The sequence below is a fragment of the Cynocephalus volans genome, unplaced genomic scaffold (genome assembly GCF_027409185.1).
Source record: "Cynocephalus volans isolate mCynVol1 unplaced genomic scaffold, mCynVol1.pri scaffold_35, whole genome shotgun sequence".
Taxonomy (NCBI): Eukaryota; Metazoa; Chordata; class Mammalia; order Dermoptera; family Cynocephalidae; genus Cynocephalus; species Cynocephalus volans.
Genome location: NW_026902463.1, coordinates 6,125,976 through 6,198,064, shown reverse-complemented (window position 1 = coordinate 6,198,064; position 72,089 = coordinate 6,125,976). Strand labels below are relative to the sequence as shown.

The 72,089-nt window shown below is 45.5% G+C and overlaps 1 protein-coding gene and 1 pseudogene across 1 annotated transcript; both read right to left on the bottom strand.

The window, feature by feature from the left end:
• Positions 1-26,157: 26,157 nt before the first annotated feature.
• LOC134369050 (histone-lysine N-methyltransferase PRDM9-like) lies at positions 26,158-51,111 on the bottom strand (annotated as a pseudogene).
• Positions 51,112-55,222: 4,111 nt separating this feature from the next.
• On the bottom strand, positions 55,223-57,880 carry LOC134369049 (testis-specific Y-encoded protein 3-like). Its single transcript, XM_063085250.1, has 6 exons — positions 57,857-57,880; positions 56,732-56,887; positions 55,910-55,987; positions 55,669-55,780; positions 55,429-55,574; positions 55,223-55,324 (listed from the first exon to the last, which is right to left on the bottom strand). Exons 1-6 carry the CDS (start codon positions 57,878-57,880, stop codon positions 55,223-55,225), a joined length of 618 nt encoding a protein of 205 aa, XP_062941320.1.
• Between the last annotated feature and the right edge of the window lie 14,209 nt (positions 57,881-72,089).

Sequence of the window (72,089 nt, the reverse complement as noted above, 5' to 3'; positions counted from 1 at the left end):
TGTGCCCATCATTCTAGACCAGGTTGTAATTTGAAGCTATTTAAACTGTGCCTTCATAGGGGCAACAGATTCTGATACCAAATTTTTTGGTTTTGAATTTTGACTCTATTGCTGACTACCTGTGTAACTTTGTGAACAGTATTTAATAATATCTGTGCCTATGTTTTCTCGTTTATTAAATAAGGATAATAATTTACCCTAGTATTATTTTTTTAACTATAAGTACATTACTTAAAAGAGAGCTGTGTATAAGTAAACGTGATATAAATGTTCTCTTATTGTTAGCAATCTTTAATTTTTATTCTTCTCCAGATTCTTTCCATTCAAATTTAAACATGCATGTGTTTTTCACATCTTAAGAATATTTATTTGTCCCACATCTGCCCCCAGGGAACATTCAGTTTCTTATGTCCAATTTATAGCCCAACGCCTCATTTCTGCACTTGAAATCTTTACATTCTTGTCTTCTTCCATTAATATCACTCATGCAAGCATCTTTTGCACTCTGACTTTGGAGTCCCCAACTATTAAAAAATCTTCAGCTAAGATCATCTTTTGTTTACTAAAATTTTGGTTACTAAAATTCTTGCTTCTCTGACTTCTCTGCATCATTTTACATGGTTGAGATATTTTTTATGGTGTTCCATGCTAGTTTTCTTTTCTTTCTAAAAAAAAATTCTTTATAATTGGCACATAATAACAACATGTTTATGGAGATACAGCATAATATTTAAATGCATGTGTACATTTTTCTAATGATCAAATGAGAATAGTTAGCATATTTATCACTTAAACAATTTATTTCTGGCGATAACATTCAAGATTCTGTTTTCTAGGTAGTGTAAAATGAACAATGCAGTATATTTATCTGAAGTCACCCTACCATGTAATAGAAAACCAGAACTTACCTTTTCTATCTTTTACTTTGTATCAGTTGACTAACCCATATGCAATTGGTTATTGCTATTTGCATTTACCCTACAATGAAAGAAAATACTGCAACTTATGTCTTCTATCTAATTGTAATTTTGTACCCATTGACCACTTTCTCTTTATTTTCCCTCACCCTGCTCTTCCCAGCCTCTCATAACCACTATTTTACTTTCTACTTATATAGAAATAATGTGCTAAAATTCCAATATGAGTGAGATTACGCATCATTTGTTTTAATGTACTTGGTTTATCTCACTTAACATATTATTCTCCAGATTTATTTATGTTGTCACAACTGAGAGAATATACTATATGTAAATTTATTTATGTTCTCTCTATTCTCTTTCATTGTTCTCTGTACGTTTTTATGCCAGTATTATGCTACTTTGGTTACTATATTTTTGTAGAAATTTTGATGTCAGGTACTGCGATGCCTACAGATTTATACTTTTTGCTCAGGATTGCTTTGGATATTTGGAGTCTTTCATGGTTTTCCACAAATTATTTATTTTTTTCTATTTGTGTAAGATTATCATTGGTATTTTTGTAGGGAGTGTGCTAGATATATAGAGTACTTTGGGTAGTGTAAATATTTTAATGTAAATAATTTTTTAGTTTATGAACACAAGTTATCATTCTAATTAATTGCCTATTTCAATTTCTTTTGTAAATGTTTTATAGTTTCTATCACAGAGACTTTTAACGTCGTTAAATTTATCACTAGTTATTTATTTTATTGTAGTTGTTGTAAATGCAATTACTTTCTCAGTATTTTTAGATAGTTTGCTGTTGGTGTTTAGAAACATTAAAATTTGTGTGTGTGTGTGTTTTTTTAATCCTGAAAGTATACTACATTCATTAGTTATAACAGTTTTTGTAAAGTCTTTAAAGTTTATATATGTAATAAAGTTTATGTATGTAGTCACATTGCTTGCAAACAGATATCTGACTTCCTACTTTACAAATTGTATGTCTTTATTCTGTTGTCTGATATTTTTGGATAGTACGTTCAGGACTTTGTTTAAAAAAAGCAGCATAAGTTGGCAACTTTTCCTTCTTCAAGTTCTTAGAGAAAAAAATATTTTAACTTCCCTCTTTCAGTATGATGTGGTTTTGTCATATATCACTCTTATTGTGTTTGACAATGTTTTTCTCTGCTTCCTTTTACAAAAAAATTTTATTATAAAACGATGTAGAATCTTGTAAAATGCTTTTGTACATATTTCTTGGTTCTGTTATTATGATTTATCACTTTTATTAATTTGCATATGTTGAATCATCCTTATATTACTGGAACAAATCTTACTTGATCATGGTGAATAATCTTTTAAATGTGATATTGGATTTTGTTTGCTAGTATTTGCTGAGAATTTTTGCATTTAGGTTTATCAGCAATTGGTCTTTATATTTATTTATTTATTTTTATGTCTTTGCTTTTTGATACCAGTATAATGCTAGACTCATAATAAGTTTAGAAGTGTTCTCTTCCTTTCAATTTTTTTGATGGCATTAAAGAAAAAAAAATTTGTTTGTTGCTTTTGTTTTGTTTTTAGTGTTTGGTAGAATTTAACAGTGAAGTCACCAGGCCCTGAACTTCCATTTGACAGATGGCCTTATTACTGATTCAACCTTATTGCTCATTATTGGTCTCCTCGTGTTTTCCATTTCCTCATGACTTGGTCTTCATACATTGTAATTGTACAGAAATTTAGGTATTTTTTCTAGTTTTTCCTGTTTGTTGAAATGTAGTTGTACAAAATGCTATTTTATTATCCTTTTTATTTCTGTGATTTCAATTGCCATGTCTTCTTTTTATTCATGTGAGTTTTCTCTTTATTTTTAAAGGTAGTCTAAAGTTTTGTCAACTTTGTTTATCTTTTCAAAAAACACTGCTTGTTTTATCGACTTTTTAAATTTTTAAATCTATATCTTTTCTAATCTTTGTTGCTTTTTCTTCTACTAATTCTGGGTTTATCAATTTTTTTTTAATTTCTTAAATTGTAAAATTAGGTTGTTAATTTTACACCTTTCTTCTTACTGTAGACACTCTTTGCTATAAATTCTCTTCTTGAACTGTGAATGTTGTATTGTATAGACATGTTGTGTTGAGTTTTCATTTTAATTTGTCTCAGAAATTTTTCAGTTTTCTAATTTTGTTAAAATCCCATTGATTCAGAAGCAAATGTTTAATTTCTATGTATGTGAAGAGTTTTTAATGTTCCTTTTACTACTGATTTCTAGTTTAATTTCATTGTGGTAAGCAAAGATACGTTCTATGATTTCAATATTTTTCTTAAATTTTAAGGCTTATTTTGTCACCCTACATAGGGCCTACTTTAGAGAATGTTTTGTGTGCTGTTTATAAGAATGTGTATTGTTTAGATGTTAGATAAAAAGTTTTCTACATGTTTTGTGTATTTGGCCGTTTTAATCTAGAACTTTGATATTTCTTTGCTGATCATTTGTGCATATAATCTCTTTATTGCTAAAAGTGGGGTGTTTAACTCTCCTTTATTGTATTGAGCCAATATCATTCTTTAGGTTTATAAATATTTGCCTTTTATGCTTGCATGCTCTGGTGTTTGGTGCATTTATATTTAAAATTATTATATGCTTCTGGTGTTTTGGCTTCTTTATCACTATGTAATGCCATTATTTCTGTTTTTTCTTTTGACACATTATTAGTGAATTGTATTTATCTGATATAAATATAGCTACTTTTATTGGTCTTTATTTCTATTCATAGTGACTCCATTTTGTTCAACTTCTAAATTAAAAGGTATTTTTCTTACTCTTGCAACCTGAACGGCATAGCTTGCAGCTCGACATTAGAATACAATGATTTTGGTTCACATGATTCTCTTAATTATTGTCTGTGGAGTAGTGAGCAAACAGACATTTGGGGTTTTGGTAACAAATGGATTATTTTTTCCCCATTTCTTCACTTTCAGCCTGTGTGTGTCTTTTTAGATGAAGTTTGTTTTGCGGAGGCAGCATGTGGTTAGGTTTATTTGTTAAAATGTATTAACCTACTCTAATCCTTTAATTAAAAACTGTACTGTATTTACATTTAGAATTATTGTTACATTAGTAGTCACTACAGCTATTTCATCACTTGTTTTTTTGTTCATATTTTTTGCTTTTGTAGTCTCTTTTAACTTTTTTTTTCTTCTCTTACTGTCCTTCTTGGTATTTAAGTGATTATCTCTGGTGGCATATTTTAATTCTATGCTATTTATTTTCAGTATATATATTATAAGGTTATTTTATGTTTACCATGTGTTGGGAAAATAGAATAGTTTGGTCAGGGCCCTCACCTCAGGCCCAGTTGGGTGTGGTTTTAGCACATCTTTGTAAGCAAATTGTGCGTGTGTGTGTGTGTGTGTGTGTGTGTGTGTGTGTGTGTGTGTGTGTAGTTAGTACAAATGCACAAGGATGTATCTTTTAATGTTGTTGCTATTCTTGTGTTCTTCAGACAGAGAGAGAGAGAGAGAGAGAGAGAGAGAGAGCAGTTTTAGTGAATGAGACAGGTGGACATCTGCCTCAGGCATCTGCCCTGTGCAGCCATGTTTTCCCACCTTTTGCTCCATGACCTTTTGGCTGGTTACCCAGCTTATAGACTTATGTGAAGGAGTCTGGTGACCCAGCCTGGCGTGTGTGGGGTCTCGTGACCCAGACTGGCATCTGAAGAGTTTGTGAGCCAGTCTGTGAATGGGCTTGAGGGGCCTGGGAGCTTCAGACCCAGCCCTAGTGCAACAGTTGGCCCAGTCAGCAGGATTACCGGCAGGTAAAAGAGCCCGACAACTGGTATGGTTGCCTACCTTTACAATTGGTGATGTTGATAGGATTCCAGACCTTAGCTGTGGTTCCACAATTGGTGTAGTTGGCAGGATTAAGAGTGCCACACCATAATACTAACGATAAACGTCTTACAGATATAATAGGTTATTTAAAACTGATAACAACATAACTTTTATTAGAAACAAAAGGATGAAGCAAAAGCATACTCTAAACTTTAACTTTATTACTTTTTACCTTCTGAATTTTTAATGTCTCTGTTTACATATTTCATTCTGTCTCTTAACCAGTCCTCATAGTTATTACTTTCAACATTTTCTTTTTAGTCTCTATTAAAGATATGTTATTTACTCTCCACATTTACAATATTAGAATATTTTAAACTTGTCTGTATATTTATATTACCAAACAGTTGTATACTGTCTATATTTTGTTGTTACAAATTAATATCTTCTTTTTTCAGACTGAAGAATTTTCTGTAGCATTTCTTTTAGGATGGGTCTGGTGTTGATAAATTTCTTCAGGTTTTTCTTGTCAAAACTCTCTTCTTGCTAAAATGATAGCTTTGCTGAACAATAGTTTTGATTGGCTGTGTCTTTCTTTCCTTTCATTTATCAGCACTCTAAACATATTATCTCAATCTCTCCTAGCTTGTGAGATTTCTTCTGATAAATCCACTGAAAATTGTATTGAGGGTCCTTGAAATGTGACGTATTTCTTTTTGCTGCTTTTAGCATGCTTCTTTATCACTGATTTTGATAATTTGATTATTTTGTGCCTAAGAAATATGGTAATCCTATTTGGGTTGAATATGACTAGTAAATTCTGAGATCCATGTACCTGAGTGCTGTTGTCTTTCTTCAAGTGTAGAGAACTTTCAGCCATTATTCTAAAATATGTTTCTAGGCCATATTTGGTTTGTTTCCTTTGTAATTTATTTGCTTGGTTATAGTTTTCCATAATGTTTACAGGCCTTTCTCATTCTTTGTCTGTCTATCTGTTATCCATCCTCTACATAATCTATTTATTTTTGTTTCTCAGATTCGGTGGCTCCAGGCATCCCTGGGCTTGTGGCCACATCACTCCAGTCTCTGCCTCTGTCTTTGCATGGCTTCTTCTCTGTGTCTGTGTCTCTTCTGCCCCTTATAAGGACAGCTGTCATTGGATTTAGGACCACCCTGATCCAGAATGACCTCATCTCAAGGTCCCTAACTAATCACATCTGCAAAGACCCTGTGTCCACATAAAATCCTCTTCAAGGTTCTGGGTGGACTTTAATTTGGGGGTGTCCCGCTCCCCCCACTGCAGGTTTTATTATGAGGTCCATCTCTGGTCTCCACATTTTTTCTTCAACAAATAAGACTAGCCGAGACCCAGGAAGACTAATAAATCCAGTTTTATAAAGCATCTTTCACACGACCAGATGTTTAGCTCTGTTTGTGGCAACATAAGAAGAGAGCCACAGAAGCAGTAAAGTCACAGGTGTGAAACTGCCAACAGCAGCAGGGCAGATCAGCAGACACTGGTCTCGGACGCTGAGAAGATACTGTGCCAAGTGCATGGCAGCCCCAGCACTGTCCTCTGAGAACACTCAACACCCAGGATGGAGCAGGCTCTGGATGGGCAGGCAGCTGACCTCATGGTGTCTGCGTATGACCGGCAGGCCACGGACCCAGCCCCTGAGCGGAAGCCCGGTCTCCCCCCACATCGAGTCTTCCCCATGGAGATAGCAAACTCCAAAAAGGTGGACAGAGATCATCATCGGTGACAGCAATAACCACCTGCACAGAGACAGAGCCAACGGGTCCCAGGGCTGGGAGAGGAGGGCATCCCTGCGACCTAATTCTAACCCTCCCCACCAGGAGAAGAGCCAGGACTGGAGAAAACACAAACTGATGTTCTCAACCTGTAGAGGGTCCAGCGAAGCCAGCAGATGCACATGTTCTGTCTCCTAAATGCTCTGTCCTCTGGACACTCTGTCCTCGATGGTCTATCCCCTGGATGCTCTGTTCCCTGGAAGCTCTGTCCACTGAACACTTGGTTCCCTGGACACTTTGTCCCCTATTTGCACGGCCTCTGTGTACATTGTTCTCTGGACACGCTGTCCTAAATGCTCTCTCCTCTGTGTACTTGGTCTTCTGTCTCATCTCCTGATTATTCCGTCCACTGCCTGCTTGACCCCAGGTCCCCATCCCCCAGGAGGAACCCCTCTTTTGGCTCTGCCTGAAACCCTGCTCTGCTCTGTCACCCAGGGATGTGGGGAGCACAGAGGTCTGTCCTGGATGTGGACACTGCTGTCCTCTGAAGGGCAGAGATGGCCGTGTGGTCATCGTGGGCTTTGCAGCCAGCAAAGGACCAGGACCTGGTCAGCTGAAGGAAAGAGGAAGATCTCTACTAACTCAGGCAGCGACCTCACTGAGTGACTGCCCCATGGGCAGGCAAGAGGCCCCCTTGTGGGGAGGCTGGTGGGAGGGGATGCTGATATCCATGCAACTACCTCCGGATCCAAGGTGCAAGATGTATCAGAGCCCCAGGAGCAGCAGTCCTGACACAGTAGGTGATAGGAGACACCCCTGGGGGAGATGGTGAAAAGGTGGAACCCCAACATGGCCCCAAACCCTGAGCCTCTGCAGTGGGGAAAACCCTCCCATTCCTCCAACAGGGACCAAACTCAAAGGGAAAATCCAGGAGAGTGGCTTGGACCCATCCAAGCAGTTGGCTGCGTGGACACTTCTGCAGTAGGAGAGGAAGGCCATCCAGTGGGGATGGAGGGAGTGGCTCTGCAAGCAGCCATGGCTGGGAGACCTGGGACAATTTCTCAGTGCTGGCAGGACATGTGCTGAGGCAGAGAGCTTGGCTGAGTGATCCTGACGGAGTGTCGAAAAGGCTGGTCCAGGAGGTGGCAAATGCCATCCAACCCAGGCAGCATGATGGGCATGGCCTGTGAAGACCTCAGTGCGGAAAGCTTTGGGCCACCTGGCAGAGAAGTCCAAGCACAGGACCGTGACTACTCAGAGAGGACCTGGAAGGCGCAAGTGTGTGTCCTCTCAGAATAAAGATTCAAGTCTGTGATTCCTAGGAAACCCTCATGGGAGCCAACACCACCTGCTTTTCAGAGGATTAGGACAAAACCTCTCATTCAGGTTAGGATTGTGGTACCAAGTCTCAGGACAATGACGACTCAGCACCCATTGAGACAGTGTGATGGCCTCTAGGGCCACTGGCCTGTAGGATTACTGACCTCTGGTGTTGCTGACCTCTGACCAGCTGGCCAGCCTGCCCCTAGGGCATTAACAAGCAAAAAGAAGCCCAGAGCCTTTAAGAACCAGCCTGACATCAGCCCCTAACATCAGCCTTGAAGTGTGCTTTGTTACAGTCCGTGAATCAGTATTGACACATTATTGTTAACTAACACACACTGGGGGCTTACTCTCAGTGTTGTGCATTTTGTGGGGTTGGGCAAATGTGTAGAGAGCACTAACATTTATGGAGCAAATGTATTTCACAGGGCCTGTTTTCCAGGGCCGTGTGGCTTCAGGTTTAGCCTAACCTTTTAAAATTACATATAGAAATGTTAACCTTGCAAAAGACAGAAAACTTTCTTCAGGCTAGGGTCTCTGATGTGGATGGAGAGTTGTGGCAAAGCAAGGTTGCTGGCTCAAGGACAGACAAGTTACTGATTGATGCGTAAAGATACTGGGAAATCGCTGCAGGGAAAAACAGTGTTTTCTAAGATCAAGCTTTTGTTGGTGGACCGACTTAACCTTTTGCACATTGCATTATGGAATGTCACGTTGCTGTTTCACATTGCTGAATTTTACCAGCCTCTACTGTTAAACTACAATTGATCATAAGTACACCTATGTTCCCTTCCTGTAACTTCCTGGACTGGAGAATAAATGTGGGCAGAGAACCCCAGTGTGTAGTTAATTTCCCATAGGAAGGAATGCTTCTGTCTTGAGGGTTCCAGGAAATTAACCCCTTCGGGTCTCTCACTGCTCAGGAGAAATGGGCTTTAAGTAATCCTTTTTGTGGCTCCATCAACCAGGGGAAGAACGGTGACAAATCCATGTGAGGGAAAGCAACAAAATGCATAAGGTCATGTATCCCCATTAAAGTTGTAGTTTCACTGCCCTGAACATCCTCTGTGCTCCACTGGTCCATCCCTCCCTCCCCTGACCCCTGCCAACCAGATCTATTTACTGTCTCCATGGTTTTTTGCATTTTACAGGTGTCATGTGGATGGAATCATACAGGATGCACCTTTTTAGATGGCTCCTCTCACTCAGCAACATGATTTTCATGTTCATCTGTGTCTTTACATAACTCAATAGCTTATTTGTTTTTTATTGCTGAGTAGTGCTCAATGGTGTAGTTGTAGCAGAGTTTGTTTTCTGCTCACCTACTGGAGGATTTCCTGCTTGCTTCCAAGCTTTGGCAATTATGAACAAAGCTCCTATAAACACGTGTGGGCACATTTTTGTGTGGACATAGCTTTTCTGCTCGGTTGCTAAATGTCAGGAAGCATGATTGCTGCGTCGCAACAGAGTGTTTAGTGCTGTTAAGAAACTGCCAGTCATCTTCCAAAACCACCACACCATTACACATTCCAGTCTTTCTTTTCTTTCTTTCTTTCTTTCTTTTTTTTTTTTTTTTTGAAAAATTTCTGTAACCTACTACTGTCTGCCTAAACTAACAATCGTACCTTGTTTCCTGCCGATTCCTTAAAGAGCCATGGGGAGTTTAGTCTCCCCAGAAGGTCTGTCCACCCCTGAGGGCTGTACCAGCTTCCATCCAACAGACCAAGCTCTGAAAATGATGCCGTCTGGTATCAAAGACATCCCCCATTAGTCCTCACAGTCAGCTCAGCATAAGCACAGACACGGTCACCCTCCCTCACCCTGTCCCCTATCCCCTCTAATTCCTTCAAGGCCGGTGCATTCTGAAAACCTCTGGCACAAAACGGGATCTTAGGGGAAACAACGAAGCCGTTAGTGTCAGGATAGCTGCCCATCCGCTTCTCAGAACTTAGGCTCTTCCCCCAACACCCTCCTTCCTAAGTTCAAACCCTATGAAGCTTCACTAGACTGTACGGAGGCAGACATTGACCTTTCAGTCTCCCCTCGAGGTTCACTGGAGATAAACTGTCTTATTTGATAACATTTGGCTTGGAGTCCTTAAGTCTCTTGGTCTCGCTGACCTAACACACCCATCCCTGGTCACAGGGCTGCAACCTTTCAAAAGTTCAGCAGAAATACAGCAGGTGCAGAGATACACCACGCACACATGGCAAAACCTCAGCAAGTCGTGAGTCACTAGCAAGCATCTCTAAGTGTTCATTTTGCTCTTCTTTCCATTTTTCCGTGTATTAGAAGAATTTCAAAATGCAAGTATTGGGTCAAACAACCTAGTCGAAGGGGAAAAGTCTTCCCAGTATATGTGGCTGAGGAGACTCCCCTTTGAGAATCTGCCCCAGGGAGGAACCAAAAGGTCCTGAAGAAATGTGAGAATGGAGGTGCTCATCCCAGTGTTATTTACTGTAGAAAAACATGAAATAAATGAAACACCTGCCAGTTCGATTGTACATTCAGGTGGTGAAATACTGTGCAGCCCAGAAAGCCATGTTTTTGGAGCATGTTTGAAATGTTTCCACAACGCGTGCACACGAGGAGGCTGCAGGAAGTCGGAGCTGGCTCTCAGAGGCTGGTGAGGAGGTTTTTGTTTCTTCACTGTACTGGACACCTGGGGCTGCTGGGCTGGGCAGGCATTGTGCAGGAATCAGACACAAGCCCACCCCTGCGACCCTTGCTGAGGTGTCAGCGGTGGGAACTAGAGGGCATTTTGTGGTGAAGTCGTGGTGGGCTCCAGGCACCTGCAGACCCACCTGTGGCTCTGCCCCAGCAGGTCAGGTGGGTGACTTGTGGCTCTCTGGCCATGAGGCAGGTGGTGAATCTGAGGTTCTCATAACAGTGGGTGTTTGTTGCCCCATATGGAATGCTCTCCTGGTTTACTGTCTGCCCCAGCAGGAATGGCAGGGATGGAAGACTGCTGTGGTCATGGCAGGAGGAGGATGCAAAACCCCCTCAGGACCTTTGAATTCCACCCCCAGTGTCAGGGGCATTTCTAATACCACCATGTACATTTCAGCCCTCTCCAAGGGATCTTCCATGCACATGCTGGACACACCATCAGCAAAAGCAAGTGATTAACGGCAGGAGAAAAGAGTGCACTTGTACCTCCCTTCCCAGTGTTCCCAGTGTTCCCGGTATCCCCAGTATTCCCAATGTTCCAAGTGTTCCCAGATTTCCTGGTGTTCCTAGTATTCCCAGTGTTCCCCGTGTTCCCAGTATACTGGGTGTTCTCGTGTTCCATGTGTTCCCGGTGTTCCCCGTGTTCCCAGTGTTCCTGGTGTTCCCCGTGTTCCAAACATTCCCAGATTTGCTGGTGTTCCTAGTATTTCCAGCGTTCCCCATGTTCCTGGTGTTCCCAGTGTTCCCCATATCCTCAGTATTCCCAATGTTCCCAGTGTTCCTAGATTTCCCAGTGTCCTAGTGTTCCCTGCGTTCCCAGTGTTCCCAGTATTCCCAGTATTCCCATTGTTCCTGGTATTGCAAGTGTTCACCATCCTCACCAGTCGTGCTCAGCCGGGTCCACTCCCAGATGACTAGGTTCACATTGGCCTTGCCCAGCTCCCGGATCCCTGATGTGAGAGTCTGTACCTGGGCTGAGGTCCCCTCCCCTGTCCCCTGGGACCCGCTGCCCATCCCCCAGGTTGACCCCTCAGTCAGGAGCACCTTCCAGTGGGCCTCATGTCCTCCCACGTTAATGAAGGTGGCCTAGTCCCTGTGGACTGTCTTCCTCGCTCCAGACCAGGACTTGGAGACCAGTTCCAGCACCCTGTTCCTTCACAGGAGGACAAGTATGCACTTTGAAAACACGAGCCACGGGCCTCCACATCTGAGACACTGGATGGTGCAGCAGGCAGAACCAACTGCACACCCTCGTTTGCCCACACGCATGGCGAGACCCTTGTGGCCACATCACTCCAGTCTCTCCCTCCATCTTCATGTGGCTTCTCCTCTGTGTCTGTGTCTTATCTCCTTCTGCCTCTTTTAAGTATTGTGTCTCGGGGCTGGCTTAGCTCAGCACAGCTATGTTAAGTGGCTTTTCCACTGTTCCCCTCCTGGCAAGGGGTAAACATTACGTTCATCATCAAGGGAAAGTCTTGTGCATTGTGTCCGCAGGCTTCAGGCTGGATTGCTTTGAACCAAGACAGTGGCTCATTGGGAGCCTGTGCCTTAACCAACCAGATGTTATCAGACCACAAGGGTGGTTTCACTTGCATACCACTGATTTCAAAACTGCCCCTTACTCTGCCAGAACCCGCAAAGCCTTATAATCCTCCTGCTTTCCTTTGTTGGTGGAAACTAACCTGGCTCAGTCTCCCTTCCATGTTACTGGAATAAAGGTTTTTGGCTGAAATAGTGCCTGGCTCGGTCTCTCTCTCTTTCCCTATTCTGTGTCTCACTGTATCTAATAATAAGGGCCTTGTGATGACACTGAACCCACTCACACAATCTCGAGCAATCTCTGCATCTCAGGATCCTTAACCAAATCACATCTGCCAGGTCACTTTGCCATGTTAGGGGCCGACTCACAGGTTCTGGGATGGGGACGTGGGCATCTTTGGGGACAGCATTCAGCTGACCACAAAGTCTCACATACAAGAGGTGGAATTCTAGCACAAGAGCCCCAGCTGCAGGCACATCTCCAGGTGACCCTTGCTAAGAGGGAATGCCACGAGTACCCTGACTGGTTCCAGGAGAGCTTTGGGGCATAAGGAGCAGCTGCCTTGTGGTGGGAACTGCTCAGACCCCTGTGTCCTGGAGACCTGGCAGGGCTGGCAGGAAGTCAGGGGCAGGGTCACACAGAAGGAACAGTGCCATGCGGGGATGCGGCTGCCCCTCCCCTCCCCATCTCTGCTCACAGCACCTGCCTCAGAGCTGAGCTCTGACCTGCCAGGGAGCCAACCCAGCTGAGGGGCCTGGGAAGAAGCAGCCCCCCCCCAAATGAGCCCAAACGAGAGGGGAGTATTCAGTGGTGGCCCTGCACTGCACATCCCAGGCCCTCAGAGACACTCTGTGGTGACAGTGGGTGGCCGTCCTCCCCAACTTTGCGTTGAAACAGAGCAAGGACAGCCCAGGCATCCCTTGTGCATGGATAGGTGGATACACATGGTCTGTCCACACCATGGAGATGGTTCACCCGAGGCCTGAAGCTGTGACATGCTGATGCGGGTGAGCCTCACACAAGGAGCGGAGGGGAGGACGCCAGACACACACGGCACAGAGCATGTGAGGTTTTTCACACGTGTGTACAGAACAGGCGAGTCCACAGGGACAGAAAGCAGATCAATGCTAGCCGGGGCGGGGACTGGAGTGACTGCTGATGGGGACGGGGTCTCCTTTTGGGGTGATGAGAATATCCCGGGTTAACAGCACCGTGATGTATTAAAAACCAGTGAGTCGTTCACGTTTGAATGGTGAAAATGATTTTAAAAAGCCAAACCATCTCAGAGAAAAACGTCATTGGAATTTTGGGGGGCGTTCCATTGAATTTGTAGATCACTTTGGGTAATATGGACATTTTCACAATGTTCATTCTTCCAATCCAAGAGCATGGGATACTGTTCCATCTTCTCGTGTCCTCTTTATTTGCTCTCAACAGTGGCTTGTATTTCTCTTTGCAGAGAATTTTCACATCCTTGGTCAGCTTTATTCCTAAATTTTTTAATTTTATTTATTTTTTTTCTTTTTTTGTGGCTCTTGTACATGGGTTAGCTTTCTTGATTTCTTTTTCTGCATGTTCACGGGGGAAGTATAAAAATGGTACTGATTTTTGTGTGTTCATTTTGTATCCTGCAAATTTGCTGATATCATTTATCAACTCCAAGAGTTTTTCTGTAGAGTCTTTACTGTGTTTGATATGTAGGATCATGTCATCTGCACACAGGGACAGTTTGACTTCATCCTTTCCAGTCTGGGTGCCCTTTATTTCCTTCTCTTCTCTGATTGCTCTGGCCAGTACTTCCGACACTATGTTGAATACCAGTGGTGAGAGTGGGCATCCTTGTCAAGTTCCTGTTCTTAAAGGAAAAGCTTTCAGCTTTTCCCCATTCAGGATGATGTTGGCAGTGGGTTTATCATATATGGCTTTAATTATGTTGAGATACTTTCCATCTATGCCTAACTTGTAGAGAGTCTTTATCATGAAAGGATGTTGAATTTTGTCAAATGCTTTTTCAGCATCAATAGAGATGATCATATGGTTTTTGTCTTTGCTTTTATTAATGTGGTGTATCACATTTATTGATTTGCATATGTTGAACCAACCTTGCATCCCTGGGATGAATCCCACTTGATCATGGTGTATAATTTTCTGTATGTGTTGCTGTATTCTGTTAGCTGGTATTTGATTGAGGATTCTTACATCTCTATTCATCAAGGATGTTGGCCTATAATTTTCTGTTTTTGATTCATATTTGGTTTTGGAATTGGTGATAGTTGCCTCACAGAATGAGTTTGGAAAAAATGGCCTCTGTTTCAATCTTTCGGAACAGTTTGTAGAGAATTGGTATCAGTTCCTCTCTGAAGATTTGGTAGAACTTGCAGCGAACCCATCCAGTTCTGGGCTTTTCTTTGTTGGGAGCCTTCTGATAACAGCTTCAATCTCTTTTATTGTTATTGGTCTGTTCAGATTTTGTATATCTTCTTTCTTCAGTTTTGGTAACTTGTATGCATCCAGAGATTTATCCATTTCCTCCAGATTTTCAAATCCAGACATTTATATGGAACAACAAAAGACCATGCATAGCCAAAGCAATCCTGAACAAAGAAAAATAAAGCTGGAGGCATAACACTCCCTGACTTTAAATTATATTACAAAGCTATAATAACCAAAACAGTATGGTACTGGTGTAAAAAGAGAAACATGGACCAATGGAACAGAATAGAGAACCCAGAAATTAAGCCATATGACTTCAACATCTGATCTTTGACAAAGGCAGCAAGTCTACATACTTGGGAAGAGACTGCCTTTTCAACAAATGTGCTGGGAAAACTGGATAATCATATGTAGGAGAATGAAACTAGACCCATATCTGTCACTATATACCAGAAACAACTCAAAATGGATTAAAGAATTAAATATACATCCTGGAAAATAAAACTCCTTAAAGAAAACATAGGGGAGGGCTGACCGCATGGCGCACTTGGGAGAGAGCAGCGCTCCCGCTGTGCAGGTTCGGATCCTACATAGGGATGGCCGGTGTGCTCACTGGCTGAGCGCAGTGCAGGCGACAGCAAGTCAAGCATTGCGATCCCCTTACCGGTCACGAAAAGGACAAAAAAAAAAAAGAAAAAAAAAGAAAAAGAAAACATAGGGGAAACGCTCCAGGAAATAGGAGTGGGTACAGAATTCATGAATAGGACCCCCAAAGCACAGGCAACTAAAGGTAAAATAAACAAATGGGATTATATCAAACTAAAAAGCTTCTGCACAGCCAAAGAAACAATCAACAGAGTAAAAAAACAACCAACAGAGTAGGAGAAAATATTTGCAACATATACATCTGACAAAGGTTTACTATCCATAATATACAAGGAACCCAAACAAATTTACAAGAAAATAACAAATAAACCTATTAAAAAATGGGCAAAGCAGCTGAACAGACATTTCTCAAAGGAAGATATACGAATGGCCAACAGACATGTGAAAAAGTGTCCAATATCACTCCTACATCTGGGAAATGCAAATCAAAACCACACTGAGATACTATCTCACCCCAGTTAGGATGGTTAACATCCGAAACACTGACAATGATAAGTGCTGGAGAGGTAGTGGAGAAAAAGGAACTCTCATCCACTGTTTGTGGGGCTGCAAAATGGTACGGCCTTTATGGAAAACGATATGGAGCTTCCTGAAAGAATTACAGAGTGATCTACCATAAGACCCAGAGATCCCACTGCTGGGAATAGACCCAGATTAATGGAAATCATCATGCCAAAGGGATACATGCACTCCAATGTTTATTGCAGCTCTGTATACAATAGCCAAGAGCTGGAACCAGCTGAAATGTTCATCATCTGATGAGTGGATAAGGAAACTGTGGTACATCTACACAATGGAATTCTACTCTGCGATAAAAAAGAAAGATATACTACCATTCACAACAACATGGATGGACTTAGAGAAAATTATATTAAGTGAAACAAGTCAGGGACAGAGAGAAATACCACATGTTCTCACTTATTTGTGGGAGCTAAATATGAACAAATGAATAAATACACAAACAAATAACGGTTGGGGGGAAGAAGACAGAATAAGCACAAAAATTCCTTGAAGTATTTAGGCCAACTGCACAGATATGATGTGGGGGTGGGGGAGGAGAAAGGGTAAAGAGGAACAGATAAAGGGGCATGAAAATCAAGTACAACGTATTTTGAGAAGTAAAATTAAATTCAATTAAATTCAAAACAAACAAACAAACAAATAATAATAATAAAAAGCCAAACCAGAGCAGCAGCCCCAGGCCCATACTGACACCTGCTGACCCAGGACCTGTTCCTGGGAATGGGCTGGGATACAGCAAGGTTGTTTTCTTCAACTACAGTTCCCAGTGCTGCTCTGATGGGCCACCATCAGCCCATCTGGGCAGCCAGCCCCACCCTGCCAAGGCCAACCCAAGGCAGGCAGACCCAGGAGGGCCAGACCCCACAGACCCAGAGGTCTTAATAAATCGCCTTCCCTGCAGCCACAGTGCACCTGAGGCTGCACTTCCTGCCTCCCATCAGTGCTGCAGGGCTGCAGGCCAGGAGGGGTGTGAGGACTCCGGGGCCATGCAGCATCCAGCTCAAGTGGCCTGCTGGGCCCACCGCAGGCAGAGCTGGACAGCGAGCTGCTGCTAAGGTTGGTGCGGCTCCCACAATTGCCATCTGAAGTTCTCCTACAGCAGGCAGACATCGGAAGCAAGAAAAAAGCCCTAAGGAGGCATAGCCTAGGTTAATCCACCCAGATAAAAAGAGCACCTGGGGCCAGAAACCAGGAGGCGTGACTCAACTCCAGCACTGTGTGCCTCTCACCTGGCTCCCATCCAGTGTCTGCTCCTTGGTGTCTAAAATCTTTGCACACATCTGGCCTGGTGTTCCCTGTGAGGGATGGGTGAGCCACCACAGGAGCAGCCAGCACAGGGACAGCTCACATTCATAAGAGGCTGGCTCTGGGGGCCTGCAAGCTTTTTCATGAGGACTGACCACTGGTGACTGTGAGAAAGTCCCCGTCTCCCTGGGGACTTGGTCTCAACTTCAGAATCCTGTTCATTTGCAATGCAAATGTCAGGAGTGGGTTTTCACAGATGTGGCTGGTGGCTTCCTAATCACCAGTGTGAATGGTGATGCTGGAGTCTCCACAATCAGAGGTTGACTGAGATGCGCCTGCCCCTCCTACTGTGGCTTGAGTATAGTGGGGGATCTGGTCATGGGCTGCAGCCTCTGGGATGGGTCCAAGGCGTGCACTCCAGCAGCCTGTGACCAGACACTGTGCTATGACTCCCGGTGACCCCGAGGATGACTCTAAGGGGTGTGTGATCCAGCCTCTACAACCCTTTAAGGAGACCCACACTCCCAGGAGCCTACACAATGGGGACTGCAGGAGTGTCCTGGGGCAGCCATAGCAAAGGACCACAAACTGGGGACTTAACACAACAGGAATTGATTCTCCCCCAGCTATGGAGGCAGAAGTCTGAGATCCACAGAAGGCAGGGCCACGCTCCCTCTGGAGGCTCCAGGGGAGGATCCTTCCCACCTCTTCCAGCTCCTGGTGGCTCGAGGAGTCCCTGGGCTCGTGGGCACATCATTCTGGTCTCTGCTTCCATCTTCACATGGCTTCTCCTCTGTGTCTGTTTCCTCTTCCATGTCTTATGAGGACACCTGTCATTGGATTTAGGGCCCACTCTAATCCTAGATCATGTCATCTCAAAATTATTAATTACATCTGCAAGCACTCTTTTTCCAAATAAAGTCCCCTGAACGGGTACTGGGGATAAATCTATTGGGGGCACTATCCAACCCACTACAGTGTGTAATAAAATAACCTTTTGTGTGGGAGGTGACCGAGGTCTGGAGCAGACTGTTACAAATAGCACTGGGCAGGGTCTGGGCTGAACAACGGTGCCGAAGGCCCTTCTGGTGGAAGGTCCATGGCCCGGCCTGTCAGAGTATGAGCCTGTCTGCAGCGAGGTTGTGCCAGTACCAGACCCAGAATGAGTTACCTTGGAAAGCTGGTTCTTCTGGAATTCATCATTAAGACCATCTTGTAACCAATAATTACAGGGTTAGAAGAAATCGATCACAAGACACATGATGGCACTGCTGTCTTAGGCTCAACAGGAATGAAATGGATGTTTAAAACAAGGAAAGCTCGGGCAGTTGCAAAGTGTGGCTGTCGAGGAAACTAAGCAGGCTTCACGATTTCAGGGAAGCCTCTCCTGAATGCAGACAGCAGAGTTGGGGGAGGCTGGACCCCAGGGTTCTTCCCGAGGGCATACATTTAAGCACCGTCGCGTGAGTAATGGTCTTGAGACACATCTCTGCAGCGTGGGCTGTGGTTGAGGAAGTGTGAGCTACATTAAGTCTCATTTTCTGTCACAGCTGGGGAGGGGTTTGCAAAGCACTTTTGTGTTTAGGAAAAAGTTGAGGTTATGAAGAGTCCCGACACACCAAGGGCTGGAAGGAGGAGGCATCCGTTTCCTCAAGTCAGCATTTAGGGATGCAGGTGGACAGCTCTGCTGCTGTGGTGACTCAAGCCCAGCCTGTGTCCTCCTGGCTTGTCACCTTCCTCCTGGGTGGAGGATCAGCAGCAGGACAGGTGGGTGGTTGTGCGGGGTGACCACGGGGCACAGCGTCCTTCCTTCCTCCTCACATCAGGCCAGCTGGGGTACACCTCACCTCCACCCACTTCCCACTGGAAACTTAGGGTCATTGCGCCTGAGCTGCAGGGTGGGGCAGGTGGGAGATGTTGTCTGGACACAATCTCAGGACAAAGGAAAGCAGACTGTGGTGGGTGCTGGGTAGCTCCAACACTGTGGGGTGAGCTGGACTCTGGGCACAGTGATGCCTGAGGTGCAGGTCAGTGCAGACCAGACCCCCGATGCAGTGTGGCTGTGGGAATCCTGTAAGAGGGGCGTGTGGTAGCTGCCAGCCTGACGCTAACAGTGGCGGTGATCATGCCAAACAACTGCAGTTCTGCATCAGGCATGGGAGTGGAGTTCCTGGAGAAAATCGCAGGAATAAACTCGCCTTCTGAGAGTGTGTGTAGCTGTGTTCAACACGGATGCAGTCATGTTATGCACAAAATTTCTCCTATTGCTTCCTCTATTTGTCTGCACATTATACACCCTTGTCTATCCTGTTGAATAATCCAGCTAAGTCCATGCAGATGGCTGTGGGCCACCGTGCTGCAGCAACTGGCTGGTCAGCACGCAGTCAGGGGCCAGGCCCACAGGGATGTTGCCATTCTCTTTCTTGGTGTGTTGGGGCATTCGTGGTATGTCGCTGCTTTGTAGTGAGCACTCGGGTGAACATGCTTGTAATGGAAACATTTTCAGGGTTTATGAGGGAAAGTGGCAATTAACCTGTCACTCAGCTGATTCCAGCCCAGCCTCCCAGAGAGCCTGCAAGTGGGACAGCCGTACTTACAGGAAGCCCGCTTTGTTTAACAACACAAACTAGCAAATTCGCTGTAATTGCAGACACTTGGTAGAGAATGGCCAATAGCTTGTCTGACATCAACCTGCATAGTTAAAATTCCCAGGTGCCATAAGTCTCTGTTGCCGAGAAAATATCCAGCACTCTCAATTGAGAGGCATTAAGTGCTCTCAGCACCCCACATAGCATTAGGGTCTCACCTTGTGTTCACGGGGCAGCTTAGGACTGGGGCCACACGTGTGACACACCCTTTCACAAAAGGATACCATGTGTGTGCAGAAGGCCAACTAGAGGTGCCTGGTAGCTCTGATGAGATCTGCAGAACTGCTTCTGTTTCCACTGCCCAGGGAGGTCACTGAGGCCCAAAGATGCCAGCAGACCCCAGGCACCACTTCATCGCATGACAGGTAAACTCCTGGTCAGGGCCCGACACAGAACACCCATCTTAGCAGACAGTGGCCTCCTTGGCCACAGAACACACTAATCTTTGGAACCCAAGGGACACACCTAGAGGTCCCAAGTGGGGACCACTCCTGGATTCAGGAGGCCACAAATGAGTTTGGAATGATGGTCAAAATTAGTAGAACAGATGCAACTGTCCAGAAGAGCCTGGTGTGGCCTGAGCACACTCAGGTGAGGACACCTGGAGTCCCATGTTTGTGTGGTGAGTTGGGCGAGAGACCAGGTCAAGGCTGAGGCATGGGCACAATGGTTTCTACCCTGGTTCTCCTCACATCAGACACTCTGTGAGCCCAGCATCCCTCCCCAGTGAACCATCTGCCCCTGCAGAACAGCAGCGTCCCTGCTCCAAGGCTGAAATCCCTTCGTCACGTGGGAGATGTTGCTGGGAGGTGCAGGGAGCATGGAGCTGGAGGCAGAGTTGCATGGAGTTTCAACATTGACAGCGTGCACCCTGGGACAGCAGACTCTGCTATCCATGCGCCCAGGGCAGCCCCTAACTGCTCAGCATCGCAGCCTCGAGGCTGCCAGTTAGGGTTAGAAGAGTCCCAGTCTAAGCATGGCTGTGATGCTCAGCATAGTCAATTATGCACAGTTTCGAATACTCGAAAGCACTCACGCATCAAGCACACGTCGCAGCCAGACCAGCCAGACTGACAGAGGGAGCAAGAGGCTGCTTCCTGAAGGTTATGTACACCAAGGCACAGCCCTCTCCTCAGGACACCCCCAGGTCCCTGGGGACCCTGTAAAGTTACAGCGAACATACAAGGGGGGTGCGTGGGCTCCTTGAGTCTGGGATCTGATTTTACTCTGTGTGAGCCTGCCAGGGCCACCATAACAAAGTCCTACAGCCTGGGCGGCTTAAACAACAGACATTTATTTCTCCCAGTCCTGGAGGCTGGAAGTCTGAGATCAGGACGTGGCAGGGCTGGTTTTTCCTGAGGCCTCTCTCCTTGTAGACACCATCTTCTTCCTCTGACCTCACATGGACATCCCTCTGTGTGTGTCTGTGTCCTAATCTTCTTTTCTTATAAGTACACCAGTCCTCTTGGATCAGGGCTCACCCTAGTGACCTCATTTTATCTTAATCACATCTTTAAAGACCCTGTCTCCAAACACAGTCACATTCTGAGGTCCTGGGGTCAGGGCTCCAACACATGAGCTTTAAGGGGACTTGGCATAGCCCATGCACCCTACTTAGGGCTAAAATGTGTTCTAGTCCCTCTCGCCTCAAGTCCCATGGGGTGATGTGGTGGCTTGGGGGACACTCTATGAGCAGGGGTTGGAGTCCCAGCTGGGAAATCCACTGGCACTTTTAATCCCATGGTGAGGGGGCCAATCCCCTCCTGAGTTGAGCGGTTCTGGGGTGTCTTCCATCAGGCTGTGTCACCTCGACCTTCTGGGGCACCCATGTAACCCATCCAGGAGTGCTTGGTGTCAGGAAGCTAAGGGGCATCCTGGAGAGGACTTCGGGGCTGTGTGATGTCTCCCCTGACAGATGCTCAGCAAACATGGAGACCTTCAGGAGTTGGGAGTGGGGGTGCCCGGGTCTGACGTTTGGTTCCGGAAGCCTCATGGGTCTGGGTGTGTGATGCTGGGGGCGAGGAGTGCATTAGGTGTTGACGCAGGTGGGGGCTTGACGGGGCTGTGGCTGCAGGTGGCATGAGTGGTGGGATTAGGTTCTGGAGGAGGAACCTTTAGGAGCACTAAGGTGCAGAGCTAGGGCGTGAAGGGGAGTGGGGGATAGTGGACAGCCCCTGTGTCTGGCTCAGAGCAAACCCCCGGGGTGGGCACAGCAAACCCCATCTCTGCTGACTGGATGCCTCTTAGACCCCAGGGGAGGTGGTCACTTGGTGGCTGCATAGATGCAGCTGGAGCTGGGGAGAGTAGCCCAGTTGGAGGCGGCACTGCTGGTGTCATCAGCATAGCGATGACAAGGAAGGGGCAAGGGGAAGTCTGTCACCAGCAGACCCCAATGGTGGTCAGGGGCCATCTTGGCTGAGGCAGGTTCTGAGCCACACAAGGCAGCGGCCTCGATGGCTTGAGCCTCTCAGTTCAGATGCGTCACACCTCTAAATCCAGCTGCTGTGAAGTTGCCATGGCGCAGGCTGGTGGCTCACAGGGCTGCCTGCTGGGCATCACTGGGGTGTCGGACAGCAGAGACCCTCTGCCCCGGGGAGGGTCTAGCGTTGTCAGGACTGCCTCCTGGCTATGGGACTTTCCATCTGTGCTGTGGTTTCCATGGTTCCCACTCTGCATGGCACTGTGCATCGAGTAAGTCACCCTGCCCACCCCCAAGGTGTCCATGGCATGTTTGGATGACAGACATGGGGTGGAGAAGCTGCTGCTTCGGCTATCAAGGGAAGCAATTGGATCCCTGCCTTCTTCTCAGCCCTGAGCCCAAACTGTTGCTGCTGCAAATGGCCTGTTCATCTGACTGTCCAAAAACTAAATAGCAAGTTTTTACCTGTTCCCAGCTGCAACAGGACTTCCACAGGCTTGAGGGGAATCATGGCCCCCAGGGACAGGAACACTGGGACAGATTCTCTCCCACTCCTTCTCCATCTCCCAGACACCTGCAGAATAAAAGAGACTTCGGGGTTTTATTTGGGTTTTTTTTGGAGGATCTCTTGGGGAAACTTAGGGGACAAAAGTCCAAAAAATCATACCTTCAAAAAAGACGGAAGAATTATTTCATGATTCCAGCACCTTAAATATCGTGAAGGAACTTTTGTGAACCAGCAGTAAGTGCTTGATGAGGACACATGATTTCAACGCAGAGGGACGGTGAAACTTCATAGCAGACTCAGAACCTACTTACAGCACGCTTGCGGCATCGCCAGGGCTAGACTGGGCTCTGGGTGTTTAGGAGTGAAAAGGGCAGTCTGTGCATTAGGTTCCCGGGGCTGCCACAACAGAGGACCACAGGCAGGGCAGCTCGAACAGCTGAAGCTTGAACAGCAAGGTGTCCCCTCTCACTGTTCTGGGGCACAAGCCCAAGATCGAGTGTCGGCAGGACTGGCTCCTTCTGAGGCTGTGGGGAAGAACCTGCCCCATGCTTCTCTCCCAGCTTCCAACGGCCACAGCGGCCTTGGTTTGTAGACAGCCAGCTTCCCCCTATCGTAGACAGCCAGCTTCCCCCATCCATGTCTTTCCTATACCCAGATTTCCTCTTTCAAAAAGGACCCCAGTCGTCCTGGCTTATAGGCCCACGACAATGACCTCATCTTACCCTGATCGTTTGTAAAGACCCTATTCACAGGTACTGGGGATTACAACTTTTTGGGGAAACACAATTCAAGCCATACCAGTCTGCTTTGAAAGATATACAAGCAATCAACGACATACATAATAATATGGAGAGCTAACTTTTATTGAGTACTTACCATGTGCCAGACATGGTGCTAAGTGTGTTATACACATTCATTAGCCCTGCAACAGCTCTGTGAGGTAGCACTATGGGCTGAATTGGGCTCCCCCACCCCAATTCATAAGTTGAAGCCCTAACCCCCAGTAGCTCAGAATGTGACTATATGTGGTCTCACGGTGATAAAATGAGGTTGTTAGGCCTGGCCCTAATTCAATGTCCTGTTCTTATAAGAAGAGGGAATTTGGGCACAAAGAAAGGATGCTTGTACACAGTGAAAAGACCACGCGAGGACACAGGGAGAAGAGGGCCTCACGAGAAACTGGCCCTGCCACACCTCGATCTTGGCCAGGACTCTGAGAGGATAGAGCTCTGCTGCTGAAGCCCTGTTCTTGGTATTTTGTTATGGCAGCCCTGACAAACTCGTACAGGCAGGAACATATACTCTCTCTGTTCTTCTGACAAAGAAACTGAGGCACAGAGTGTTACCAACCGGCCAGGCTTGCCCTGCCCTCTCGCATTAAACAAATGACCTCGAAGTCCAAAAGCTGATGCAAGGATTGGAAGGTTTATTCAGATTACACGTACTCAACTAAATGTCAAACCAAGCAAACAAACAAAGAGAAAAGAGGAGCAGTGGAACCAGTTCAGCCTAGACCCAATCGGCAGGGCCAACCTACCCCATTAACAAGAATTGATAAAAGCAGTTCTCCCCTTTGTTTTCAGCATAAAGAAGAAAAGTACCAACTAGATTTAAATCAAAAAAACAAATCATAGCCAGGAGCCCTCCACGGTGCACCTGCACAGACGTGGATACAATCCAAGCAAACAGAACAGGTCTCGGAAAGTCAGAGAAAGGTAAAGAGAATAATAAAGAACTTAGGACAGGGACTCCAGGAGAGATCTGCCAGCAGCAGAGACATGGGAGCAAAATAGTCCCAGTGGCCACTTGCCTCTTGCAGCTGGAGTCCTCTCCGATGCCCTCCCAATTTTTGCCAGTGATTAAATTAGGAAATCGGATTCCAAAGTCATAGAAATGAATCATGTACCCAGCAGTAAAGCAAGCAGCGCTTTATGAAAAGAGGAGATGGACTTATTCATGAGGGGGGTAGCAACAGTAATTTAGCCCCCCCAGGGGAGCTGCTCAGGGTCTTTTTATAGGAAAGGAGTTAAGGGGTGGCAGGCAGCATCACTGGAGGTGGTCCGTTCTGTTCTTCCTGGTTGTGTCATGAGTGCATGCTCAGTAGGCAGTGCTGTTCATCATTGTCACCCCAGGAGGGTCATTGTAGCAGTCACCTTGATACTTTGTGCACAGGTGAGAATTCCTAAAGCGGTCTTAGGTTAATCTGTAACTTTTACAATTATAGTAAACAAGCCTTGGGAAGGGTTTTTTCCACTCAGGAAATATCTGTTTCCTGTCTTATGTCAGTCTGTTTTGTCAGGGCAGCCCATGGGGTAATCATTTGCCCGGAGGGGTCTCATGACTGAGGAGCGGAAAAGTAACGAAGTATCTTTTGCAGGGAAAATGGAGTCAGTTTGGTTGCAGGCTTAGCCTTACTCTGTTTCAAGAGAGGTTTAGTGACTTAGCTCACGTGGTCAGGACCCGACAGAAACGAGGCCTCTCTCTGCAGCACACACACTCTGGGGTGCTATGCTGCGCTTCCTTAGACTCCCTGGAAAAATGTGATTCCTCAGTGCACCCTCAGTGTGCAGGAGCGTGAGTGTGGAGATAAAACCCGTTTCAACCATCTTAAGCAAATGGGCACAAGGCGGAGGAGTATTGGATATGTTGGGGAAGGAATGAAGGACCAAGCCCAGGAGCGAGAGACAGACCTGGCCGCACAGATAGCTGGGTGCGGACTGGATGCACTGGGCTTTGTCTCCTCTCCCCGCTGCACCCTCAGAGGAAGAACTGGCTCTTCTCCCATCACAGAGCATGTGCCACACCTCACAGTCTGTGACGAGGTAGATTGATTTAGCTAATGCCATTTTTACTGTTCAAAAAGTGTCCTTGTTTGAACCCACCCCCCAACACCTATGGTGAAAATTGAAGTTTAAAAATTGTCCTGTTCTTACACAAATTTTAAATTCTTCCTGCCTTTGCTGTTTCCCGCCTATGCTGTCCCTGACTAATAAAACCAAGAGCTGTTTCTGGATGTATCTAGACAACCTGAGGAGGAAACCTCTCTGTGGAAGTTTTTGCTGTCCCTAAGTGATTAACTGGCTTGTCTTGGCTTCTGTAGCCAGCTTGCAGGAGGCCTCAAAAAACCCCCTCCCTCCTCAAACTAGGAGGAAACGTGTGTGACTATATGATAACTTTAAGTGTGTGACTATATGATTTTCTTGCCTGTGTGACAATGTGCCTTTAAAAGACCCTTTCAATTTAAACTCAGGGCTCTTCTCATACCAGAATATCTGGAGAGACAGTTGCCGGTAAAGACCCCCTTTTACAATTCTCAGTTGGACGTTCTGGTTCCTTTTCTGTGCGACAGCCTCACCACAAGTCCAGCTGCGGAGAGACTGGGATCCAGGGTGGTCAGATTCCCAAGTGGCAGATGTCCACTGGCTGCCGCCAGCCCAGCACTGCGGGAGTTGGTGTTTAGTGGGTGCAGAGTCTCAGTCTGGGAGATGAGAGAGTTCTGGAGAGGGACAGTGGTGATGTTTGCACAGCAGTGTGAACGTGCTCAATACCCCTGACCTGGACACTTAGATGGTCAAGATGGTCAGTTCTATGTTACGAATGTTTCACCACAATAAAGATTATTCCTTAGAGAGAGATACTGACGGGTGCACTGAGAGATGGGCTTAGATGGGGCCCACTTGGGTTGGGCCCCAACCTTAAGCCATGCAGCTTGCGTGGCGCCGTGGCTGGGCGCTCGCAGGCGTCAGTGGCATGGCCAGGGAGGTCAGTCCCCAGCCCAGGATGGCGCAGGCAGCAGAAAGGCGTCCTGGCGAGGGATCATCCCGGGGCTGTCCAGGGCCAGGGGACCCTCGGGCTGCAGCAGCGAGTAGGACTAATGGTCCCAGAAGGAGCGCGGCTGTGAGGGCGTCGTGTCCATCCATACTCGGGTGGCCAAACGGCAGAGAGCAGGTGTCCACGAGAGCCCTCTTGACCCGCGGGCGGAGCGGCGGACCCCGGGTCGCGGTTCGTGCGGCCCGTCTCTGGACCCTGCGGGCCGGGTCCACACAGCTGTGGGGTGGCGAAGCCTGGAGCCCGGGAGCCCGGGACCCCGGGCCGCAGCCGCACCGCATAGTGAGCCCCGGGGACGTGTGCCAGGCGCGGTCGGGGGCGGGAGTCAGGACGGGGAGGGAGCCAAGGAGCGACAGGGGCAACCGGGGCGCCGCCCAGGGCCATGCTCTGCCAGAGACTGCGCGACGGCCGCCGTGAGCCTCCCAGCGCCCGGGCACCGCCGCGCGCCCCGGGCCACCTGCTCCCCGGGGCCCAGCAGCCGCGCGGCTACCCCAGTCCAACGCCCCGCTCTCTGCCGGCGCCACCCCGCCTACCCGCCACACCCGTCACCGCTCGGCTCCACTCGGTCCCATCCGCCACCGCTTGGCTCCACCCGCCACCGCTCGACTTCACTCGCCACCGTCCGGCTCCGCTTGGTCCCATCCGCCAGCATTCGCTCAGATGGCAGCCTGAGGGTGGGGTGCAGGTGTAGGTCCTGCAGAGCGACAGCTGAGGGGCAGGTGTTGGTGCAGCAGAGTGACAGCTGGGGTGCAGGTGTAGGAAGTGGGCAGCTGGCAGACGGGAGGTTTGCCCCTACTTTAGGTGGTTCCCGAGTGTCCACCTTCTGACTGCATCCTTCACCCTCTCCGCGAGCCAGACGGAGCCTGTCAGCAGGTGGGAAGCCGAGCGTGCAGGGCGTCAGCAGTCCAGGGGATCTGCCATCACCGGACAGGGGCTACCTCAGCAGAGCTTGAGCCACGACGCCAGGTGTAGTGGATCGAATCATGCCCCCCGCCAACTCATTGCAGCTTGAATTGTGTCCCCCAAGTTTTATGAATTAGAAACTTAGGGAGGTCAAGATGGCGGAAGAGGAGAGGTGCCTGCCGCTTTTCCGCCACCAGTAGAAGCAGCCTGAGGCCCGCGCCGGATGCAGCTGTAGCAGAGTCAGCGCAAAGGAACGGCTTCGAAAGGGTGTCTTTACCCTGCCGAGAACCGGGAATCTTCCCCCAACGCAAGCAAGGGACCCCCCGGTTCGCCGCAGCCCGCGTCTCAGCCGCAGCCGCAGAAGTGGAAACATGGAGGCCTGAACAGCGTGTGTCACCCCAGGCTGCAGAGGTGACCACAGCTTCTGACCCCCACCCCCCGCCTCCACCTGCCCGTCCCTGGAGCTGGAAGCAATTCAACTGGCGGCCGAGAAAGGGAGACGTCCAGTGGGAGAGGCAGAATTTCCATGGAGACCACATGCCCTGCAGGGCCGCCACTGCGTGATCCAACTGGTAGGCTTCACAGCTGCCACCCAGCTTCATTCCCAGCTCAGCCCAGTGCATACAAGGCGGGGAGACATCTGGCAGGGGAGGCGGGAACTCCACAGGGTCCACGCTGCTGCTGCACAATCCAGCAGCAGGTAGGCTTCACCACCGCCACCCGGCTCCATCCCAAGCCCCGCCTAGCGCACACAGGGCAGGGAGACATCCTGCAGGGGAAGGGGAAGATCTGCAGAGACCACACGCTCTGCGGTGCCTCGGTGCATCCCAGCAGCCCGGAACAGAGCACACAGGAACAGGGAGTCACTGAGGTAGCGATACCAAATTGGCAACCACAGCAACATCTTAGTCAGTCAATAGTGCCAAACCTGTGGACTGTGAAACCCCCTGCCACAATGAATAAACAACAAAGAAAAGATAGAAATACAAAAAATCAAGAAAGTACACCACCAAAAGATAATAAATCTCAAGCTCTAGATCCTATAGAACAAGAAGCCCTTGAAGTGACTGACAAGGAATTTCAAGTGATAATTCTGAGGAAACTGAATGAGATACAAGAAAACTCAGCTAGACATCATGATGAAATGAGGAAAAGTATACAGGACCTGAAAGAGGAAATGTACAAGGAAATCAATGCCCTGAAAAAAAATGTAGCAGAACTTGCCGAACTGAAGAAGTTATTCAGGGAAATAAAAAACACAACGGAGAGCTTAACCAACAGGCTTGTGGAACTTGAAGAGAGAACCTCTGAACTTGAAGATGGGCTGTTTGAAATAACACAAGCAGTCAAAAAAAAAAAAGAAAGAAAAAGAAAAGAAAAAGAAAGAAAGAAAGAAAAAAGAATCAAAGGCATTGAAGAAAATCTGAGAGAGATATCAGATAACCTTAAGCGCTCAAATATCCGACTCATGGGTATTCCAGAAGGGGAGGAAAAAGGAAATTGCATTGAAAACATATTCAACAAAATAGTGGCAGAAAACTTCCCAGGTATAGGAAAAATCACAGATCTTCAGATCTAGGAAGCTCAACGATCTCCAAATGTATTCAACTCAAAAAGGCCTTCTCCAAGACACGTTATAGTCAAATTGGCAAAACTCAAAGACATAGAGAGAATCTTAAAAGCTGCAAGAGAGAAGCATCAAATCATCTATAAGGGAGCCCCAATCAGACTAACATCAGACTTTTCATCACAAACCCTAAAAGCCAGAAAGGAAAGGGATGATATATTCAAAACACTAAAAGAGAGATTGCCAGCCAAGAATACTCTTCCCTGCAAGGCTATCCTTCCGAAACAAAGGGCAAATAATATATTTCTCAGATAAACATAAACTGCGGGAGTTCACCACCACACGACCACCCTTACAAGAAATCCTCAAGGGAGTACTGGGTTTGGTTCCTGAAAAATAACTACCACTGCCATAAAAACCCAAGAAAAATCTAAAGCCACTAGTATAATACAAATGGCATTCATGAAGAGAAAACAAACAAACAAAAAGGCTATCTACAACCTAAGGAACCAACAAACACAGAAAACAAACAGTAAATCAGAAAGCAAGGAACAAAAGACACTGAAGCCAACCAAACAACAATCAACAAAATGCTAGGAATAAACCAACACTATTCAATAACAACTCATAATGTAAAAGGCTTAAATTCCCCAATCAAAAGACACAGACTTGCTGACTGGATTAAAAAGGAGGACCCAACTATACGCTGCCTTCAAGACACCCACCTCACCTATAAAGACTCACATAGACTAAGAGTGAAAGGATGGGAAAAGATTTACCATGCAAACAGAAAAGAAAAAACGAGCTGGAGTAGCTATTCTTATATCTGACAAAGTAGACTTTAAACTAAAAACCATAAAAAGAGACGACGAGGGAACTATATAATGATAAAAGGACTGATCCATCAAGAAGACATAACAATCATAAATATGTATGGACCCAATGTTGGAGCAGCCAGATTTATAAAACAAACTCTATTAGACCTAAAGAAGGAAATAGACACTACTACCATAATAGCAGGGGACCTTAACACCCCACTGTCAATATAGGACAGATCATCTAGGCAAAGAATCAGCAGAGAAGCACAAGATCTAAAAAATACTCTAGACCAGTTGGACTTGGCAGATATCTACAGAACATTCCACCCAACAACCTCAGAAAATTCATTCTTCTCATCAGCACATGGATCATTCTCCAGGATAGATCACATATTGGGTCATAAATCAAGTCTCAACAAATTCAAAAAAATTGGAATTATCCCATGTATTTTCTCAGACCATAATGGATTAAAACTAGAAATCAATAACAAACGAAATTCTCGAAACTACACAAACACATGGAAATTAAACCGTATTCTACTTAATGACATATGGGTCCAAGAATAAATCAAGCAGGAAATCAAAACATTTATTGAAACTAATGAAAATAATGATACATCATTATTATTATCCCAAAACCTGTGGGATACGTCAAAAGCGGTATTAAGGGGGAAATTTATTGCATTAAATGCTCACCTCAGAAGAATGGAAAGATGGCAAGTGAACAACCTAACACTTCACCTTAAAGATCTAGAAAAACAAGAACAATCCAAACCTAAAGTTCGCAGACGGAAAGAAATCATTAAGATTAGAGCAGAACTTAATGAAATTGAAACCCAAAAAACAATACAACAGATCAATGAATCAAAAAGTTGGTTTTTTGAAAAGATAAATAAAATTGACAAACCATTAGCATGGCTAAAAAAAAAAAAAAAAAGGAAGAGAGAAGATTCAGATAACAAAAATTAGAAATGAAAAAGGTGATATTACAACTGATTCATCTGAAATACAAGGAATCATTCAAGACTACTATAAACAACTATCCACCAACAAGTTTGAAAATCTGGAGGAAATGGATAAATTTCTGAACACACACCAGCTCCCAAAACTGAGCCATGAAGATACAGAAAATCTGAACAGACCAATAACAATAAAGGAGATTGAAGCTGTTAGCAGAAAGCTCCCAACAAAGAAAAGCCCAGGACCAGATGGATTCACAGCAGAATTTTACCAAACATTCAAAGAGGAATTGACACCAATTCTTTACAGACTATTCCAAAAGATTGAAACAGACGCAAGTCTCCCTAACTCTTTCTATGAAGCAAACATCATCCTGATACCAAAACCAGGTAAAGACATAAACAGAAAAGAAAACAACAGGCCGATATCCTTGATGAATATAGATGCAAAAATCCTCACTAAAATACTAGCAAAGAGAATACAGCAACACATATGTAAAATTATTAACTACAATCAAGTGGGATTCATCCAGGGATGTAAGGTTTGTTCAACTTATGCAAATCAATAAATGTGATTCACCATATTAATAAAATCAAACACAAGGACCATTTGATCATCTCTGTAGATGCTGAAAAAACATTTGATAAAATTCAACACTCATTCATGACAAAGACCCTCTATAAGTTAGGTATAGAGGGAAAGCATCTCAAAATAATTAAAGCCATATATAATAAACCCACTGCCAATATCATCCTGAATAGGGAAAAGCTGAAAGCTGTTCCTTTAAGAACAGGAACTAGACAAGGATGCCCACTCTCACCACTCCTATTCAACATAGTGTTGGAAGTACTAGCCAGAGCAATCAGAGAAGAGAAGGAAATAAAGGGCATCCAGATTGGAAAAGGTGAAGTCAAACTGTCCCTGTTTGCAGATGACATGACCCTATATATCGAACAGCCTAAAGCCTCTACAATAAAAAAAAAAAAAAAAAAAAAAAAAAAAAAAAAAAAAAAAAAAAACTCTTGAAGGTGATAAATGACTTCAGCACAGTAGCAGGATACAAAATCAACACACAAAAATTAGGAGCATTTCTATTCTCCAATAGTGAACATGCAGAAAGAGAAATCAAGAAAGCCTGCCCATTTACAACAGCCACCAAAAAAAATAAAATACTTAGGAATTGAGTTAACCAAGGATGTGAAAAATCTCTATAATGAGAACTACAAACCACTGCTGAGAGAAATTAGAGAGGATACAAGAAGATGGAAAGATATCCCATGCTCTTGGATTGGAAGAATCAACATAGTGAAAATGTCCATACTACCCAAAATGATATACAAATTTAATGCAGTCCCCATCAAAAGTCCAATGACATTTTTCTCAGAAATGGAAAGAACTATCCAGAAATTTACGTGGAATAACAAAAGACCACGCATAGCCAAAGCAACGCTGAGCAAAAAAAATAAAGCTGGAGGCATAACACCACCTGACTTTAAACTATACTACAAAGCTATAATAACCAAAACAGTATGGCACTGGCATAAAAACAGACACACTGATCAATGGATTAGAATAGAGAATCCAGAAATCAACCCACACACCTACAGCTATCTGATCTTTGACACAGGCACCGAGCCTATACTCTGGGGAAGAGACTGCCTCTTTAGCAAATGGTGCTGGGAGAACTCGATATCAATATGCAGGAGAATGAAACTAGACCCACAGCTTTCACCATACACTAAAGTCAACTCAAAATTCATTAAAGAATTAAATACACACCCTGAAACAATAAAACTTCTTAAAGAAAACATAGGAGAGACACTTCAGGAAATAGGACTGGACACAGACTTCATGAATACAACCCCAAAGCACGGGCAACCAAAGGAAAAATAAACAAATGGGATTATATCAAACTAAAGAGCTTCTGCACAGCAAAAGAAACAATTAACAGAGTTAAAAGACAACCAACAGAGTGGGAGAAAATATTTGCAAAATATACATCTGACAAAGGATTAATATCCAGAATATACAAGGAACTCAAACAACTTTACAAGAAAAAAACAAGCAACCCAATTAAAAAATGGGCAAAAGAGCTAAGTAGGCATTTCTCTAAGGAAGATATACAAATGGCCAACAGACATATAAAAAAATGCTCAACATCACTCAGCATCCGGGAAATGCAAATCAAAACTACACTGAGATACCATCTCACCCCAGTTAGGATGGCTAAAATCCAAAAGACTCTGAACAATAAATGCTGGCAAGGTTGCAGAGAAAAAGGAACTCTCATACATTTTTGGTGGGACTGCAAAATGGTGCAGCCTCTATGGAAAATGGTATGGAGGTTCCTCAAACAATTCCAGATAGATCTTCCATATGACCCAGCTATCCCACTGCTGGGAATATACCCAGAGGGATGGAAATCATCAAGTCGAAGGTATACCTGTTCCCCAATGTTTATCGCAGCACTCTTTACAATAGCCAAGAGTTGGAACCAGCCCAAATGTCCATCATCGGATGAGTGGATACGGAAAATGCAGTATATCTACACAATGGAATACTACTCTGCTATAAAAAGGAATGAAATAGTGCCATTTGCAACAACATGGATGGACCTTGAGAGAATTATATTAAGTGAAACAAGTCAGGCACAGAAAGAGAAATACCACATGTTCTCACTTATTGATGGGAGCTAAAAATAGATAAATAAATTCACACACACACACACACACACACACACACACACACACACACACAAAAAAAAAAAAAACGGCGTGTGGGGGGGAGATATAATAGCTATAATTCCTTGAAGTTGATACGATGAGCAAACAGAAAGGACATTGTTGGGAGGGAGAGGGGAGAGAGAGGAGGGAGGGAGTTTTCAGTAATGGGCCACAATAATCAACAACATTGTATATTGACAAAATAAAATTAACAAAATAAATAAATAAATAAATAAACTTAGCCCCCACTGTGACTGTTAAGAGGGTGGGAAATCCTATTATGGTAATTGAAAGGTGGAGCCTTAAAGAGGTGACTGGATTGTAGGACCATGCAGTAGTGAATGGATTAAAAATGGTGCTCAGGGGCGTGTTTCTGAGGGCTTTAAAAGAAGAGGAGAGCCTGACTCTCTCTCTCTCTCTCTGTCTTGCTTCCTCCCACCATGTGATCTGCTGGTACCCGCCAGCTGCTGCTGCTTTTCCTCCATGAGTAGAAGCAGCCGGAGGCCTGCGCCAGATGCAGCTGTCCCAGAATCCTAAGCCAAATAAACCTCTTTCCATTTTAAATTACCCAGTCTCAGGTATTCTGTTACAGCAACACAAAAATGGGCTAATACAGCAGGGTCTGTGACTAAATTTTGCCACAGACTGGCTGAGTTCTTGGATAATTTGCCAAGAAATGGAGACTTTTATGTAAGTGTGCTTCTGGACAAATACATATACACCTCTATATATCTCTCTCACCGTATAAATATCTCACTATATATCTCTCACTGTGTATCTCTCATTATATAAAAACCTTACTATTTATTTATTTCATTATGTATCTCTCACTGTATAATCCTCTCATTATACGCATATCTCACTATATAAACATCTCACTATAAAAATATCTCACTATATATCTCACTATATAAATATCTCAGCATGTCTCACTTTACATCTCTCACTGTATATCTCTCATTATACACACAATCGAACTCTCTTCTCTCATGTTCTTTTCCATCTATCACAATATTATCGATGTCACTGGCTACAAGAAGCAGCAGTCACTGGCTGCTTCTGACCTTAATTGGGTAGACACACATGGTGTTTAGGACAATGTCAGGCCGATGTCCTCAGTGTCAGCTCTCTGCAGGTCATCAGCTGGGGGACACTTGGGTGACTTCTGAGATGTGCTGACCATTCCTGCCCATCTCCAGGCACCACGGGTACATTGCTGAGGGTCAGACTGGACAATGGGTAGATTGTGGTGACAAGACCCACCCAGGGCAATCTGGGTGCCCAGACACCTCAATCCCAACACCTGGCATGGTCCAGTGACTGCCATCCCTGGCTGCACTGCAGACACTCTCGGGATGCTTCTTTTTCATTCTGGCTAGTTGATTTGAAATTCTTATGTGGTCGTCATAGGGTTCAGGGCTACCTGTGATCCAGGTGGAGGCCCCTTCTCAGTCTGGCTTCCACTCTCATCTACTGAAAGGAAACAAGCAATGTAGACAGGGTTTAATTCCCTGTTGGAAAGCAAGATGCAGACAGAAGTTTTGAGAAATGGTTCCAGGTCCAGAGCTGTGTGGCCCCCCATCCCCACCCCAACACCCCAGGGCTCTGTGAACCCATGGGGGTGGGTTCGTTCTGTTGATAGGAACTGTAGGGACAGAGACGCCAGTATTACACGGGTTAATGTTAGGATTATGCCTCGAGGTTTAGGGCTGGATATCATGGTTGTGGTCAGGGTTGGTTCTCAGGTAACCTCAAACCCTTCCTTAACTTGAAAGGGCTGAGGCCAGTGTTTCCTGTACTCAGTTGCATTTTTCTAGGATCCCAATTTGCTCCAGCACTTGTTTAAAATTCCCCATATTACCTTGTAATATATCCAGTGCAGTCAGTCTCCAGCACGTTGTTTCAATCCTGTAACCCTCAACAGGCAGGTGGATGTTTCGTCAACCTTTGATTTCCTTCCTCAGCATTCTGCGCACATCAGGACAGCCATGACACATCTGCAGGGATTACTTTTAGCACTTTTCTTAGAGGAATTAAATGCTGTTTTCGAGACTCTGGGTTTCATCACAACTTCATTGCTTGTGATGCACTTGCCAACTCCAGGTCAGCCTGTTGTTTTTCTGTGAACTCACCACCTCTCTCTCTCTCAACAGCAGAATCTGATCAGAAATTGGCTCCCACGTCGAATGCTGTATGCCAGTCACAGCCCTGAGGGAAAGAGGTCTTCAAGTCTGAACCTGTGGGCTGTCCACCTAGCTCCCTGGAGCTGTGCCTGGACAGGGCCTTGAGACCTATGGGGCCTCCATGTTGGGCAGTGCCCCCAATGCTCAGAGCCCACCCGGCACAGGATCAGTAGCTTTCTCCCCAGTGCCCACCGGCCTCTCACTGAAGACACACTCAGTCTGTGCAGAGACATGGTTTTCTTCTCTGTGTGAGGATTCACTCCCAGAAGGGACCAGGAGCAGAAGGAGGAGCAGAGGAGGGGGCACCATCCCCATCTCCCCCCTGCTCCTCTGTGGAACCCTGGCCCTGGACACCAGCCTTTTATACCCCATCCCAAGCTCCCCAGCTTCAGACAGGTCACAGTGGAGTCCCCAAAATGTAACTCCCATGACTCCATCCATCTACCACCTCCTAGAGCATTCTCCTCCTGGGTACCTGCCCAGGCAGATTTGTCCCATGACTCCTTCCCTTCTCCAGGCCCCACCTCCCTCTCCCCAATTCCAGAGACTTCATTTTACAGGTGGAACGTTTGGGTCTGGGGGAGATGACCTACCTTGGAGCATATGCAAATTATATGTCGGGCAGCCTCAGACCAAGACCGCAGTGGTCTCCTCCCTCCCCCCTCACGCTGTTTCCAGGAGCTGGAGGATCAGGGACCAAGAGTCCACAGCTGGGGAGGGCTCTGTGATTACAGGGTTTGGGCCCACCCCACCACCGAAGCCCTGCTCTGTAAACATGCCCCAGATCCTGGGGCTGCAATTGCCCCCTCCGCTATGATGCCTGATACCCAGCCTAAGACTGGACCCATAGAGAAGGGGTTGGGGGCTCGGGGAACTGGTTTCCTGACTCCTTTTCCTTGTCTCTTGAGTTCCCACTCACGTCCCTGCCTGGCTTCTGCCTCTAAGGCTACAGAGATCAGAGGAAACAGGAAAGGCCAAGGGGGTGCTGGTGGAGGCGGGCCCCTCCTGGCCCATCTCAGTCTCCATGTCCTCCCCTGGTTCTCTCCCTGGGCCCAGGAGGTGATTTAAGCAGGGCTTGGTTCCCATGAGACTAAGCTGAGAGTCCAAGTTCTCCGTGGCCTCCTGGACTCTCCCACCTTTGGGACTGAGAACAAGGTACACAGCCTGCACTGTAGCTTTGTCTGGGGATGATGTTTATTGGAACAGGAGGCCAGAAGGACATGGAGGGGAGCCAAGTGGGACATGGAGGGGATCCGCACCCGTCCACAGACCATGAACCCTTAAGGAACCCCTGCCTCCCACATTTTCTGCCTCATCTCTGGTCATGAAAATGGAGGGTGTGTTTGATCGGTCACATCTGTCTCTACACTCCTGGGGAATATGAGAGGTCAAGAGAAGTTCTCTGAAGTTCCCTCAGTGCTGGGTTGTGGAGGTGTGTGGTGGCCACACACTCTCTGTTGAGATGTGGTTTTACTGCTGACTCACTTGCCCTTCCTGCAAACATAGGGCTTCTCCCCTGTGTGCGTCCTCTGGTGTCGCATGAGGTGTGACTTACAGCCAAAGCCTCTCCCACACTCCCTGCAAACATAGGGCTTCTCCCCTGTGTGTGTCCTCTGGTGTCAGATGAGGCCTGACTTGTTACTGAAGCCTCTCCCACACTCTCCACACTTGACTTTTGCAATTCTTGAGATTCTTACCCCCACAGATAACTTGCCTGTGTTCTCTGGATTCACCTTCTGGCCTGTTCTGGACTCTTCTTCCATCTCACTCTCCCTAGAACTCCCCATTTGGCCTTTGGGCGGGCTGGAAAATGTGCTTGAAATCCTCCTGTGCCTTGTCCTCTTATATAAGGGTTGGACCTTTCTTTGGCCTCTTGACCTTCGGCCTCATCATTCCAGCTGTGTGGATCAGGATGTTGCTGCTCCTGATTCTGACCCACTGCACAGAGATCTCCTGGCTGGAGATGTTCTCTTGCAGATGTCTCTGGGAAGGTTGGAGAGGAGTGATTTTGTTCCACATGTTGCCTGAGGAATTTCTGACTGGAGAAGGCCAGAGGACATGAAGAACAAGGGTGGATCTCTGGCTTTGGTTCCGCTGAAAGCAGAAGGTTTTGGTCAGGGGAGGTGTAGACAACTGGGCCATCTGCTTTGTTGTATGGTAAGGCCTGCTCCACTAATCATTCCTCATGTGTTAATACAAGCTGTCTCCCACCGAGCATTCCTTTACAGTCTATTTTTCATTCTGTTTTTGTTTACTACATCTTCCTCAGAAATCTAGAAAGCCCACATCAAGGGCCTTGTCTATGGATCAGCCAAACCAGGGACCTTCAATAGCATCAGAGGCAGCTTCAGTCTTTATACAGAAGGAACTGCAGTGACTTCCCCCCCACACACACTACAATTATCTTCTAGGTCATATCATATCCTCTTCTCTCCCTAATCTCTGGGTACTTTTCCTGATAGAGCATCTGCAGCTATTTTATTCTACTGAGAAATAATAACTCTGGATTACATAGATGGTGATAGAGTTTGGATGTGTTGTCCCCCCAAAACTCATGTGAAAATCTGATCCCCAATATGGCAGTGTTGGGAGCTGTTTGAATCATGGGGGCAGATCCCTCATGAATGAATTACTGTTCTCCCCGGAAGGTTGCAGTAGTGAGTGAGTTCTCACTCTATTAGTTCCCATGAGGGCTGGTTGTTTAAAAGACCCTAGCACCTCCCCCATCTCTTTCTCTTGCTTCCTCTTGCTGCTTGTACCCGCCAGCTGCCTACCACTTTCCACCATGAGTAGAAGCAGCCTGAGGCTCATGCCAGGTGCAGCTGTCCCAGAATCATAAGCTAAATAAACCTCTGTTCTTTATAAATTATCCAGTCTCAGGTATTGTGTTATAGCAACACGAAAAGGGGCTATTATGGATGGACTCATCCTTAGTGACTTTTGTTATGAGGGGAAAAGGATCTAGGAAGTCAGGAACCACTTCGTTTGGAGATGCACAAATGTAGAAGGCAGTGTAGAGTTAAAGAGCATGTGTAAGTACACCTGAGTTTGAGTCTCCCCAGTCAAAGACATTTAATTGTGGACTCTTGTGTACCTGGTTCTCCATCAGGAAGTGGGATTCAGAGTGGTCCAGGCCCCCTTGAGTAAAGGACTCTGGTTCCTGCTGCCTAAACTAGATTATGGATTGCTTCCATCTCAGTGTCCACAAATCATAAAATAAAAATATGTTCTTCCTTGGGTGACACATCAAGTATTCCTACTTGAGGTATTTCATTCAGTCTTAACACATTTCAAATTTAATAGGAAGTTCTGTTTTAATTGTATCCCTAATCAGACTTCTTTCCTCCTGACTCCCATCTTTATCCAACCCACCATCCTCTCTTACCTGGAGACTGATGTGGCGTCTGAGGGGATTACACACTGCAGATTATTTTCTGAAAATTAACTCAAATTCCACAATTGTTTCCATCTCAGGAAAATCCCCAGTGTCTTGGCAGGAATCATGGGCACTACATGTCCAGGCTTCTGTGTATCTCTCTGACCTCTGCTCTCTTCTCTGCTTCCTTCACCTGGGTGGTCTCAGCCATTCCTCAAACACCCTCACTCTCTCCTGCCTCAGAGCTGTTGCACGAGCTGCTCCTTCTGCCTGGAGACATTTGAGCACAACTCTGCACCTCTCAAATGTTATGTCCTGAGAGGAACCTTCCCTCATGTTCCCTGCCATACCCTCGCTCCCCTCATGATGATCTCTAGGCACTTTTCTGGCTTAGTTTTCTTGAAAGCATGAATGACTATCTCATTTTATGCACATGCCTGTGTGTGTCTGCGTGTTTCCCTAACTCACATGTTAGCTGCTCAATAGCACTTATTCTGATCATCTGGTTCTATCCATATTTCCTATTCCTCGAACATTGTCTGGCACAGAGTAAGAATTCACATGACAACTAATTGAAATAATGAATGAATGAAAAACAACATATGTATGTTATTTAGAAATACGGAAGAAATTAAGAAATAATTAAAAGAGCCAGAAGAAACTGCCTTGTTGAAACAGCCGGTAGGTGCTTGAGAACTTGTTCTTTGTCTCTAAGCCTGTCAGGACTATATGTTGTTATATATTTTGCATATAAAGTAGTTAAAAAAATAAAATGAGAACAAAAGTTTTAAAATATAAATTGTCCCTAAAAGTCAAATGCATATGAAACAAAGCCTTAATTTCAGAAACACCTGATTTGAAATTTTTCTGACTTCAGACTGCATTTTACTCTACTTAACAGTTGTACCATGAAAATTCCCAAGGAGAATTCTTTCTTTTCTGTCCTTTTTAAAGAATAATGTGGTGCCTACCTCTCCCTGCCGTGAGCTCTTTCTTCCACTTGCTGTCCCACTTGATACGCAGCTCCTGGCCATATTCATCCCCGTACCAGACCAGCAGTTCACAGCCCGGCCTGATGACCTGGCAAGTTCGATAGAAGATCTGCCCGTGGTATTGAAAGGCCACCAGGTTCTGCTCTTCATCATCCCGGGCACAGTTCACATACCTGGGGTTGAGGCAGACAAAGGGACAGAAAATAACAGGCAGTGAGTCTCCACTACCTGCCAGGGCCGTGTTGGGCTTGTCACCAGATGGTCAAGGCCCCCATGCTGTGACTGGCCATGCCGTTACCCTCCTCCAGGAACCTGCTGTTCATACCTAAGCCTCTTTCTCCAAGTCCTGCTTATGGTGCTCATGCTGCCTGGAATGCTTTCCCCCCCTTGCCTACTTAACCATTCTTCAAAGCCCAATTACAGACTTACCTCCACCATGATTGGCCATAAAACACTGAATTCTCACTTCTCTAAACTCTCAATCGATTTCTACTTATACCACAGAATTTGGTGTTTAATCAATCATGTACTCTGCTTCTAGATTAGCTCACATCATTCCATAATCACCCCAAGTCTATCTTCTTTTGAAAGACCTTTTTCTAATCTCCCATAGTTTACCCAGGTGCCATTCACCTGCCTCCCTGGGTTCCCATAGAAACTTAGATGTTCCTTTGGCCTAGCATGATAATACACAATAATAACAGCATATCCCTATTCTTATCCTCTAATAAAACAAGAACCTTCATGGAAAGGGGCTGGTCCATGCAGCACAGAGGTCCATGACCACCCTGCAGCTCACTTCTCAGGCTTCAGGTTTTAATTTCACTGAAGCTGGGAAGAATTCCTGTCCTCACAGATTAAAGGTCCCTTGTTTTACATTGTCTTGGCCTTGTGTACTTCTCCTATAATAGAATGTTTCATTTATGCTTGCAATAGTCCTTCACAAGGGCATGGGTTGTGTGATCTATTCATGAGATGTACTCCATTTTCTAAACTAGAGTACAGTAAATGCTTAATAAATGCTGATTAGATAAATTAAAGTGTGAATCCAGCATCCCCAATGAATCTAGGCTCCTCAGGGTTTATCCTGGTGCCCCAATTTTGTCTATCATAGAGATTTAGTTTTTAGATTAAAAAATGGTAGTGTTTTTATTTTACCTCTTTTTTCCTGGATGTTCATAATAAGAAAGAACATTGTAAGGGGAGCAGAGAGTGTAAAAACCATCGAGGGAGGCATGCTGAGGAGGAAAGAAGCCGAGCTTGAGAGAGATGAGTGTCCCTGCTGGAACCCGAAACCTATTGGCCTTACCTCATCCAGTTGGCCCGAGATTTGTCCTTTCCATCCACATACTCATAGCAGTTTCTCCCCTTGGTGATCTGAGTTTCAGAAAAATAAGTTAGTCATTTTTGGGTTTGATGGGCAGGTAATAATCAGAATTATTTTATTCTACCGTCATCCATGCATTTGAGCCTGCATGGATTCAGCCGCCAATGGTGACACATGCTGTGTACTCCTCAGCATCATCTACACATCTGAGTTGATTTGTCCCGTCAGAGCTGAGGCACCATAGGGAGAATGCACTTTTTCTGTCTCTGTGCCACTTTTCTCCCACTCACCCACTGACCTTTAAATAGGAGTTCCAGGTTCATGCAAAGACCACTAAGTACACAGATCTAACCATGTTGTCACTATCCATGTTCTAGCATGTAGAAAGTGATGTCCCACCAAAGGCACAGAAGGGATATAGGAAGCCAGAAGACGGGGTTAAGGTAGGCCCTTCTCACCATCCAGGAGTAGCCACTGTTGGCTGCCTCTTCATCTTCTGTGATCTGGCCCTCATAGGGGCCAAAGTGCTGACCCAACAGCAGATCGGATGCCTCATTCCATACTCCAAGCCCGGCCTCGGGGATGCCCGACGGCCCAATTCTCAGCCCAGGGGGCAAAGTGAGGGCTGAGTGGTTGGGATGCCCCTTGTCCACTGCACTGTCCTTTACAAATGTAGGGGGTCTATAAGCCAGTCAGCTGTCGATGAAGTAGTCCTGGCATTGCTCACAATCTGAAGGCAAGAGCAGCAGGGATTAGGAAAAGTATAGTGCGTGTTCCTGGATATAAAGAGCTTCAGAAAGAGCCCAGCATTTACATAATTCAGCCTCAATCCTGTACTCCAAGCCACCAGAGTAAAGGAATGATTTGGGTTCAAACAACAAGATAAAATTATTGTACCGGGACATAGCCTTCTCCATGAGTGGGCCAAAAGGGTCACTTACACAGGTAGTCATCATCCTGAGGTTCACAGGCCTCTTTGTATGCATGACCCTTTCTCGCAGGCTACACATCTTCATTTCAATCTCCTTTCTCTTGAGTTCTACATTGGAGAAGAGTAAGTGAGTGAAGTTAGGAGTCTGGAGTGTTTGTCCCTGTATCGTCAGAAAATGTGAAATCTCCTACCATCAAATTATTGTCTATCCTTCTACATACTCTGGCTCGCCACCCCTTCACTACCTCTTAACTATTATTTCAGAGAGACTAAGACTCTACACCCACACTGACTACAGATGCATAATTCAATTTTAGTTTCTGGATTCCCAGGATCAGGATTAACTTCTGAAACTTTCTAGTAACAAACCGTTAATTCATGCATTTATTTATCCATAAAATATTTGTTGAAGGTGCATTACATATTAGGCATTGAACAAGGGCAGGGATATACAATAAGAAAATGTGGTCTCTATTATCACAGATGGATTTATTGGACACCTTGAATGTATATTTATTTTAGTGCTTTCAAACAATATATGAGCCATTGGTCTTTATCTTCATTTTACAGATTAGCATTAATGAGCTCAGAGAATTTATAATGTCTTCCCAAGGTCCAAATGATTCTACGTGGATTATAACAAGTGTGTGACTTCAGAGTTAGTGTTTGTTCTTACATGTTATTCAATACAGCATCTAACTTCTGGTCTCAGCTTAGTCCAGCTTAAGCACAGGTCTATCGAAAGTCTACGCCACATATCTAGACCATACTCATCAACCTTTCTAAAGGACCTAGAGGGACTAAAGTCCCCAAATTATTTTCTCTTACCCAATTTTTCTCTAGAATGCTGTCCGGAGGTACTTGCTTCTGCAGGAGGGGACACTCGTTTCCGGGCCTTCTCTGAGTCCCTTGTGTTCAGTAAATCTGTTGTTCCTGACAATTTCTTCAAAATAGATTCATTATTTAACAGTGATCTGGATATTCCCTTTAATGTGAGAATCACATATTAAAAGACAACATACATTTCTTTCGTTCCTTAGGGCTTGCAACCTCTTTTCACATGCATGACTTTAGTTAATGGTTCAACAATCCCTGGAAAAACTTGGAGTGACTGAATACCAGAGAGAAAGGGAAAGGCCTGTGTGGGCAGGACAGTCTTAAGGCTCTTTTGCTTCAACTTTCTATATATACATGAGAGCGAGGGAGGGAGAATAATCTGGAAGACTACCTGGAGACTCAACAAGGTCTGTGAAAGAAGGAGGTAGGGGCTTATAGGGAAAAAGAGGGGATCTTCTATGAACTAGGAGACATTTGACAGAAGGAGAAAGGTAGGAAAGCACAGAGGGTAGAAAACACATCTGGAGAATGAACAGTGAGGTTGGGAAGAGAAGAAACAGTTGGCATAAAGGTTATCTAGACAACTAAGAGAGTGATGCTAAGAGCTGCAAACTGCCATATCCTGGAAGGGATATTTAACTTTGAAATTGAATTAACTAGTTCCTGTACCAATTCTGCCTAAGTAAGGGTGTACTACCAGCTAATTCTATTCAGTTTCCCGATCCGTAAATTGGCATACATGCTAATTCTTAATGGTACAGTGAACATGAAATGTAATAACGCTCACCAAAGTGTTTTGAGATTAATAATTTCTCTTATAGTCTTGACATCAATTTTCCTCCTCAACCATCTCTACAGTCAAAATCTAATTCAAAGATATTATCTTCAGCACTCTCTGACCCTGTTACCTCTATTTTAATTTGAAAAATTTGGAATTATTCAGAAAACACTGAGGGGGTCATCAAGGGCTCTGAGTTGGGCCTGGGACTCCTGAGAATAATCAGGTATGGACCAGGCTCTCAAAGAGCTCGTAATACAGAGGTGGCAGGCTATACAAATGATTACAAACAGCATGAGATTTGCCTAGTTCGGGCCCAGAGGAAATAGCAGTTAACTTCTTCCTACAGGGATGAGCATTTAAAATCAGTACCAGGATACATTTCTACTGAATAGTGTAATATACATGAAGTGCTAAGTCATTCTCCTATCTGTTGTTTCTCAATCAAACTTCAAACTTCTCAGGGCTAGGAGCAGTCTTCTCACATCCGAATGGGTCCCTTATGAGAGAGTAGGAACTATCTCCGTCTTCATCTGGGACCAGGCACAATGTAAATTGACTGTATATTGCCAAGCTCCCCTCAGACTGTCTTAGCGTATCTCTCACTTAGCACATCAGAGAAGAATCAGGTTGAAATAATCAGTCAGATGAATAATGTAAAGGTGTATGAGTAAGGCAGCATGAACTTTACAAAAGAAGAAAGATTTAATCAGCTCTTAAGTACTTTAGGGAAAGAAGGAGTATTGAATTAGACTGAACCACTACTGACTGTAATGTCAGGCATAATCTAACATTTCTGTACTTCAGTTTTCTCATCCACAAAATGGTTATGCTTATAGTACCAACTTCATAGGGTTGTTGTAAGGTTTGAGTGAGTTTATTCACGTACAATGCTTAAAATAAAGTCTGAAATATTGCAAAAATAAAACAAGCAGTAGTGATTATCATTGCTCTTCTTATTAACTCTTAAAAGGATGATGTCCGACATTGTGCTAAAGAGATCAGAAAAGGGAGGCAGCAGTCCTACGATACTGTGCACATTCTCCTTCTCTTACCTGTGTTTGGATCTTACATGAGGAAGATTGTTGTGTCAATAGGATTTTTCAGGTATTCACCTTCTGGTGTTTACTCTGTTCCACTCTGAAGACCACCCAAGGAGGATGGACCAAAAGGTGATGAGAAATCAGTGTTTTGATTGGTAAATATTTCCAAGCTCAGAAGATTCTCATTAGGGACAGAGAATTCTGAACTAGAGAGTGACAATTCCAAGTATTATCCAAGGGTGATTTGAAAATGGTTTCTGAAGTACCATGAAGACCTTTGCTTCTATTGGAGGCACTGCTAATTTTCTTAAAATGTTTTTTAAAAATAGAGCTCTGGATCTTGGTGTTAACACCACACTCTAACCAACTGAAGTAACTGGTCACCCACCAAAAAACAAACAAAACAAAACCTCATCTGTGCTTCATCTTGTGTTGACAAGGTTTCTATTACATTTATTTAAAAAAAAATATATATATATTGACTTGACTTTCATGAAAAAACGCTGAACAAAACCACACAATGGAGGAAAGGACAGTCTCTTCAAGAGATGGTATTGGGAAAACTCGATCACCATATGCAAAAGAATGAAGATTGACCCTATGTTACACTACATACAAAAATTACATCAAAATAGATTAAAGGCCTTCATGTGACACCCAAAAGTATAAAACTTCAAGAAGGAGACATGGGGGAAAGCTTCAAGAAATTGAGTTTGGCCACGATTTCTTGGAAATGACACCAAAGCATAAGTGACAAAAGCAAAAATAGACAAAGAGAAGTATGTAAAACTTAAAATCTTCTGAGCACCAAAGGAAACAATCAAGGAGTGAAAAGGCAACCTACAGACTGGAAGAAAATATTTACAAACCATATATCTGATGAGGGGTTAATATCTAGAATATATAAAGAATTCCTACAACTCAGCAAGAAAAAAACTCAGTTAAAAGAGTGGGTGCTATGACTGGGTTTTTTTCCTCCAAAATTCATATTTTGAAACCCTACTTCCTGGTGTGATAATATTTGGAGATGGAGCTTTCGGGAAGTAACTAGGGCTAGATGAGTTCATGAGGGTGGGGTCCTCATGATGGGATTAGTGCTTTTTATAAGAAGAGGAAGAGAGAGATTCCCCCCAAGAGGTGGAAGTAACCTAAATATCCATTAAAAAATGAATGGATAAGGAAAATGTGGTATAGAAATACAATGGAATATTATTTAGCCTTAAAAAATAAAGAAACCCTGCCATATGCTGCCACATGGATAAATCCTGAAGACATTTTACTAAGTTAAATAAGCCAGTCACAATAAGCCAAATATGGCATGGTTCATTATTTGAGGTATCTAAAGTAATCAAATTCATAGAAACAAAGTAGAATTGTTGCCAAGAGCTGGGGCAGGAGGAAATGTGGTGTTGTTGTTCAATGGGTATAGTTTTATAGTCATGCAAGATGAAAAAGTTCTAGCAGTTTCTTGCACATCAGTGTGTATATAGCTGATAATATGAAACACTCAAAAACTGTTAGGAGGGTGAGTTTATGTTATGTGATTTCTTACCACAATAAGAAACAATAAATTGACTAAGATGGGGATTTAACTGAATCCAGATAATGATGTGTGACAAACCGTGGGGTTAGTCATTTCTTCTTCTAAGACACTTGATCCAATGACTGCACTATTATGAGATTAGGGTTAGAAAGCTCTTTGGTGGATTTACAGTTCAATTAAGGTTTAGTTAAATTGCCCACTAATTAATTAACAATGTTTAGCAAAACCAGTCTTTCTTTATGACTTTAAAGAATGGTAAACTTTAAACGTATAGAAAAGTACAGAGAATAATGCTGGAAAACATAAATCCACCACCATGCAGTCCCATTTCAACATTCTGCCACAGCTGCTTGAGATGTTTTTATTTCTACTTTTTATTTCAAAATTCAAAAGTAAAAATAAAACAAACAAAAAAGGTAACTATGACATAGTGAAGCCACCTGCCAGCCCTTCCTCCTTCTCTTGTGATGATAACGTCTGAGTTTGGTATTTCTTACTCACATTCAGGTTTTTATACTTTTAGCACTTATTACTGTATCTGTAAATAAAATATGTAATCATTTTACACGTTTAAAACCTTTATATGAACAGCCTCTTACTGTATATACTCTTTCGCATCTTGCTTGTTTGTTGAACATTTGTTTTTGAGAGAACATGTTCTCCTTTGTTAACTCCTAAGATAAAGCCGAGACATCAACCCAGGCTGGTTTCAGGAGGTCACTTCTAATTCCTCCTGGCCCCGCACCTTTCTGACTAGGTATCCATTCTTCATCGGAATCCTCAGTGTCATCCACATGGAGTTTGGCCTGCCTCCAGTGACACATGAAAGCTGTTCGAGGGGCTCTAGAAAGAAGCCAAATCTTTGTCCTAAAAGGGAAGAGGTGGGAGGAGGAACAAAGGGTGGTGGCAATGGAAAGCACCACAAAGCCAGTGTGGCTCAGCATGGGCTGGGAGAGTCTTGAACAAGGTCAAGATGTGAGCTCTGCATGACTAGTGCCGACACTCAGCCATACCCTGACAAATAAAAAGAACAAAATTTCCCCTCCAGATTTGTCTCCATACAGAAGGGAACTGTGGGCAGATGCAGCCACCTAAGAGAGAGCCATAATAATACAGGGACAGAAGACCTGTTTTCTATTTCCCAGGCTGGTCTGCAGCCAGCACTTGGAGTAACCTATGTTAATCAGTTCATTATAGTTCCTTTTCACATTCCTATAGCAAATTTTCTTCGATTCTCCCATCTCTGCCCCTTCTTCCTTGGAGAAGTATATCGAAATGCCTTTGAACGCATCTTTAGCCTAGAGAAAATAACATAGTTCATCAGTGATTTACTGTATACATCACAACACCGAGTGGGGCCTTTTCTTCTACCTTGTAATCATAACAAGCAGAACACAGCCTGGGGCCTTGGGGTGGTCTCTGTGAAACAAGGATAAAGATATTTGTTCCCGCCCTCCCCAGATTGTGTCCTGTTTGAGAGGACACAGCATTTTTCTAGCTCTCCCCAACACAGAGAGTTTGATTCCAGTGTCCTCTTCTCTCCCATGTCCCAGACGGGACAAATTGTCCCCACTCCACGCACATTCACAGCCAGGGTCACACAGAGTTGCAGGCCATGGGTCTGTGGCCCCCCAGACACCAGCTCCTGTCACTCGGTTCCCCTCTCCATCCTTCTTACAGATCCTGCTTGGAGCCCAGCTTGACTTCCCCCACCTCTCACCTTGGGCTTCTGCCCTGTACTCCCTGCATCTCCCTCAGGGGTCTCCTCCCGGGACCTGTTGGGGCTCTCGGTGCTGGGACAGGCTGGCAACTACCTGCTCCAACTCCAAGGTTGGGAAGAACCCTTGAGTCTCCCAGCTACAAGGCCAACGTTCCTGTGGAAAGAGATGGTGCTGAGAGGAGGCCACAGCCCAGACCATTATGCACAGCCAGGCTCTGTCTTCTCCACTTGGCCATGTTGTCCAGACCAGGAAGATGTGGAGACCTTGCAAGAACTGGAGGATGTTGGGGAGGTCTGAGGGCTATCGATGGGATAGGGGGAGGGTCTCTGCTGGCCATGACAGACCACCTAACATAAGCTGTACTGTTTCAGTTCCCCTGCATCTTGACGCGTCTGAGGAAGGGTGGCAAAGGTGCCTGAGGGTCAAGGCTCAGGTATCTTCGAGGGGAGTCCTGAGATGTGAGGGCTGGGGGAGGCCCATGTAGACTTTGAGGCCCCCTGACTGATGGGACTCGGGTCAGACTCACCAGCTCCACTGAGAGGAAATGAACATTTCTCATAGGAAGCTTCTGGGATCTTCAACTGGAGATTCTGGAAAACTGTGGGAGTAAAGCAGTCTGGATCTCTAAGGAGCAGCAATCCCACAGGCTGAGGAGATTGCGGGTCTCCAAGGCCAATGAGATTTGGGGTCTCTCAGGCTGAGGTTCTGGGGGTTTTGGGGTTGAGGGGATTTGGGGTATCTCAGGCTGATAGTATTTGGGGTTTTTCAGGACAAGATTTTGGGTCTTTCGTGCTGAAGAGATTTGGGATACTCAGGTCGAGAGGCTTTGGGATTCATCAGGTAAATGGAGTTTGGGGTCGCTGAGGATGAGAGGATTTTGCATTTTTGAGGCTGAGGAAACTCGGGGTCTCTCAGGCTAAGGAGATTTGGGGTCTCTCATTAGGGGGCATTAGGCTCTCTGACACTGACGTTATTTGGGGGTCTTTGAAGCAGAAGGACGTTTCCAGGCTGAGTAGGATCTCTGAGCTTGGGGAAATTCAGTCTCTCTGTGGCTGCGGTATTTAGCGTTTCCCAGGCTGAGGGGAATTGTGATTCCTCAGGCTTAGGGTGTTTGGGCTCTAAGCATTAGAGGATTTGGCGTTCCTGTGGGTGAACGGTAGATTTGAGGTGGCTGAAGCTGAGGTGCGTAGGTGTCTCAGGCCGAGGGGGTTTGAGGTCGGTCCAGGTTAGCGGATTCGAGGTCTCTTGGGGATCAGGGGATCTGGGGTTTCCCAGGCTGAAATTTGAAGGTCTCGGGCTAAAGGTTTACAAGGGTTTCTTACTGCACGGCAAAGACTTCCCGAGTTCCTGTCAGTCTCCCTGGCTTTCTCCTGCCCCGCTGCCCACCCTGACTGGCGCCCGCTGGGATCCTCTCTGGTTGAAACGGCCACGCAGCCACCGGTACCACCAAACCACCTATCAGAGTTGTGACCCAAACGCTCCCGCCAATGAGCGATCAGAAGGACATAAAGGGGCGGAGAGTAGGGAGGAGCCAAGCCTGTCAGTCACAGGCTCCCCTCAGTCCTAGGCTCGGGTGGTAAGGCGGGACCTGGTCTTTCCCGCCTTGGGGACAATCCACCCCAAACCTCAGGGACTGGCCGCTCTGGGTGGATCCCTGAAGGGGTGATTGGATTATAGCACCATGCAGTAGTGAATGGTTTAAAAATGGTGGTGAGTGACGTGGTTCTGAGGACTTTAAAAGAAGAGGAGAGTCTGTCTCTCTGCTCTCTCTCTCTCTCAGCTTCCACCATCTTGCAGCGTGAGACCCCTGGGTCACTGTTGCCACCACAAGATGGACTTTGGACTTCCCAGCCTCAGAAACTTTCGCAATAAATTTCATTTTCTTTATAAATCACCCAGTTCAGGTATTTTTTTATAAGCAACAAAAACAGACTAATACAGCAAGCTTTTCTCTCAGGCTCATCTTTAGGCTTCAGGTAATCCACAAGAGAAGACTTGAGCAGATGTAAACTGCTCGTATAGTTTTGACGGTGTACCAAAATTCTGAGCCAATCTGAAAAGAACAAGACAGCATTTTTTTTATTTGTCCTGTCTTACATTTTGTTCTGGGCACATAAAGAAATGTCTCCCAAATTACTGCTTAATGGAACAGAGACATCAGTGATTGCACACGACAAGTATGGTCTACTCAAAACAGTTTTGAAAAGTAAGTTTAAAAAATCGACTATAATGATCAGAAATAAACCATGGTGAGGGAGAATAACGTGTTCTCCAAAATTACTACATTGCAATAATCATAAATTCCAGGTTTCAAAAACAAAACAAAACAAAAACCTAACAAACGGGAAAACTTTTCAAAGCATGCAAAGAAACATGAAAGCACTTCCCATTCACGGGAAAATAGTAATGATGATGATGATGATGATGATGATGATGATGATGATGATGATGATGATGATGATGATGATTTAAAAAATGGTGGGTGGGGACTCCCAGTCAATGAACTTATTAGACAGTCTTTAAATCACCCAAATCAACTGTCATACATATGTCCAAGAGGTAAAGGGAATGATGCACAAAGAAATAAAAGAAACCAAGGGAACAATGTCTAACCAAATAGAGATTCTCAATAAGGAGATAGAAATCAACAGCTCGAAAACCATAACATGTGAATTGACACCTTCACTAGAGGTTTCAAATGAAGGTTTGAGCATGCAGAAGAAAAAATCAGAAAACTTAGTTAGTTCACTTGAAATGATCCTGTATGACGAGCAGAAAGAGAAAAGAAAGAAAAAATTAAACACAGCCTAGGAGACTGTGTGATCCCCATAAAGCAAGCCAATTGTATTAATCCACTTCTGTTGCCGATAACAGAAAACCTGAAACTGAGTGATTTATAAAGAAACAAAACATGTTTCTTACAGTTTTGGAGGCTGGGAAGTCCAAGGTCCAGGAAAAATATCCGGTGAAGGCCTTCTTCTTGGTGGTGACTCCAGAGCAATGCAGGCTGTCACAGGGAGAGAATGGGTGAGCAAGAGAGCTAACCTGCTCACTTGCTTTCCTTCTAAAGTTGTCAGAACCACACCCATGATAACTCATTACTTCACGGACAAGGGCATAGTACTCACAATCCAATCCCTCCTCAAAGACCCTATCTTGCAAATATTATAATAGTACTTCCCACTCTCTTAACACTGTTACAATGGAGGTCAAGCCCCAGTGAGTTTTGAGGAACAGTCGAAGCCCAGAATGACAGTCCCAGAAGAGAGGCTAAAGAGAAAAGGGCAGGAAAACAAACAAACAAACAAACAAACAAACAAAAAAAAACACATTTCGAAGAATAATTGCTCGAACTCCCAAAATTCTTGAGAAGACATGAAAGTTCAGATAGAATGTTCTTTGGCTTAGAAGCCTTTAGACCAAATTATCTCTTCCTGAAGCCCTCACATTTCTTCAACACCCAGACCCTGTAGGCAGAATAGGCTCACACTGTTACCTGCCCTTTCTGAATGCCCTGTTTAGTTTATGTCCCCCTCTCACTTCTCTGCAGGAGGTCAACGAGAATAGAGATTTTTTGACAACTTCTCATGCAATGACAAACCCATACATAAATAGCTTAGAACAAACAAATCATAAAGAAATTGTGCATAGATTAAGGTTTTTAAAGGAATAATCCAGTTAAAAACTGGAGGGGCTGTGACCATCAACTCCATTCACCACTGCACTGTGTTTACAGAACACTTACAAGTAAACCTGACAAGTAAACCCAAGATTCCCCCCCGCCCTTGAAAACGACCTGACACATTCCCTTCAAAGCGTTCATTCTCTTCTGGGGGCGAGGGGTAAAGGGGGCAGAACTAGGAGGCGTAGTTGTTACTGACTTTTCCGAAAGCCTCTCTTATGTGATCCAAGTGGGATTTATGCTCCTCGTTAACTTCAGTGAGTGCACAAGCTATCCCTGTTTCTAAATATGTAACAAGGTTAGTTATGCCTATAAGTAAAGCATTTCCGTGACTCACAAAAATAACTCACAGATAATCTCAGTTAGAAGAGATAGACGGATTTGATGCAGAAATGGAGAAAACAGCCAAATTCACTTGGAGACAGGCTCAGACACAAACTATATATGAATGAATGAACAAACGGTAACAGTGGCAGATAGCAAAGCAAAGAGATGAAAATATTGAAACCACTGTAGAGATGTGAGTGTTCAGTTTACATCAGCAAGGATAAATGATATCAGATGATAAAAGTATGGGCAGAATCAGAGAAATGGAGAAAACAGCCAAATTCACTTGGAGACAGACTCAGACACAAACTATATATGAATGAATGAACAAACGGTAACAGTGGCAGACAGCAAAGCAAAGAGATGAAAATATTGAAACCACTGTAGAGATGTGAGTGTTCACTTTACATCAGCAAGGATAAATGATATCAGATGATAAAAGTATAGGCAGAATCAGAGAAATGGAGAAAACAGCCAAATTCACTTGGAGACAGACTCAGACACAAACTATATATGAATGAATGAACAAACGGTAACAGTGGCAGACAGCAAAGCAAAGAGATGAAAATATTGAAACCACTGTAGAGATGTGAGTGTTCAGTTTACATCAGCAAGGATAAATTATATCAGATGATAAAAGTATAGGCAGAGTCAGAGGAAGAGACACACACTCACACACAGAATGAGAAAGAAACCTGGTGAAATGCAGACACTCAATTTGAATTTTAAACAGAGAATACCAAGACACTGACATCAGGAAAAACAAATGTGGTTCAGAGATATCAAGTCAGAATGCTCACAAATTAATCATGTGATTATGAGGCCCACATGCACTGATACTCCATGGAAGGAAGCATTAGGGAAAATGTACAATTTCACACTTCTTTTGGTAACCCCAAAACAGCGGGACCATGTGAAAGCAGTAATATGACTGAATTACACCTATGAGTCAAGGACGAAACTCAGGAAGCTGCATTCTCTTGGGTGGACATGACCAAGCCACTAGGCAATAGCAGTTTAGTCAACAGTAGACAGCTACGGTTTTGCTAGACCCTCCATGGAAGTTCTCCTCACATTTCACTCCAAGAGCAGCTACAGTTAAAACTGGCAACCAAGGGCTAGCGGGAGATAAGTATTTCGAGAACCCTTTCCTAACCTTTTCTCCATTCATTAAACACTAAGTAAGACCCCTAAACTTGCAGCTAAATACTCAGAAAAGGGCACACAGAAATCTGCTGACCTGCTCTCATGCAGGGCTTCTGGAACTGCTCTCTTTTACAAGCACAATGGAAGATAGGTAGCAGCACATGGCACCGGAAAAGGTTCCTGCTGTTTGGATCAAGATGGACCAAGTTGCTTAGAAAGCCTGTCCCGTTCTTTCCTTTTATGTTAACCTTATGCACAACATGCTGAAAACACCACAGAAAATGAAAGGTTTCTGGGTTCCTAATACGGTGTGGGGTATCATTTACTAAGACAACATTCTCACTGGAGTATACCAAGAAAGGAATGTACTCATAATGGCTTACCTATTTACATTTTGGGATCTTCACCTAATACACAGGGTCTTGGGTAAAAGCTTAGACCATCTGAAAATAGGAATATTAAGAATAATGTCTACATCTAGGATCATCTAGGGACAGACAGCACATGGGTGAAAGTCTAGCAGTTGTATATTTAACCACTCCACCTCCCTGCTCTGTTTATATTTTTTGCCCAAACTCAGTCACCTGGAAAAACAACGGGACTCACATACAACTACAAGGAGACCCGCTTTTTCCCAAAAGTTTATCTTTTCACTTAGTCACCTTTGCCAGAAACAAAGCCACACCTTCAGTGCCTTCCCTCATCCCTTTGTGTCCTTTCCCACAGTCCCTTCATATACCATATATTCCCATTTCTTAAAATGTTGCTGGGAAGCCTGGCCCTGACAGGTTGATTGTCCCAGCAAAGCACTGTGCATTCATCTACCTAAGGATGACATTTGGTTCAGAAGAGAAACGAACTTTAATATTTCCACCTTGAATTCTCTTAACGCACAAGAGAGGATATTTGGAGGAGCCCTGTGCAAGAAAATTTCACCCTGATTATCTTACTTCTGTAATCACTAGGTCCTTTCCTTGAACTACCCTCACATTCCTGGGAAAAACAAGAAGTGTCAAACTAAACTGTTTCTCTTTCCTTTCTTCTTTCTCCACAACCCCCTGCTCTGTGGGGAAGGAATAAAAAAAGTCCTCAGACGGAATCCCAAACCTTGGTGTATCTGCTCTCTACAACTTTATAAGCCCAGATCCTCCACAGACTGACAGTTCCAGGACAAAGAATTAAAAATCCCACATGGATCTGACCTATGTAGAATCTCACCCCAATCCGGTACACAAGCACACACACAGAGACACATATGTTTGATGGTGTTTATTTCTCCTTCACACCAATCCGATTTTATCCAAGTGTCTTGCTGTCTGCATTTTTCATCACCTGACCGGCTTTTCTTTCAATCCTGAGCATGAGAACACTGTATCTGAAGTCACTTTTTAGAAGTTCTGCTTTTTTAGGTAAAGTCTGATGCTCCGAGATATTCAACTCAAAAACTTGGAATACTCTAAAACACACAAACACACATAAAAACTCATTTTCTCTGAAAAATGTTAAAAATTGCTTTAATTATGCAAGGTCCTGCCCAGGAAAAACTAGCCCTTCCCCGTTTGTGACCTCTTCAATTTCCCCTTACCATGTGTTAGAAATTGCTCTCCGTAACATCTGCCCCACTGCCAGTGTTCTCTGTATGAGTAGAATAAGCTAAGGAGATAAACAAGAAAATTAAAAGACACTGATTACCAAAATGGAAAATTGATGAGAGAAAGGAATGAGAGACTGTACAAATATTCATAGCCTTTTGTGGAAAGGGTGAAAGGAGGAACATTTGATGAGCCAAAATTTAAGGGGGTGGAGAAATGACTGAGGGTGGGGTTGGCTGTCATGGAATTAAGTTCAGAGAAGTAAAGGATTGAGCTTTGCTTCTGTCCAAACGACTCCGGACACTGACTATAGTGCAGTGGGCTTAAGCTTCCCCAGCTATAACTTGTTTTGCAGTGCAGTTTCTCCAACGTTCCTGTTTCATCTTGATGCCCTGGGTGACCTGGTTTGTGTCATTCCCTGTCTTTCAATTTCTACACTTGTGAAATGAGTGTCCAGGTACCTACAAACATGCATTTCAGCCCCTACTTCCTGAGCTGCTCACCTGCCCTCTCGGTTCCCTGTCCAGGCACCTGCATCCTCATGTGGTACCGCAGGGGATTGAGCCATAGGTCTTTACAGATGATCTGTTAGGGGAACCAGGACAGGACCGCTCAGGGTTCAGACACCATTCCCAAGAAGGCTGGGAACCCTCCCTGGTCATTTCTGAATTTTCGCAGTGAGGCCCTACCTCAGCGATCCTGTTAGATCCTGCAAAGTTGTGGTCAGAAAACCAGTTGAAGAAGTTAACACTGCTGTTGTGGTGCCTGCGGCTATAAGCCTCATGTTCATAATCCTGATACCACTGAACTGGAGTGGAATGAGATGCCCTGTATCCTGCAGGGAAGAAAAGTATACAGGAAGGGGTTGGAGCATGCTGACGATGATAAACCCAACACCTTCACTACCCATCCTGGGATCCACCTCCTACCGGTGACATTAATGAGATATTCCTTAATAATCACTTTATTCCGGAAGTACGGGTTGTTCCGAAAGAACAACATGATCTTGCAGCAGTGAATGGGATGCCTGATTTCCTCCACCTGTCATGACAAAGTGGAGAAGGTTAAAATTTCTCTTCAGGTCACCTAACCTTTTCTGTTTGCCTGAAAGTATTGCTTCTCTTATCCTTCCCCGCTCAACCTTCCAGCCTCAGTCTCACTAGTTCTGACCTCCAAGTCGATCATGTAGCTAAGCAAGTCTTCATCTTCATCGCTGATCATGGCCAACATCTCGGGGTGGTTCACAATCTGCCTCAGGTCAAGGAGCCTTTCCATGCTACGGAAGTAGGCGCTAGAAGCAACTGAGCATGTATAAACAGCTAGGAGAGTGTGTTGCGCAGGGGTCTCCCACACCTCACACATTGTGTCTCCCACACCTTATGCACCGTGCCCTCCCTGCCTTTCATGAGACACACTCAAGGCAATGGGTGCCTTGCATGGCCTTAAATGGGAGACTGTCCACGTTGACACAGGGAGGGGCTCCTTTCTGAGGGATGTTGAGCTCTATGTGTCCCTGATGTACTAGGGGCAAAAGTGAATCTGCTTGTATCTAAGTATGCACTTTATCAGCTCTTACTGACTAGGGTGGGAATTCATACACTTTCCTACAGCATTATTTTCAGCAAAGCCTGTCCTTCAAACACCTTTTCTACATGAGAACTCCTTTGTGCTATTCACGACACTGATCCAGAATGACTTCTAATTCTCCGCCCCAGTTAGTGTCTCTGTGCCATAAGTATTTGTATTTGCACGAGTGTGGCTGCAGCTCCGTCTTCCCTCAGTCTGTACCTTCCTCCACAACCCCCAAGTAGATGTTTTCCAGTACAGGAATGGAACTCTGGTCCTTGGTGCTATCAGTTCCATTCTCTAAACAACTGAGCAACCGGTCAGAAAAGCCTGTATATTCTCATGTTGAACTGTCCCGTGGATCGATTGCTATTACCCTTGCCCATGCTCCTACTGGTCAGTATAAAGCGAGATTCAAAAGGATACGGCTTTGGCCCAGAAGCCAGGGATGCCCTGGATGATGGCCCTTCGGTGACCGAGATGAGTCCTGCGTCTCTGCACCAGGTTCTGCCTCAAACGAGCAAAGGCCCTCCTGGCTTGGTTGTTCACGGGCTCCAACTCTAACTGAAGGACCTCCAGTGACTACAGAGGGGATAAGGACAACATGGGGCTCCACAGAGTCTGTGTCGGGGTCTTCTATTCAAGCTTCTCCTCAGGCTCTACAAGTTGCATCAGAGTTTCCTCCCCCAGGTCTTCTTCCTGAACTTATTCCTCAAATTCCTCCTCCTCCTCTTCCCTGTCAGGCTCCTACACCACCCTCTCACCGTCCATCACGTGCTGCGCCCACTCCCCCTTCCACTGCTCCTGCTCCTCCTTCTCCTCGTCCTGCTCAACTTCCTCCACCTCTTGAATAACATCCACCAACACAAGCACCACATCCTCCTGCTCCTCGACTTCTCTCTCCCCTTGTCCCTCTTCGGATTTCCCCTTCTCTTCCTGCTCCTCCTGCCACTCAACGACCTCCGCCACCGCCATTACATCCACAAGCACAGCACCACGTCTTCCTGCTCTTTATCCTCCTGGTCATCGACTTTTCCTTCCTCACAAGCCTCTTCCGGTTTCTCCTCTTTCCTCCTCCACAGCGACCTCCACCACCTCCACTGCCTCAAACAAAACTGGCGCCACCTCCTGCCCGGTCGCTTCCGCCTCCCTCTCTGCCAAGGCCGCGCTTTCCTGCACAGCTTCAACCCCGGTCCCGGAGGCCTCCTCGGGCGTCCCACCCAACTCTGCCAGGGTCGCACACCCCACGCCATTACTGGCCTCTGGCGGCTGCTCCCCAAGAGGCCTACCGGCCCCTCCCTCCCCAGGGCCCTTTCCCACACCTACCTTTATCCAGGGTTCGGCGGAAGCCCCTTCCTCCCGGGAGCCCGCCTCACTCGCCATGCTGCCCTGGTCCTCAGCAGGCTCAGCTGCGCCGGGTAGGCAAGGTCGAAAGCCTTGAGCTGCACACCCCCAGCAGCAGCTAGAGAAGCCGAGCCGCAGGCAGCTTCCGGCTCTGAGAACTTCCGGGAGCCTCGCGGTCGGTCACGGCATTCTGCGCATGCGCAGGACTTTGGCCCGCTCTGCCGGCTTCATGGCGCCAAGGCACCCAGCCACGCCCAGCCATCTACTGTTGGTCCACGGCCAATGGATGAAGAGGTAGTGGCTGTCACGCAGGATGGCCCCGCCTCCCGTACTCAGGCATCTGGGGCACAACTGCCCCGCCTGCGAGCCCTGGCCGTTGTCTCTAGGAAGCCCTCCAAGCTTGCCCTGTGCAGTGCACACACACAGCCGGTTTGCACTTTGTAAAGTCCAATGAGTGTTCCAGTCCAAAGTCCATGCCTGCGTCTTGTGTGGCACCGAACCCAGACAACATAAAGTACTTAAGGACACGAAGTGGGCGCATTGGACAGTACTGGGTATTTCAGTTCCAGCCCACAGACAGAATGAGGTTCTCTGAGGGTCGGGCCCATGTGTTGCTCTATATGATGCTGCGCTGGATTTCATCGGGTCTAGAGGCAGAGAGCAGTACTGCAAGCCCTCCCTCAGGATTAGGAAAATTAGGGGTCTCAGAAATAGTGCACGATTGTCTCTGCAAGTATCAGACCCACTCCTCCTCAGTGCCTGGCACAATGGAGGTGATTCAGCAGAATGTCCGTCCGCCTGCATGCACACATTTATGCAGTGCCTTCCCAGAGACTGAGAGAGCAAGCCGTGGCCTCCTTTCTACCAATGGCAGATGGCCACCGGCCGTTTGTGCTTTGGAAGAAAGGAAGTCGTGCTCAGGTATGTAGGTTCCTCTCTTCGGTATGTATAGTGGGTCGGTAGGTCAAGGGTGTCGTCCAGATCTCCTACACCCTTCTTCCTCGTGATCTTTCTCTTTACTCCCCTCCCTGTTGGGTAGAGGGTACCGATCGTGGTTCCCCATGGGCTGTGTTGAGTGACTGATGTCACTGTCTTGTTTTCTAGTGTCTCTATGGAATTGTACACGGGCACCCCCTTGCTTCACAACTGTGTTTTCTGCCCTTCCTTCTTTATTCTGGTAACCTGGTTTTGCACTTTCACTTGCACAAGTAGACTCCCGGGCTACCTCTTGCAAAAGAGGCAAGGTGAAAGGGACCAGGGCAAAGAGCACATGAAGTACACAGTAAAAACTGCCTGGGACCAAGTTGTGTGAAGTCCTACCTGTCCTTCGACCCTTTTGATGATGACAGATTAGCACCAATTAGTACACCTGTACCACCACATCCTTCTTTCTCGATGCTGCCTGTCCCCAGACACCATGCTTGAGCCTCAAGCACTCTCTGGTCAATCAGCCTCTGAGTCCAACTTTTTCTTCATGACGCTCACATGTTCCCATGGTTTTCCCTGAACTTCCCTGGGAGTGTCCTCACACCAGCTGCTGTGTGAGCCCATGTCTTCAGTGGCTTTTATTTTCTCTAACAAACGTAGAGGAGGCCCCTGGGAGCCAACGAGCTCTGAGATGTTCTCCTTTGCTCCTGACATGCAGAAATGTAAACTGTCTAGGTAAATATCAGGAAGGGGATTTTGAGGGAAGTAGAGTCATGCAAGCTTGTCGAAGCATTAGGTCATCTGAAAGTGAGGAAAAGAGAAGGCATCCTCCCCTCCTGACCGATAGAGACTTTGCATTGCACACTCATGGACACCGCATGAGAGTGGCTGTCCCGGGAAGTGTCCGTGCTCTTGGGATTGTCATTACTGGTCTCTTTTCCAGGAGCGAACATTTCTTAGTATGCCTCCTGGTCTGGGTGGAATGTGAACGCCCTCTTTGATTTCTTTGTAAGAGTCACTACTTTTTTTTCCTAAAGTGTATGTCTTATCTGGACATTACACCACCAAAAGCAATCCGTGAAGCCTAAACAGGTGAAATCAATCAACCACCTACCAGAAATATCTTGGTTCATTGAGGTATGAAAGAGTTTCCCTTTATCTCAGTGAAACAAGGTGAGATCTCCAAGTCACCCTCAGACGGGCTGCAGAATAATGGTGACCAAGATGAGAGAAAGAGCAGTAAGGGCATGTGACACAGAGTGCTATGGACATCTTGAACTGAAAATTTTGACATGCAGGCATAGAAGACGCGAGACTCATCGAACAATACACCTAGGGAGATCAGGTGACACCGTCTCACTGACACAGACACTGAGAGAGAGAGAGAGAGAGAGAGAGAGAGAGAGAGAGAGAGAGAGAGAGAGAGAGAGAGAGAGAGAGAGAGAGAGAGAGAGAGAGAGAGAAGCAGAGACTGAGGATATGAATGGACGAGTACGGGGACATCCTCACGTGCACGGTGCACTGTAAAAGAGTAACAAGAAACACCTCATCGAAGAGGACATGAGGAAAGGAATTGTTACAGAGGGAGTGAGCCAGAAAACTCACAAATTGATCAGGTCATTACCCCTGGATTGTGACGGGCTAGGGCCCATTGGAACTGGCATTGAAGAGAGGACAGCAGGGGCAAATGAAACCCATGGAACCTCACTTGGGATAACCCCCTATCATTTGGCCCTGGAAAGATCCCTAGTGAGAATGGGTTCCCCCTATGTGTAGATCTGTGCTCCGAGAAGACACTCAGCGTAGTCGTGTTCTCTGGGATGGCACCCGGGACGAAACGTTGGCACATGAGTCTAGAGACGGCTCCCTCAGACTTCCCTGTGCAGTGCACGTCATAGCCCTCCACTTGCATGCTTCATTTTAGGGCCGGGCAGAGTTTAACGGTGCCGTCACTTGTCCCTGCTGGGAGATGACCTTGGTTTAGACAGTCGGCTAAGGCTTTCCCCTGCTCTTCAGAGCCTGAGTGCTTTGTTTTCTTTTCTTTTCTTTTCTTTTCTTTTGTAAATATAGAATATGGATAATTCTTGTGGCTCATTACTGAAACCTCCCTCCCTCCTACCTCTACCGCCTCCCTCCCAACAGCCTCATGTCTGTTCACTTGTCATGTCAACTTCAAGGTATTGCAATTTTTGTGTCGTTTTCTCTCCTCCACCAGTTTATTTATTTATTTATTTTTAGCTCCCATCAATAAGTGAGAACATGTGGTATTTCTCTTTCTGTGCCTGACTCGTTTCACTTAATATAATCCTCTCAAGGTCCATCCATGTTGTTGCAAATGGCACTATTTCATTCGTTTTTATAGCTGAGTAGTATTCCATTGTGTAGTTGTACCACATTTTCTGTATCCACTCATCCGATGATGGACATTTGGGCTGGTTCCAACTCTTGGCTATTGTAAAGAGTGCTGCGATGAACATTGGGGAACAGGTGTACCTTCGACTTGATGATTTCCATCCCTCTGGGTATATTCCCAGCAGTGGGATAGCTGGGCCACATGGCAGATCTATCTGCAATTGTTTGAGGAACCTCCATACCATTTTCCATAGAGGCTGCACCATTTTGCAGTCCCAGCACAATGTATCCCACCATTCTATATACTATTTTTATGAAGTGCAACTTCTTATTTAGATTCCATAGATGACTGAAATAGCGTGGCATTTGTATTTCTGTTTCTGAAATTTTACTCATAATTTCCTGCAATGTTATCCATGTTGTTGCATATGACAGGTTATTGTTTTTAATGGCTGAATAGTATTCCATTGTGAATATGTGCCATATTTTATTATTCATCTATCCATTCCTGAAAACTTACCTTGATTTAACGTCTTGGCTATCGTAAATGGTGATGCAACAAACATGAGATTGCAGATATCTTTTCAAAATACTAATTACATTTTCTTTAAATATATTCAAATTAGTCTGTTCCTTGACCATTTTGTTCTACTACTTTTAATAGTTCAAGTAAATTTCATACTATTTTATATAATAGTTGTACTTAAATTTTATTTCCACTGAAACTGTGTGTGAGCGTTTTCTTTTCTCCACATTCTCATCAACACTTATTGGCCATTTTGATAATAGCCACCCCAGCAGGAGCAAGATGATATATCATTTTGGGTTTGATGTGCATTTTCCTGATGAGTAGTGAAGCTCAACATTATTTTCATATACCTGTTTTTCTTTTGTATGTCTCCTTTTGAGAAACGTCCATTTAACTCTTATAACTATTTTTAATTCGGTGTTTGTTTTATTACTATTGAGTTGTTTAAGGTTGTTATATACACATATTTTGGGTGTTAACCTTTATAAGATTTATAGTTTGAAATTTTATTTCTATATTCTGTAGATTGGCTCTTTACTCTTCTGATTTCCTTTGCTAGTTTAGTTTGATGTAATCCCAATTGTTTATTATAATTTTTGTTGCCTCTGCTTTTAGACGCATCCCTGAAATCATTACTCAGCCTGATGTCATGAATTTTCTTCAAGACTTTATGGCACAGCCCTGCATTGTCTTGTAATATTTTTATAGTTCATAGTCTTACACTTAAGTTTTTATCTACTTTGAGTCAGTTTTCATAGAAGGTCACAAACAGGGGTCTAATTTTTTTCTGCAGGTAGATATCCAACACATTTGTCAGTACTTCTTTCCCATTGTGTGTCCTTGGCACCTTTGTCAAAAATCATATGGCTATGAATAAGTTTATTTTGAGTCTCTCCATACTGTCTCATGTTTTGTTTCCTTGTTTTGTTTTAATACTAGTCCATTTCTGTTTTGGTTACTATAGCTTTGTAGTATATTTTAAAGTAAGGTGAGGTAACCCCTCCACTTTGTTCTTTTTGTGAAAGATTGCTTTTCTTTTTCGGTTTTATTGGGGGGATTATACAAATTTTAGGACTTTTTTTTTCTGTTTTTCTGATAAATTTCTTTGATATTTTGATAGACATTGCATTTATGTCTACATTGCTTTGGGCAGTGTGGATTTTTGAACAATATTTAGTTTTACAATCCACAGACACAAACTATCTTTTGATTTTTGAGTCTTTCTAAATTTTCTTCATCAATGTTTTATGTTTTTTTTATTGTATAGATCTATTAGCTCTTTGGTTATATCTTCCTAGCCTTTTTGTACCACTATAAATATAGTTGTGTTCTTGTCCTTGTTTTTCCAGATAGTTAACTAGAGTATAAAGATGTTACTATGTCGTGTATGTTAGTTTTGTGTGCTCCAATTTTACTAACTTTATTTATTATATCTCACAGTTCAGGGGTGCAGTATTTAAGATTTTTATATGTAAGACAGTATTATCTGGAATGAGAAAAAGTATAACTTTTTTTTTTTTTTTTTTTAAGTTCGGATGCCTTTAATTTCTTCCTCTTTGCTAATTGTTCTGGCTATCCAGGAAAATGTTGAATAGCATTTTTGTCTTGCTTTAAATCTAAGTAAAGTAACTGTAACTTTTCTTTACTCAGAGTGATATTATTTGTGATTTTGTCATATATGGCTTTAATTATACGAAAGCACATTTCTCCTACATCTAATTTGTTTGTAGTTTTTAATCATAAAAATTGTTTAATTTTATCACAAGATTTTTTTGGCACCTATCAAAATAATTATAGTTTTGTGTTTTAATTCTGATAATGTGATGAATCATGTTTATTGATTTGCATGTGTTTAATCATCTTTGCATCCCTGGGATAAATTCCAGTTGATCACATTAAATAATCTTTTTAATGTTCTGTTGAATCTAATTTGCTAACATGCTAACATCTTGTTGATAGTTTTTGCCTCTACATTCATTAGGTTAGGTAATTAGTGTGTAATTTTAGTTGTTTTTGTTGTTGTTTTGTCCTTCTATGGCTTTGTTATTAGAATAATTCTAGCATTATAGAATGATTTTAAAGTACTTCTTCCTTCTCGATTTGAAAAAAAAAAAGTGAGAAGAACTGGCATTTTACGTTTTTAAATTTTTGGTAAATTTCAGCAGTTGAGCTGTCAGAGACCCTGGGCTTTTTAACTTTATTTTATTTTTTGTTGTTTATGTTCATATTTTTTTCGCTATTGAAATATAACTGATTACACATATTTGTGGGAAACAGATTGATATCAGTACCTATGTACCTATGTGATGATCAAATCAGGATAACTAGTACATTCATCATTCTTTGTGACCCTTTTCCACTTTCTCACTAATCTTTCTCCCACTCCCACATTTCCACCCCTAGTAACCACAGTTATGTTCTCTCCTTTTGAAAGTTCTTTATTGTGATTGTTGTATTTTTACTACTTATTTATTTATTTGTTTTGTAGATCCCATTCATGAGTGAGGACATGCGGTATTTCTCTTTCTGGTGCCTGGATTATTTCACTTAGCATAAATTTCACAAAGAGTGAAGAGATCCTTGTGAAATGTGGAAGGAAGAAATGGAACCACAGAAAGAAGAACAGGGCATCCAGCCTCAGCCACACTGCAGTATTCTGGCCTTGAACCAGGTAGAGAGAAGGTAAGCTGGAAAAGACATCAACAATTCCCATGACAACCACAAATGCCAGTGATCGCCTACTTGGGGTAGTCTCCAAATAGTTTTGGATCTGAACTCATTCAGCACTTGCTCTCTACTTCCCAGGTGGGCAGACAGACATGCTGAGTGGGAAATGCACTAAAGTGGAGTGGTTCTGCACATTTGTGGCCAGCCTTGCAAAGCCTGCAGCAGCTGAATCAAGAAATGACCCATGGCCCATAGCTGAACTATTAGCAGTCATGGCTCTCACTATGACCCTCCACATGGTCACATGAGTGACACCAGCAGGTCCGTGATCCTAGGTACATGGTAGCTGGACCCCTGTGCTGGGTTGAGTGTGCCTGAGTCTCTTTGTCTGGAGACACTGTTTACATTCTATAGTTCTCAGGTGTTAGCAGGACCAAGGCATAAGCTGCATGGAGCCTAGGGCAGACAGAAAAACTGAGACCCTAGAGACTGAAATCACTCAGTACTCCTCCACCCAAGGTGAGCAGGCAGACTGACTGAGCAGAAAGTCTGCTGGAATTCAGCAGGTCCCCACATTCACAGTCTGCCTTGTGTGACCCATGGGGACTCAGGCCATGGGTGCCCACATGGCCAATGGATAACTTAGCAAAAGCCCACTGTAGAGGATTCTTAAAGCAAATGTACTTCACAGGTCCTGGTTTTTCAAAGCCTTGCAGTTTCCAATATTGACCTTGAAGAGGACTGGAAATTTTCCTCAGGCTACGAAGTCTCCATTGTAAGATAAAGATTTGTGGCACAGCAAGGTTGCTGGCTCAAGGACAGATCAGTTACTGATTGTTATGTAAAGATACTGAGAAATTGCTGTAAGAAGGTATGTTTGCTAAGATCAAGCTTTTGTTGATAGGGCCACTTATTTGCCTTACTGGGATGTCATCGGATTTGTTTCACTGAAAGTTACCAGCCTACCTATATTGTTAAACTATAACCCCACCTATGTTCTCTTCCTGTAACTTCCTGGCCTGGAAAATAAATGCAGGAAGAGAACCCCAATTCGGGGTTAATTTCCCAAGGAAGGGATGCCTCTCGCTTGAGCGTCCTGGGAAGATTAACCACTTTGTGGTCTCTCACGGGTCAGAAGAGATGGGCTTTGAGTAATCCTTTGCATCCAGGGGAAGTAGGGTGACAAATCCATGGGGGACACCTCACTTCCCTCCAGGGCCATCCACATACTTACATGGCTACTGGAATCCCAGCCATTTGGAGCCTAGACCCCTGAACTATAAGGGGCAAGTTTGGATCCCTTCGTCTGGAGGAGCTTCCTGCATTGTACAGTGCTCACATAGGCACCAGCAAGGCCAGGACACAGGCAGCTTGGAGCCTAGGACAGACAGAGTAACCTAAACCCCAGCCTCTGAACTCACTCAACACCCTTCTCCCCAGGCAAGAAGGCAGACTGGCTGAGCAGAAAATCCTCTGGAGTGTAGCAGATCCCCACAATCACTGTCTGCCTGGCGTGGCCCATGCAGGCTGAGCCCATGGGTGCCTGCACAGCCCACAGTTAACATGACAGAATTCCTGCCTCCCCTGCAACACGACACATGGTAGCATAGGTGCTGGTAGGGCCCAAATCCCAGCTAACTGGAGCCTAGACTCCTATGCTGGACCCAGAGAATCTGAGTCCCTTTGCCTAAAGGCACTGACTGCATTCTGCAATGTTCATTCAGATGCAGGTGGGACCAAGGTGCAGGCTGTCTGGAGACTAGGACAGATGGAAGGACTGAGACACAACATCTGAACATAGGCAGCACTCACTCCCCAAGTCAGGCCTCGATAGTTCTGCTAGGCTCAGGTGAAAGCTTGTTGGCTCACATTGGTCTCAACAGTTATTGAATAGCAGCTTTCTGTTTTTACAGCATTCCTCCAGACAGGTGCTGGAGGAATCATTCACATAGGCATAGTTCCGGCTCAGCTGAGCCTGTGGCCCTTTACAGACCTACCAGGAACTGCTACAAAAGTATACATCTATGCACTGACTGACAGCAGATCATGAATCCCAACAAGAAACCCACCTCAGCCAGACACTGCTGAATGACCCTCCACCTAGGTGACAAAGACATCCACTGACAACTCTGATTGAATACAGTTGAAGAAGTTACCTGAAGGCTGCACTACCACTCACCCAGATCCAAAATTAAAACGTTCAACCCAACTGACAATATAGAGTATTTCTGAAGGAAAGTCTCTGCATAATATGAGGCCTCTGCTGAGCATTGTGCCGTCAGAATTCTAACTTCTGAAATGGGTAATGGGGAAGACAGGCGGGTGACGGTGGCAGTGTGAGACGGGACATATGCAGCAGCGTGCGTGTGTCGCATAATTGCTCTGCCACTTCCTTATTTCAGGCGGGTTGTTTGTGGCTGGCATCAACCTTATGGAGAACCTGGAATACATCCTGGTGCATCCGTGTGAGTCCCTGCAGAAGATGACGGTGCCCGAAGTGCCATACCTGAGCACCTGGGTCCGAGCGCAGTGCCCGGGGCCGGGCTCACGGTGCACCAACGTCATCGCGGGTGACTTCATCGGCGCGGACAGTTTCGTCAGTGACGTCATCAGACTCAACGAGAAGCTGCTTTGGTGCTGACGAAGCTCAGTACGGGGCGGCTCCAAGATTCAACCATAATCCTTCAAGTATCGTGCTCTTGTTTCAGCCAAGTACCACTGAGAGCAGGGGTCTGGGAGTTTGGGGCGAGGCCAGCATGGCCTCCTGCCACCTGCCCTCGTTACCCTCCAGTTTCGACGCGGGATGGAGTCAACGTACATGCTGATGGCTAAAGATGACTACGCGGCAGCACCTTCAAAGGAAGACGCGACTCACCTGTAAACGTGGGCTTCTCCCACCACCGCGGCCGTGGCGTGGGTGCTAATGACCACCCTCAAGTGTGTCCTTCACCTGACCACTTTCGAGAGCACCACAGTGCAGTGACGTTTGAATAGTGACAAGGCGCTCCTTAAAGTGCTCACGATTGTGATGCTGGCGGAGTAGGACTAAGGGGGTTGAAATCCTACCGAGAAACAAATTTTTTTAAAAGAGAACGAGGGTTACCTATTTTTAATTCTGATGAAATCACAGACTGTTCCCCTAGGCCAAGAGGATTCTTGGGTGCTCGCTGGTTTTGCTTTGGCTTTTCCAGCTGTTCATAGGAACAAATTTAATGAGATGTTTGAGGACTTACACAGATGGGGATGACGGGCCGTGTACGAGATCGGTGTCGAACACACGCTCCTCACGTGTTCCCCGGGCCTCCCTGTGCTGTTCTTATGTGCAGGAGTAAGAACACAGGTGTGAGCGGCACAGCACAGGTATTTTGGGCCCCCGTGCCACAGTCATGCTGTGACCTCGCTGTCACAGCTGTTTCTCACGTCTTCTCTCTCACCTGCCACTTCCAGTAACCTTCCTGGGCCTCCTCTGTCCACCCATCTCTCCCTCCAGGTGAGAGGCTGCGCTGCCTCCGCCAGGTGTCCCCAGTTGCCGGCTGAGATGCAAGCCCACCTGTCCTTCCTGCAGTCCCACCCTCTCTGCCTGCCAGTAACTCTTCCCTTTCCTCCAAGGCCACGGTGGGTTTGTCAGTTTTCCAACGTTTCTGCCTGTTCTGTGTTTTCTTAGATTACATTTTTGTCTGTTTGGCACCTTTCATCACAGGGCCGGCTCTATTAACTACATTTTCCTATTTCAAATTCTGGATGCTCTGGCATTTGGGGGCCTTACAGATGAGAAAAGAGACTGCCCTTCCCAGGGCCAGCAAACTCCTGAAGGTAGCCAGCGACCCGCTCAGGAGCACCCTGCTCCTGTGCAGCCCCTTTTCCTAATTGTCACACACCCAGCCAGTATCTCCCTGCCCTCAGTCACCTCAGGGCTGGGTATCAGGCCAGCAGAGGACCCCCAGCAAGAAGCCCACTGTGGTTTTACAAACTCACCAGCCCCGAGCTGTCCACGCAGCCTGCCTTCCCCTCCTGTGGAAGCTCCAGCAAAGGCTGTGACCCAGGCTCTCCGTCGCCCCTTCCTGCCTCCTGACACACACCAGGGCTTTCCCCACAGCCCCGTGTGCGGTGACGGGCCCATCCTCTTGATTAATGTAGTAATTTCTTCTTTCAGTGGCATTGGCCTGTGTTGGCAGTTGGTCACCTCCAAACTTAAAGGCCAACGGGTACAAATGAGACTCCCCCACTGTGGCCTGCCGTCCTTGGGTGATGTGACATTTTCCAAGTGGGTTTTTGCTTCACTTCCCAATACTGAGGGGTCCAGGTTTCACAAACCCCAAAATCACAGAAATACCTCCTTCTGTACATCTAGTTTTTCAGAGCTGGTGGTTTAAATTCTCAGCCACATAATGGATACCAGACATAAGTTGTCTTCCAGTTCCCTCGTAAGAGGGTACCCAGCTAGGGATTCTTGTTTGTCCATGTTCTGGAACAAGACAGGTTTTCTTAGGATAGTCTTAAAAATAATTCTTTAAACTACGTTGACGTGTGTTGTTTGGAATCCAATTAGTCGTTCTCCAGAGGAAAATCTGCTTATACTTTTGGTATCCAGTTGCGATGATTCTATGAAGGTACCTGAAATCCAGAAGGACAAACTCATGGGCCACCACCCACTGGCTACCTCAGACCCATGATTTTCCTGGATCCAGCAGCCCAAAGCTTGATGCTCAGGAAGAGCACGATGGAGATGAAGGAACACGTTTAAGGATAAGTCTGTGACACTGGCCAGTGTTTCCACTAAACCCGTATCATGATTCTGTCGTCTGTGCTATTCAGCATGACTCGTTTAATTCCAGAGATTAAAAGAAATTAAAGTCAAATGTCTTTATCGGTTTTTGTGACCATGGAAACAGCCAAGACAATTTTGGTAGATTTCAGAATAATCCATGGGAAGAATCTAGAAAATGTTACCTTGATTGAACACTTTTTTCAGATCACAGAGTTAAAAGAAAACAATAAAATCTTGCCTCTCTCCTCCTCAGGTTACTTTTGTCATAGAAACTCAAGGATTGGGTCAAAGTTTTGAGTTTTGCATGATTTAAGCTCCGCCATGGGGACATTAAGTAAAGGTTGTGTATTGAATTTTAAAGACGAACTTCTGAAGCTTTTGAGTTCAAAGAGACATGCTCTGTCAGAAAGAGCTTTCCGGCGGGGAGGGACTCCATTGCTCTGTGCACAGAACGCCAGCCCCGTGCAGGGCTGAGTCTGGCCCACCTTCCCGCCTTCATAGCAGACAGTGCAGCTTCTGTGTCACTACCCGATAACGTTTTCAAGGGGATCTATGTGGCACGGGTGCACCTCGGGCTCTCTCGCAACCCGTCACGTGACAGATCCGGGAGAGGGGCCCCCATGGGGATCAGCCCAACGCAGACCCCCTCCTCTGAGTCCTGCTTTCCTCCCACCCAACGGGGTTTGTTCTCAGGACCCCAGTGCTCTGGTACAGCCAGATTGAGGAACTGGGAAGGGACAGGCCCAGCAGCAAAGCAAGGAGACTGGAGACACTGGGAGCTGGGAAGGATGGGGTGCTACACCTGTGCCTATCCCACACGAAGCCCACCACCCACTGTTCTGGGCTCCCTGAGACGCCCACCATCTCCTCTGGGCTGCGTGAGACCCCCACCCTCTCCTCTGGGCTCCCTGAGACCCCCCTCTCCCCTCTGGGCTCCCTGAGACTCCCAACCCTGTCCCCTGGGTTCCCTGAGGCCCCCACCCTCCCCTCTGGGCTCCCTGAGACCCTCTCGCTTCCCACATGAAGGCCCCTGTGTTGCCGAGCTCCTTGCAGGGGGTCTCTCACTGGGCTGTGCCTGAGGAAGCAGTGGGGGCCACGCTCTCCCTCAGTGTCTGAGTCAGGGTGGAGACCACGAGAGTGGCCAGGTGGGTGCTGGAGGACAGCCAGGAGACCAGACCCCGTGCGGCCATTCCTGTGTCACCCAGACAGGGAAGACTTGGACAGGACCAGACACAGTCTGGAGCCAGACCTGGGAGGACAAGCTGGCCTTGCAGATGGGGAGAGGTCTCGGGATCCATCTGGCCCTGCAAGTCCCAGGAGGGGGTGTCTGGGAGAGCTCCTAGGAGCACAGTGGGCACAGCCCCTGGATGGCCACAGGCTGGCAAGCGGTGGGCTGTACCCCACGAGCCCCCAGGAGGCACTGCCCAAGCACGATGCTTCACAGCCCACAGGAGAGTCTCCAAAGTTGCGGTGAAGTGACTCCTCCACAGCAGATCCCAGTGAACCAGATGGGCTGGGGGAAGCACCCGTCTCCAGCCACCGAGTCCTGAGGCCTTCAGTGGTCTCCTCACCTACTGGTCCCTGTCCCAGACGAGGGGGCTGTTCTGCTCCACTTAGTAAAGCCTGGGCGACCTGCACGTGTCATCCACCCTGTGAGGCTGGGGGCAAAGGGCTAGACAGAGGGTGCAGCTGGGACCACGTGCAAGCTCTGTCCTCACCTGTGGGTCCCAGGACACGGCCCCAGCCCTGGAGCTTACTCTCCTCACCTGTGAGAGGTGTGGGAAGGACAGGTACTGAGCTGGGGGGAGTGGGAAGGAACAGGAGGGGCCGTGTGTCTGGCAGGGCTGTGTGTACAGCAGGGCCACCTGGCCCGCCATTGGAGAAATTCACACGCACCCCATTCACACACTCAGGAGAGGGGTACAGATTTCTTTTTTTTTTTTTTTTTTTTTTTTTTTTTTTAACTTATCCCTGAATGCTGAATTCTGGAACTCAAAAACACTGACCACTATAAGTTGAATGTAAACCTAAGAAAAAAATACTATTTTTCCTTAGTGCCAAAAGGGAAAAAGGACACTACCCGACTTCTCTCAGGCATTTCCTTAGGAAAACGTGCCATCGCAGGGCTCCCTCAGTGTCTCCGACTCTGCAGATCACTTTAAAATCTGAATGAGCCTGGGGCCAGCTGTGCATCCCATGAATGTCTTTCCAGGAGCTGAGAAGCCTCCTGTGCAACGTGAGCATTAAGTGGGGCCCTGTCTCCCTGCCTTCGTTGGAGTTTTGCTCTAAGAGGTAATTTCCCACTCCTTGAAAAGATGCAAGTAGTTTCACTTTTCTTTTGGGTAAAGACAATGGATGTGTATGTGATGGGCTGTATCCACCTGCATTTAGGAAGGTGAGATTCTCTCTTTCTCTGCGATCTCTTAGCGGTGTTCCTGGTTTGTTGCTTTTCCAATAATAAAACTGTTTTCTTTCTCTTTTACCTTTGTGGGGAGCTTTCTGGGCTGTGTCTCGACACCAGCAAGGGGACAGCAGGGCAGTCTCTGAGTCCGTGAACACCCGGTGCCCAGCACGCGCTGAAAGAACTAGAAATGCTAGTTGAGGCACCTCAGAACAAAGCTTTTAATACCTCGTCACTGAAACATCCCAGAGGGAAACCAGTTCTTGCCACGCACTGATGGCTGGCCTGGATGTTTCAGAGCTGACACTCCAGCCGCCCACTCCGAGGTGACACCAGCCCCACCGTGGTGTCGTCATTGGCAGCAGACGCCAAGGCACACACAGGCGGAGGTGGCCTGCTCTGCTCTGATGCTGGAAAAATGCGATTCGCTGGCCGAGGGTGTCTTTTCATTCCAGAAAGAGCTTCCAGAATTTGCCATAGGTGGCGTTGCTGATGGTGACTGTAACATCGGCTGCCCCGTCCTCAGGTATCACGTCCACCTGCTGCACAGTTGCCTCCTTCTACAGCCAGCTGGGGACGGAGAAGCACGTTCCATGAAGACCGTGAGGACCCTCCACCCATTTGGTCAGTTTCAGCATAAATACCCTGGAGGACAGCCTAGTCACCCCCAAGCCCCTGCTCAGACCTCCTTGTGTTGCTCAGGGAGGTACAGCATGTAGCCCAAGAATTTCCATGAGCACAGATTAGGCACCTGGTGTACGCAGGCTGAGTCATTAACACAGCTCAGGTCCTTTCA

Bases quoted from the DNA above. Each gene is read 5' to 3' on its own strand.
- LOC134369049 (XM_063085250.1), bottom strand. From the start codon at position 57,880: ATGAAGCCGGCAGAGCGGGCCAAA. The intron at 55,575-55,668 runs GTAGGAGGTGGA...TCTTCCCTGCAG, and splicing joins ATATCTCATTAATGTCACCG to GATACAGGGCATCTCATTCC. The intron at 55,325-55,428 runs GTAGGGCCTCAC...TTCCCCTAACAG, and splicing joins GATCTAACAGGATCGCTGAG to ATCATCTGTAAAGACCTATG.